The sequence below is a fragment of the Thalia democratica genome, chromosome 4 (genome assembly GCF_965202585.1).
Source record: "Thalia democratica chromosome 4, ktThaDemo2.hap1.1, whole genome shotgun sequence".
In the NCBI taxonomy this organism is placed as follows: domain Eukaryota; kingdom Metazoa; phylum Chordata; class Thaliacea; order Salpida; family Salpidae; genus Thalia; species Thalia democratica.
Window position 1 is genome coordinate 16,855,706 of NC_139168.1, and position 72,089 is coordinate 16,927,794.

Here is a 72,089-nt window from a genome sequence, read left to right on the forward strand (position 1 = left end):
CACTCACCCTTGGTAGGTAACTTTTTTGTTATCACTAATAATACTATTATTATTTGTTGTTATTTTCTTCTTTTTTTATTTAGTACAAAAATGAACATTGCAGCATCTAGTGTAGTATGCGCCAAGTATTCGAAGTATTTTTTCAAAAGATAATTTGTTATATAAAAGTTGAGTCTATAGCAAAAAAAAAAGTATTTTCTTGTTCTACAAGGTCTGAAGTTTCAGAAAACAGTTTTTATTTTTAAGTATATACTTTTTATTATACCTAAAATTACGTCATAGTAGTTGTAAGTTCTTTCATTCTATGATATCCTAAAAAACTTGTTTCGGAGACTTCTGCTCTAAGAGTCAAAGTTAGTCCTAAAAATTTGTATGAGCGTCTAACCCAAGATATGTTAGTTTGCAATTCAGCCTTTGATTTTCATAATTTTGTAATAAAATGACATCACAATGAAAATTAAATTTTGTCTTAAAAACCGAATTTCGGAATATTCTTCTATAAAAGTTAAAAATTGTTTTGAAAAAGATATAGATGTCTTCCCCAAAGTCTAGTTCGCAATTCAATCATTAATTTTTGACGTAATTTGTTCAAAAATGACGTTACAAAAAATCATATTTTGCCTTATAAAACTTGTTTCGGTTAAATCTTTTATGAGTCAAAAATGGTCTTTAAAAAAGGTATAGGTGTGTTTCCTAAAGACTTTTATTTTGAAATATAGTATTAAATTTTTAATTTTTTACGTATTTTGTTCACAAATGAAGTCGTAAAAAATTTCAAATTTTATCTTCAAATCATTGTTTCGGCTAATTTATCTAAAAACAATCAAAATTTGTGTTTAAAAATAGTATAGGAGTCTATCTTTTAGTCTGTAGTTCTACAATTTAATCTTTGTTTTTTTAATGACGTCACAAAAATGATAGTTTTTTGCCTTGAAAAACATGTTTCGTTTAAACCTTCTATAAAGAGGCAAAATTGTTTATTTAAAATAGTATGGCTGTCTTCTTCAAGGTTTTTATTTTTGAAATTTTATTTTTTATTATTATTATTTTTTAAATTAGGTCATAGAAAAAAATTGATTTAAAATAATTTCTTAATTATATTTCCTCATGACGATGATAACTTGATTAAAAAAAAAAGATTTAGTATTAGCGTCTTGTTTTAGATCTAAAGTTTTTCAAGAAACTGTTAAAATTTTAAGTTAACTCTTTGAATATGATTAGATTATGTGTAAAAATCTTAAACAATTTGATGTAAAGTCAAATTGAAACGTTTTTTAAATTAAATAATTTTTAGTACTTAAATAACAATTTCTAATAATATTCGAAATCTTTCACATAATAACTAACAAAATTAATAAGTTTAGTTTGAAATTAACTAAAACGAGTTATTTATTTTATATATAAAGTAAAGAGACAGTGATTTACTGATAGCCGTTTGAAAGGACTTTTAAAGTTTGTTAAACAGACTAAATAACTTGTAGTGTTTTTTTTTTGAAACTTTAAGTAATCAAATTGCTTCGTTAATTAAATTTTCATAACCATGTTATTTTATGCTACATCACAGTAAAAAGTTTTTTTTTTTTTATTCCCTGCAGACTATAGAAAATAAAAAACTATGATGTAAGAAATATTTTTATTGATGACACTATATTTATGTTGTTAAATTTATGGGATTTTTTTGAACATTAATTTATAATTAACTTGTATAGTTAAGTAAAAAAAAAACTATTTTAAATGTGATATTACTAAAACCTTTTAAATTATAAAATTCTCTTTATTTCTGTCATGCTGCTTAGAATAAAAAAGTATATTTATTGAAATCCATAATGTTACCGTTTTTTGTTTTCATAGCAAAACATACTTCTGTAAATACTTTTTGTAAGCAATCTGACCTTTATTTGTGAACATTATTCTAAAAAGGGTTGCCACTTTACCTGGAAACCTGAAAATATCTGGGATTTGACAAATTTAGCAAAAGAAAAAATAGGAATCTAAGAAATTTGAAAAAAAATCTGGAAAAACCTGAAACTTTAAAAGTTTGAGTTTTTGTTAATTTTTTAAAAATAGATATAAATAAATTAATTTTAGTTTTTATGACTTTAAAATCTGTAGTTTTAGCGAACTTTGTTGTTATGGAAACAATAATGTTTTAATGTTAACTTTTTGTTGATATTGTTAGTGGGTTAAAGTAATTAGGAAAAAATATATAAAATCAATACTTTGAACTTGTAAGAAAAATGCTACTAATTTTTTTCAGAAAAATATGAAGTGAACACTAAATTTTCTTTACAAAAATTTTAGTAAACTAATCAATGCACATTTTGTATGTTGTCATTCATCTATTTTAGCAAAACATAAATTTATCATACTTCAGAAAAATTATTATTTTTTCTTTAATTCAAAAGAAAAATGTATAAAGCTTGAAAAATAATATTTATATTAGTTACAATCTATGTATATTTTAATGAAATAGCAGTTTCACTTGCCATTTCATTAAACAGTACATATTTTTTCTCTGTTTTAGTTTAAATTGATAGAGGTACAAGCTAATTGTTTTTTAAAGAAATTTGTTAATCTACTAGGGGATTTAATTTAAGTTTTACTTTAAAAATTTTTATGAAAGAAGACTGTAAATAGAAGCACGTAGAAATTAAAGAAAATAGCAAGTTGTAACAAATTTTAGTTCTGCATAATTGTTAAACTTTATTTCAGTTTAACACTTACTTCTAGGACTTAGTTCTTGTTAAAAAAATAACATTTTAACCAATAATTGCAATTTTTAAAATTTCAAAAAAAAAAACTAAATAATTTAGTTTAACAAGAGTTAACAAAAGAGACACACACAACGTAAAAATTTTAAGTAGACTTATAGCTATTTGTATTAAACCATGATAACGGCTTTTGAACAACCATCTTAGAAGAATTTAGTACAGGTTCCAACATAATAAAACAAATTTCAATACTTACAGTAACTCAAAAGTAATTGATATTTTTTGAAGAGCAGTTTTTTTAAATAAATGATAACTTACTAATAAAAATTATCAAAAAAGATGTGATTTCAAAAACCTGTAAGGAAATCTGAAAAACCTAAAAGAAATTTAAAAAACCCTGAAGAAATTTAAAAAACCCTGAAGAAATGCGGAAAACCTAGAAAAAAATTTGAAAAAAAGAGTTACAACCATATTTTAAAGTAATTCAATACTAAAAATATATCTTTAGCCGTAAAGTATAGTTATGTTTTTTTTATTAAATAATAGTTTTTAATGAATAATATTTTTATTTTAGAACTATATAGAATACCTAAACAAATATTTCATCATTGAGTTAATTTTTTGACGGGAAACTTTTTATTAAAACAGCTATTGACTGTTCTCTACTCTGGTACATAAAAAGTTATATTGTGAGAACAGCTGCAGAAGTCTTTTCAAAACATAAGTCAAAGGCAAAAAGATCCAAGGAATTTTTGAGAAGATTTATTGAAAGCTTTTTACTTTCATGGAAGAAAAAGGAAAATATTATGAAATAAAAATCAAGCAAATAGGGGGAAATGAAAACACAACAAAAGTAAGTTCTTTAAAACATGATTAAAAATCAATAAATGCAGCTTCTTATATATTATATCTTAACTCTATTTCTTATTTGAATGTATTTATTTTTGAAAAATTGACATTTGTTATAAATTTATTAAAAGGCGTGTGAATTAAAAACATTTCCATCGGCTAAATGTTAACTGTGCAAGTATGTTAACTCTTATAAACCGTTGTTTTTGAAATTTCTTTTGTGATTTTAAACATTTTACTTAGTACTAAGTTTTTACACTTAAAAGATTACATAAACTAAAAGTACTTAACTAAAAGTATAAAAAATGTTTAAATTTTTATAGATTATACATTTTTTAGTTTTGTGTAAATATATTCTTTTTTTTCTATATTTTTTAAGACGATATAACTTGTTCTTTTATACCTTTTTAATGTTAAATAAATAAAACAAAGCTATTTTAAGACATTATATAAGTTTACAAACAGGTTAAATGTGATGACAGAGAATAACTATTGATACTTTGGATGAGCAATTAATTATAAATGTATAATTATGTAACTATAAACTAAAATTACTTATGTACGCACTGCCGGTATGATGATCCTTTTTGTGATGATCCTTTATGCTCGAAATGCTAACCTAGTTGGCAATTGTTTTAACTATAGAACGTAAACTTAAGCTTTATCACACAAGATAAGACGTAGGTTTACGATTTAAAATGGTTTATTGTCTTTAAATGTCGATTATGACCTTAATATTGGTTTATTTGATTTCAAAAATGGAAGTTCTCTTAAGACGACTTATCAGAACTGAAGGTTTGGCACAAAAGGTAAAGCAAGGTAAAGGTAAAGAAAGTACTCAAGTGTTCAGCTAACTAAAGAATCGTTTTCAAGGACTATATCTGACTCTTTATAAGAGATTTAGTCGATTCAAGGTTTTCTAGGCTTAAAACTGACTTTTTATTTTTGTGACGTCATTTTTGAACAAAATTTGTCAAAAATCAAAGACTGAATTGCAAAACTACAGACCTTCAGGAAGACGCCCGTACCATTTTTAAAGCTCATTTTCATTCTTTACAAAAGAATTATTTGAAACAAGTTCACATTGAACAACTGGCAAATACTACACTAAATGCTGCCATGTCAAAAATTACCATTCTTGAAAAAATTATCCATCATAAATTTGTCTCTTCGTAGAAAAGTGCCTTCGTGTAAAAGCAACAGTTTGTTCATATTTGACCTTTATCTAAAAGTATTAAAGAGCAGTGGTCTTTAAATTTTAAAAAAGCTGTCCACACTAAATTACTTGTAAATAAATTCTGTGCACACTAGACTATAAAAAAATATGTAATCATTATCAAAAAATACTGCAGTTTTACTTTTTGAGTGCAAGAGTGTAAAAATAACAAATTCAAAAATATTATTATATATTAAAGTTATGTTGTTTTCATAGAAATAGACAAAACAATCGTCGTACAAAACATTATTTAACCAAATTTTCTCTGCAAAGTAAAATAAATTCTCTGCATACTAGTGTGCACAGGTGCAAATTTTTACGAACATTGCTACAGAGGAATATTTCATTTTTTTTTAGTAAATCAAATTTTTGGTGTTAGATTTTTTATTCATTTAAAAGTGTTAGGTTTCCAGATGGAACAAACGACCTGCTTATTAAGAACTTATTATCATTACAAGCAAGAACAAGAATATCACAAATGGCTTTACATTTAACTTTTGCATTTTAAAACTTTGAGAGTTTCAGTTTATACACTTAGGATATTTAGAATGCGATTCTAATAGAAAAAAAAAATTAACAAAGCATAAAATTACAAATATTTATGTCTGAAGTGTTGAAACCTTTTTTAAACCAATTCTTATCTTAAAAATAATCAGATCCATTTATAAATTAATACCTCACCACAAAAATTTACTTACTGAAACATAATTAAAAACAAAACAAAACTTTGCCATAAAAATATAACTACTGAGTAATACTAAGTAAGCTATAATTAAAAAGTGATAATAAAGTTAGACCTATAGAAATGAATTATCATTTTAGTTGTTAATAGACTGATCAAGTCAAAATTGATGTTTTCACGAACTAAAATCTCTACTCAGACAATCCCCAAGTAACTGGGTTCAGGTTTTTATGAGAATTGTAAAATATCTAATATGATGCTCTTAATTAATTCTAGTAATATCAACTCTTTTAACTCAAGCCTGCTGTAAACTATTGAGTGCAAAATGAAGAATATATTTTGTTTACCATTGCAAAACTTTGGTACAACTAAACTTGTCTACTTAATTTAGCGTAGTAGCATTTTATTCACAAAATAATTAATAATTTCATTGAGTGGTGGCCTAATGAGTGATAGTGTAAGAGTTTTTATAAAAAACCTTACAGTTGAACATTGCATAATCAAAACCAAAGAAAAAACATATGCTATTTCTTAATGCAACTTTAATCAAGAAAACATGCTCACCAAGTTCAATTAACTTCAAAAGACAAAAGTCCTACTAATAAAACAGCTACTAAAAATGTTCATCATGAGGTTATACTAACTGTGCATACGTTTGTGTATGTAGTATTTATTTAAAAAGACTTGTGAAAAAATTACATACGTTTTCTTTGATCTAGTGTACTTTAATTATTAGTTAAAACTTTAAATAAAAACTAAATAGTTAAACTTCTAATGTTTATGTTTTACTAAGTATAAAATAGCACCATATTTAAACAAATGCTCCACATTCAAAACAACCACATTCAAAACAACCTAACAACTGCAATGCATAATTTTTATAAAAGTAAGGTTTAGTAAACAGTATGTTTATCAATTTGAAAAATCAGATAAAACTACGCTAACTGAAATTTTATTATCTTATAGACATTCAATCTTGATATATTTCGTAATGTTATTATTATAGTTCAAATGTATTTTAAGTAAACAATATACGGTGAACATTACCTGCTAGAGTTATAGATTTTTTTAAATAGTATTTCAAATTAAATAAACAAGTCATTAAGTCAAATATTAACTTATCAAAGTTTTACTTTATTTTTTATTTTAGACGTAATGCAGTACTTATCTTAAAATGAAATACTAATATTGACAATCAAAATCTTTGGAAAAACAATAACTTATTTTAAATACAAAATTTTATTTGATTAGCTTGATAAAAACAATACGAATTATAAGTAATACACTCCCCTAAATCATAGATTAGACAAACTTTTAAGCTTTAAAATTTTTGAGTTTTTTTGATGCTCAAGGTTTTGTTTTTCTGAACTAACTAATCGTATCGTTAAAAAATCTTGACTCCAGTTTTATGTATATTACTAAAAGAACTATTTATAATCCTAGTTGAATAGCAAATAAAAAAATGAAAACTTTAGTTAAAAAAATAAATTAGTATATAAAATGTTCACTAGTATTATTCAAATTTTTTTTTTTTAATTATCTACATGAAGTATTACTTATAAAAATGTATTATTAAATATTTTATTTGTTATGGTACTTAATAAATTAATAATTCGTAGTTTATCCCAGTGGCGACGCATGGTATTTTTGTTTTGGGGCTCAAAATTTAAACAAGTGCTTAAAAAAGCCATTAAATTTATATTTCTTAGATCTAATTCGTAAAACGATTATAGAGCACAATAAACATTTGATATACTTGTTATGTTTATTTGCATTAACATCATCCATTGTTTTTTTAATTTAAATAAGTTACGTACCAAATCAATAGTTCAACTTAAAGTTTTGTAGAAGTTCAAAATAGTTAGGGCAGATATTTTTTAACGACTAACATATAAATAATTAAACTTACTTGCATTAAAAATTGTTTAATCTTTTAACTATTTTATTAAAAAACACATTTTATTTTCTAATTAAATAATGTATTTATAATAAACTGAAAAAAAGCAAAAACGATAAACTTATGATAAAACTAAAAGTAAAACTTAAAAATTTTCATAGGAATGTATGAAAATGTTGTGGCAAATAATGGATCTATCTAAAGATAAAATTTTTTGCTTTAAAAAAATGCAGTTGTTGGTTATTAAAGAGTAAAATAAAAAATAGTATAAATTTAAAAGATATTTTTAAGAACTAAATTTAAAAAAGTAAGTGTTTTAAAGTTGTAGTATTTTGTTAGTAAATTCTAGAAAACTTGTTTAAAAATAAAATTTATTTGAAATATTTTAATTAAAACTTTCTTAGTGAGGTTTTTTTGACTTTTTAAAAATTAACTAAAGCACGACAGCTATTGTTACAATAAAAGTATGAACCTATATTTTTAATTTTTAATTAATAAAGAAATAATAAAAGCTCATGTCATCATAAGCGATCAATTTTATAAAGTTTAAAACCGATAAATTTTGTAGTATTTGTACTCAGTGACGTCAGATAGATTTACTCACAAATTTACATTTAGTTACAAATTTAACTAAAATTATTTCGTTTCACTGTGTAACCGAGAAAATTCACTATGATTAATAATTTTGAAAATCACCTGTGGGTGGTTTAATATAACTCTAAGCAGTTTAGTTTTTAGTTAGAGGTATCTAGTTGACAGAAAAACTAGCTCGATATTCACTACTTTTTACTTTTAAATTTTTTAGAAAAATATTGTGATACATATAAAAAAAAAACATTAAGCTTCTAGATTAAATGTTTATAAATTTTTACAACTTGAATGTTTTATACAGAAATTTACCCTAAAAGGTTTAACTGCTTTAGATTTTATTCCGATGAATAATAATTTTCTACTATTAATAGAAAATACTTTTATTGATAAATAAGTAAATGCCTTCTTAATCAAAATATTACAAGATTGAAAACAAACTAGTTTGTATTAGTTAGAAACACAGTTAAGTACAATTTAAATGAATCATAATTGGTGTATACGACTTAACTACTACAAACAAAATATTGATATCGCTTACAATCAAAATAAAATTTAATTTGTTAAATACATGCCTCAAAAGTATTGTTTTTTTAGCTTAAAATTATACGAACATTATTTGATAGGTGAACTTTTAAAATTGCAAATCCTTTGAAACAGGTTGAAAAATTTAAAACTTTGTGAGTACTTTGTCTCAGTTCCAATAATTATTCATAGTTAACTAGCTTAAAAAATGTCAAAGGTATGTTTAGCTTAAAAATTATAAGTTATAAATGGCTAAAAATTTAAATATTTTAATTTTATTTAAATTTTTAGAAAACAACTGTTTTCGTTAACAAAAAATAATTTTTTATCTAAAATTTTCCAATTAAGCATAAACCATTTTTTGATTTCATCTAATTCGTTTGTCCAAAAAACATTTTAAAAACAAGTTATTAAACTTATTTTTAACCTAATTATTATAATTTGATATTTTAGTAAACTTTTGTTTCTTCAATTTTTGTTTTGTAATACATACATAAACTTTATAAATTCGTTTAAATTATAACACTTGCAAAAAGTTCTGATATACTATTGTTTAGTTTAAGGTTTTTTAGATAACTTATGACAAATTCCCACGACTTTTGTTCTATTAAAATTAGAAAAGTTTTCAATGAAATATTTTAGTTTAAGACAGAGCTCAGTCGGCAGTTGGTGTTCGCGGGCTAAGTTTTAATCTTTAAAATCTTTGCTGGCCACAGTTTTAATTTTAGTCACATTGTCACAAAAAAATGCGACTTCTTGGTAGCAAACACTACTAAAGTTTCAATATCAGCTTATAGTTCATAAATGTGCTTGTTATTAAATGAATGTTGTTGCATAAAATATCTTCTAACGACGTAATATACAAAGTTATTTAATTTTTAGAAGTTTTTATTACAACAGTTTTGTTATGATTTATGAACTCATAAAACTACGTGAACTGTTAATTACTATATGTATTTTTAGTCATAAGTGTTGCTTTTAATTTCAGGTTAAAATTTAAGTTTTAAAAGTAAAGCCAAAAAACATTAATTCAAAGCATGCAATATTTTAGAAAAATATAAGTGTTTGATTAACCTAGGTAAAGCTAATTTTTAATAAACTATGTAATTATTATACAGTTGAATCTGATATTTTAATAACTTGTCCTAGAACTAGAAAGTTTAAATAAATTTGTTTTCAACAGTGTAAGTGTCAATTTATTTTTATTTATTATAAAGCTTTTTAGTAATAGCTAAAACTAATTAGTGTGTAGACTTTTATCAATTATAATAACCTAGCTAGGCTTAAAACAACTATATAAAGTTGACAACAATAGATTAAAGTTAAAATTGGTCTAAAGTAAAACATTAAGTACATTAAAAAAAACTATCGGAAAATTTTTACAATAACGTAAAAAAAACATCAATATTAAAGAGTTTTATAAGTTCAAATATTAATATCTTTTATTCAAGCGACTATCTATTCTTTTTATATTTACTGTTGTTTTTTTAAGTATATGATTTGATTGTAATTCAAATAAACACAAAAGTTTAGTTTTCAAATTAAATTTTTAGCCATAACAACTTTAAAACTTAAATCTAAGTTAACAGAACTGTTGAACTTCATTTTATCCATTGTTTATACGATGTAATTAGCTTATAATCTTCTCATTTTGAAAACAAACTTTTAGTTTGACTATAAACAAGTTTTAATCATAAAATGTTTAGCACTTTGAACTTATTTGCTATAGAGCTTTGTATGTTAACGTTTAATTATAGTTTTCTTTTTGTTAACATATTATACATTACAAATTACTTTTATTTTGGGCTTCTTATGACTTTTAGCTTATAATAAAATATGCTTAGTAATTAAATTATTGAAACATTGTGTAATACGTTTAAAAAAAAAAATTTGTGTTAAAAAATAAGAACAAATTAATATAAAAAGTACAAATTGTTTGTAGTCTGACAGTTCTACTTTTTAACCTTCTAGAGACTAACTAACTTATATTTCTAAAGAAAGTATTTATTTGCACTTAATTTCAAAAAAATGTTAAATATTGTTTCTAGTAATGAAGAATAAATGCATTTAAACTTTTATATAAGTAATATTCTAACTAAAACCTCAGTAGTTTAGGTACAGAAAAACTAAAAAAAGAGTAAAACGTTGTTTTAACCAAAACTGTAAAACTCTTTAACATAAAAAAACAACTTTATAATACTTAAATTTGCTTTTTAAACAATTTTAAAAAATAAAACTAACAGATTAGAACAAATAAAAAGTCTTTAAAAATAAAAAAATAGAAAAACATTGCACTGAAACGCTTATAAAAATTATTTGACAAAAAGTGTTTTGTGCACTTTAAACCAAATTTTTCATTAATTTATATTTTATTTAAACACATGCTAATCTTTGTTTTAATATTAATAACATTAAGGTAAAACCTGTAAATGAGTACACACCAGAGTTGTTAAAATGCTAATAGTTACTATGGTAAATCAGCAATGAAGTATGTAAATTTTGGTTTGTTCGAAGTTAGTAGTTTCACGCTTGACTAAACAAAGCAGTGCCTTTTAACACGTTTACTACACAATATACTATTGATATATAGTTTTTGTACAACAATAAATAAAATACTGTTTTTTTTTTGTTTACATATATGAGTTTTTTCGAAATATCAAAATACAAATAATGTTTAATTTAGTTTGAAGTAAAAAAGGTTGCAGTAGAAAAAAAAAACTAAATGTTTTATTTATAGCCAATTATAGAGCAATCGATAACTTTAAAAAATACAAAGAGGTATAATCTTAAAGTTATAGTTTAAAAATATATTACTTTATTGCGAATTTCACTAGAAAACTAACTTTATGCAACTTTTATTAATCTTATCTTGAGTAACCTTTTGACAAACTGTCATGACCTTAAAAAGCAATACAAAGAAAAGTTCAAACTTAAACTCAATTTATTCAAAAGCATCGTTGACTTCGCAAAAACATATTTAAAATGTTTGATAGAAAGAAAGAATTATTCATAAATATAACAATAAGCTTAAGAAAATTAATTTTGTCTTTAAGTATTTAAATAGAGAGTACAGAAAAAAACACGTTCTGTGATTGTTCATTTAAAGAAATTCTTCCCATGAATGTAATGTATAACTTATAATACTTCATTGCTAAAAATTTTATTGAGGATAATTAGTATTACGTTCTGAATGTATTAGTATTTTATATGAAAATTATAAAATACTAAGCTTTTTCAAAGCAATTAACATTTTTATGAAACTATATACCTAAAATGCTAATTTAAGCAAAACATTTAACAGTGATGGTGATACTAACTTAGCTACATTAATATGTTACAATTGACATCTGTTGTAAAATATAAAGTTTGACAAAGTTACATATTCAGAAAAAATTTAAAGCTTTAGTGGTAAGAAAGCTGTTCTAAGCTGCGTTCAACATGTTTAATATAACCAAAGATGAAGAATATAGAGAGAAGAAGCATCAAAAATCCAATTATGAAGCTCCAATGTGTTTTGGAAATCGGTTTTTGACCATCTGTTTTGTTTTTTAATATTTTCTAACTGATGTTTTATTTTTTGTTCAAGTTACTAAATAAACTAAGTAATAAAAACATTATAGTTGTATATATTTTTTATGAATTAAAAGTGAATATTTGATAAAACCTAGCTTGGAATCCGTTAAAAAAGTAAAATAGAATACTTTAATTAGAGTTTGCTTTTAGTGTTCTAAGAAAAATATATGCTTATTGTGCTATTTTAACAAGTTAAAGTTTAATTTTGTTTTCTTTGTTTTGCTTCTTTACAGTTGAGATAAACAAAAAAATATGTATAACCTAAGCTTAAAAACAGTTCATCACTGTAATAAACAACAAAATTATCTTTACTAACCAACACCGTTAAATCTTGCGAGGACACAGCTGTTTTGTTCGGAACCAAAAGAAACATTCACATCGAAATATCTGAAACTTAAACGCTTGTTGAGGTAAAAGCTGAAAGTAGTAACTTCGGTATCTGCATCGTACAAAACTTTGACTGAAAACGATTCAGAATGATGTTCTGCAGACAAATGCTGGCAGCCATAACTTATCAGGTCAAGTCCGAAAAAACTCCGACAATTCAAATGTATGTTGATTTTCTCAACCAAAGTGTCGTCAAAAATGAACTCAAAAGTTACATCTTCTTTCTTCTGCAGATTTTTTTTAATTCTTACTTTATTATGATATCATTGAACTTTTTTCACTGATAGCTTTCATAAAAAAAGCAATGCAATTTTATGAGCTCTAAAAATGAAGTTTTTGGATATACTTTTATAAAACTCGGTTTTAGAATAAAGTTGAGTGCTAGTATTTAATTAATACTACCTTTAAAAAATATTAATTTATATTCAAAGTGTTTTTGATTAATAATTAATTTAAAATAACAAATTACCAAATATTTCATATAACCAAGATATTTTTGGTTTTCATTATAGTAGTCCCAATGCTTTAAGCTATTATCTCTTAATGTTGATTGAATGTTTGGATCAAAACAATGTCCTGTATAAACAAAATAGTATTTAGTCACTTGTTTAATTACAAAGCATAAATTAGGAGAAACTAATTAATATTTTTTAATGATTGTTGTTTTGTATATGAAATATCTTTTTTAGCAATTAAAATTTTATTAAAACAAGTATAAAAAATTTTTAATGTTTTTAGTTACAAGATAATAACAGTTGTACATTATTTAGCATCAATTAAAATAAACAAGTAAAGTAATGTTTTAGAGCGCAAATTACTTTCTAAATGTCTATCAAAAACAAAATCTGTGAGAGGTATAGACCAAAGTAACTTGAAACAAAAATGTTAAGTTATTTTTTATTGTATAGATAATTTTGATAAGTTTATAATAAAAAAATCATATGTCTTACTTGTTGCAGCTGCTAAATTAACAAGCGATATAACAATTGTAATTGCTCCAAAACGCACTGTATTCTTCATTTATATTTCCATGAAATAAGGACTATTACTTATGAATAAAAATTACTGTAAACAGCGAATATTTTTAAAACAAAAAACTAACCTATTGCTTTTAAGGTTCACAATTTAAATTAAGGCGTTTTAAAAACTTGTAACGAAACAAAATCAAAATAATAAACTTTAGAATACAGATGAACTATAAAAACGAGTTACATCTAGTAGCATTAAGTTTATACCTAAAACTTAAAAACTTTAAAAGAAAAAAACGTTGAAAAACAAGCAGTTATTAAAAAGTTCCTTTGTTAATAATATCCTACATTTAAAATTTATATTTATACTATCTAATGCTAAAACGTTTTAAACAATTTTTTTTTTTTTATGTAAATATAAAAAAATGGTTAACTATGAAGTCAATATAAAACATACATTTAACTAAAACATACTATCCCTTTATTAAACTATTGAACATTTTAACAAAACATTTCTGCCAACAAAAAATAAACTAAATTAATTTACAGAAAAATATCTTTAGTTATACTGAAACTCGTGTTTGATTTCTTTCTTTTTTTTCATATTATATCACATGTTTTGTTTTACAACGTGAACTTGTTAACCTTGAAGTAGTTTTAATATATTAAAAAGCAAATATTGAAACACAACAATGAGTAAAAAAACAGTTTTAGTTTAGTCAAATTTATTATTTTACATTACTAAATAAAACCAGTAAAACAATATACTGCTATTTTTACTTTTAAATACTTGCATTCAGCTTTTTGCTTCACTATAGAAACAAAAGTAAGTAAAAAATTAATGAACACATATCTAGTTCATGAATTAATTTGATTATACAACAAGATTGTATTTACTTTTACTTTGTGACTTTATACAGCGCATAAGTTAATTAACTTTTAAATTTGAATGTCAAGTAGACAATTAAAGAAGAGTGTAAAAATCAATTGTGCTTTGTTTTATGCGAAAAAAAATATTAAATTTATTAAGTGGAAATTCTCATATTGAGCTAGATTTTTATAGTTTAATAGCGTAGCAATAAAGATACGAAAATTTTAAGCTTCCTTCTAAATCACTTCATATGGACTTCTTAAAAATTCAAAAATTACAAGGTTACAGAGTTAGAACATTTTGTCAATGTTCTATACTGCATTAACTTTTTAGAAACAACCATAAAATTTACTGTTTTGTATGTTTAATTAAAGTTGTAAAAATAATAACCGAATGCTTGTTCACAAAACTGTACTAGAAATAAGTAGTTTACCACAAATAAATTCCAATAGTTTTTTTATTAAAATTATAAATACTAAGTTCGTTTTTTTTGATGGAACAGTTTAAATAAAATTTCATCTGTTTTCTTATTTGTATATTTAGTTAATATTAATGTTTAACACTTCTACTCAGTAAAAAAACAAACAACCTATTAAATTTAACATCTATTATAAAATGTTCATGACAGTTGAATATATTGGTTTTTCAGTCTGTATTTAATTGATAAAACTTTATTTTTTTTTAGTAGATGAGCACTAATAATAACTAATAAATATAACTTTATTTTTGTAAAGTTTAAGCTTATTACTCACTATTTAAGTAGTCTAAAATTTTAAATTTTACTAATAGGCTATGTCAATTATTGTTTATGACAATACTTTGTTACAGCAGTTAGTTATGTGAAGTATAAAAATATTTTACAACTTTTTTTTACAGCTGTTAGCTCTCGTGATTTATTTCGATTATTAATATTAAATTATCTCAGTAAGTTATTTAGTTTATGCTTGACTGCCGTCTACAAATATTATACAGTACAAATAGTTTAAAACAATCTTGAAATCTTTAATTGAATTAAAAGTTTAATCAGAGTCTTAAAATATGCACGAAAAACTTCATTACTAAAGTACAGCAGACAATAATTTTAAAGCATTTTGAACCAACATCAGAAAATTAAAAGTGTAAGAATTTAAACATTTTCAGTTAAATTTATTTTGTAAATACTTAAGGCTTTTGGTTTTAGGTTTGCTAAATTTTTTTAAACAGTTAATTACAGCTATTTTCTAGTTAGGTAGTTGGTCTATTTGTTTTTATACAATTATATTTAACTTTTCTTTTTTCTGGAAGTTGATAGTCTAAAATTTAATTTTTACTAAAAATAAAAAAAAAATCCTTAAAATATATCGCCTTGTTTGATTTGTTTTCAAAAATCTTCTTTTTTCAAAAGTAGTTTAAAAGTCTTTTAACTGTCAAAAACAAACTTATTATAACACTAGGCGCAGAGGTGTGTCAATCCTAAATATCGACAATAATAACCTCTAAATCCTTTAATAATTGTTAAAGACAAAAAGTATATTGTAGTTCGATAAAGAATTTGAACTTTATATAACTACAATTTTAAATGTCTATAAATAAGACGATGTATTTTAAAATAAGTATAAAACTATATTGAACTTAAAACTGTTTAAAGTTTGACCGAAGTTGGAGTTGTAGTTAAAAAGTAATCTAGTTACTAGATGTACTGGTTATACTTTTAAAAATAAATCAATTTTTTTTAAACGTAATTTTTTTCTTTACACTTAAACGGAAAATGAAAAAGGATAATTTTTCAATATGTAAACTTCGTCACAATATTGTTAAACTCTGCAAGAGATTAATACCATGTTAACTTTAACTTAAATTAAACTTAATTAATGTGTAGCTTTTTCTAAGAAACATAATGTTTTACAAATAACTTTTAAAGACAACTACATAAGTTTTTTTAACATATAAAACCTATTTACTAACAAAACATTACTTAGAGATTCTATATGCATATTAACTTCTTAATTTTTAAGTTTAAGTTGAAATATTTCACAAATCGATAGAATGTTATAACTTTAAATCTTTTCTATTCAACAGTATTTAAAAACTAAGAATTTTTAATTTTTTATTAAAGATTAATATAAGTGTCTGGTAGTTTCTATTTAAAGCAATATAAAACTAATTGACTTTAATTTCTAACCAAAATTCTAAATTAATAAAACATAAAAACCAACCTTGATTTATAAATATGGGAAGATATAAATGATTTTGTGCAAGCTTGACGGATTGGATCAAATTATGTGGTCACAAAATCCGTACAAAAGTCAAACACTGTTAATTAAACAGTTTTCATAGCAGCTTAAAAGTACGCTAAAAAGTTTTATCCAATTTTTCTGTAATTTATATCCGATAGTAATCTACTTATGTCATGAATGGAAACAAACCAAATTGTCGCGTGAGTAGCGCTTATAAATGATATTTTGGCGGTTTAAACTGGAGATTGGGGTTGAAGATTAATTTGACGTTAAACGCATCTAGAAAGGTAAATAATTTACCTCAGCTAAAATCTTTGTACTTAGTTTAAGAAAAAGAAAAGGTTTTAACATGGAAATTTGGTAAAAAACATAAATAAAATTATTGTAGTGGTTAACCTAAATGTAAGTAATAAAAACTTAATTAATAAAATATTTCACAACAGTTTACTTTAATTTTTCAATTCTGACAAGAAAATTTTAATGTATTGAATATTTGGTAAAACTATAACTAATAATTTCAATTTGATTTAACAGTTAGATAGCTAAAAAATAGAATACTAGAAAAAGTATTACTGCAATTTTTTTTTTAATCAATGTAAAGATAATTAAAATATCGTTTGCATTAATATTATATCATTATTTAAAATAAATCTTTATTTCATTACTTAAAATTTATTATTTTTTTTTTTTTCCGAAATGTTTTCCAAAGTCATACTAGTTTGGTACGATTTTTATATATTCCTATATATAAGCTTGAAACCTAAAGAAATTTGGCTCGGAAATAAATAATTTAATTTAAATGTCGTACGATATATAATACTTAAGCTACTTACTACTGAAATTCCTTGGCTTACCTTTTAATTTAATTTTTAGTGATAACATTTAAACTTCGTTGATTTTTTAAACCACCTACTAAGTTAAAAAGTTATTCAATCTTTAGTTATGGTTAAAGATTTTTAAGGATCAGATATTATAAAAATCGTTTGTGATTTCGGTTACTAAATATTTATAACAAAAGTACCAAAATGCTTTTAAAATTACCTTAAAAAGCTCACACAAGAGCAACATAGTTAAGTGGTGAGTTTCTTTTTTTAATATAAATTTTTCACATTTTCACAACTTTAACGTAGTTTCAGGACTTTGGTACAAATTTTGCCGCAATTATATTTCTTTCGACTATTTTCAGGTGTCATACAGAGGTCAAACAGCACAAAGATACTTTATTTTACACGATTTTAACCACACAATGAAAAGTGATTACTAAGTACATGAATATATATTTTATGAAGTACTTAAGTAGGAATAAATTTAAAACACGTATTATTTATTTTAACACAAACTAAAGCTTATGTAGCTGTAAATTTGAGCAAAAAATTAAGTAGAAAAATAATGTTTAAAAAAATTGTTTTGCAACGAATTAAACAGTTTCATGTTTTTTCAAACATTTACTTAAAAACTGTTTAATATCATTTGTTTTGAATAAAGTTAAATATAAATAGCTTTTTTTATGATATGATAGATTACTTTTTTTGCCACACAAGTCTAACATCGTAATACTTTTGTTTATCAGTAAATTAAATTCAATTCATTTAGTTAACGGTAGGAAGAATATGAAAATGTCTAAACTAAAATTAAAGTAAAAAACTAACTTTCTTTTAGTTTTTAGACTACAATGAAAACAATTTTTTCAGTAAACTAAACGAGAGACTTATTATTCAAAACTTTTAACAAATTTCATATGGTGGTAGCTTTTTTTAATAAAATGAAAAGCTTAAACTTAGAACATTTAAGCAATTAAAGTTCTACTTTTGCCTAATGAACATATTTAATCTTTGCAAAAAACAAAGTTTTGAATGTTTTTAAGCAAAATTATAATGTTTTAAAAACTTTTAGGTTTACGGAAAACTATAAGTTTTTAATGTGACGATAATCAAAATAATGTAGTTTCAAAAAAGCAAATTAAATTAAAAATGCAAACATGTTTTAAAATTTTAAATAAAATTGTTCATATTGTAAGGTTTTGGCAGTAAAAACTTATATTGTGTTTTAAATTATATTATAATTCTTTTTGTGTTTTTAATTAGTAACTAAAGCTTGAATTTATTTCAATTAATATTTTACGATCTTTTTTATTTTTAAAACACATGACAACAGTAAACTTCAGACTATAAATTTGTTTGACTAAACACTTTGTTTTATTTTACCATTAAACGATTATAATTTCAAAACCTAAAAAAAATGCTAAAATATATCAAACAAAAAAATAAGTTTGACACTTTGAAACATTATAATATTAGTAAAAACAATATTATAATAAACGATTTAAAATTCAGGTAAAACGTCATCTGTTACTTAACACATTTAAGTTACGATCATACTTCCGTAAAATTTTTAATCTCAATTCAAAATGCTGCAAATATTATGAAGTGTTTTCCCTGTTTGTCTTCAATGTGCAATCAAGCGTTAAATTTCGCGGTATTTCTTTTTACTATTTAAATAATCCTCTCTTTCAGTTATATTTTAATTTTTGACTGAATGGTGCGTCTATTTAACGATTTTATTTAATGCGTTACGCTTTAAGATCTTAAGATTAAATAGTATGGATTAAGTTTAAGCAAAGTATAAAAAAAAACTAGTTTCATGGTATTGTATTAGTCATTTTTTACGATTGGCATAATCTTTTTACAAATTGGTTGATGAAGATTAACTTTATATAATGGTTCTTTACCATGGTGATTTTCATTAAAAAATAATTGTTTTGAACTATACAAATAAAAAACTCATAAGTATAACGAACAATGCATAACTTTGACCTGAGTTCTAAAGTAAATAAACTTTATAACTTGTAGATAAAAAACAGCAGTAATGGTATTTTGTTACTTATTTGAAAATGGTAACAGCAAAAGCTTTAAAATGGTATAACTAAAGTATTGGCCAAATTGTGCTTACTTATGTGAATACAGTAAAAAAATTAATTTGTTAAAAATGAAACGCTTAAACTTAGAACTTTTGAGCAATTAAAGTTCTACTTTTGCTTAATAAACATATTTTATGTTGGCAAAAAATACGGTTTTGAATGTTTTTAAGCAAAATTATTATGTTTTTAAACTTTTTGGTTTACGAAAAACTATATGCTTTTAATGTAACGTTAAAAAATTAATTTAGTTTCAATAAAGCAAATTTATGTATAATAATTCAGAGTTTTCAGTGAACAAGTTACTTTAGAATAAACTACACGCCTTTAGCTAATTAAAAATATTTTTTTATTGATAATTGACCAAATTGTAGTTTTTACAGTTTTTTTATAATTATTTCAGTCTATCAATGTAATATAAGTAATTAAGATTAAGTTTAGTGTTTGATTTTTTAATATTATACAACAAAAGTTAATTATACCTGAAAAATATCCTTTAAGAATGAAAAAATAAAAATAAAATGTTTATTTTTCGAATTTATTCAAAATGATGTTCTTAATCACGAACGATTTAAGACCTTTCAAATTTTCAAAATTTGTCAAAAAGAGATGATTAATAGTAAAAAGAAAAACCGCGAAACTTAACGCTCTATCGCACATTAAAGTCACAGGGAAAAAAGCTCCATAACACATTACAGCGTGTTGAACTCAGATTAAATATTTTACGGAAGTTAAATTTAAAGTTGTACTTTATTTTAGTTAGATATATGTCAGTTTTGTTTTAATTCAGTTTTCAAGTTTGCATGAATGTATTTTTTAAATACTTATAAAAAAAAGTTTACATGATGAAATTAAATAGCAGCTTGAAACTTAGATGAGCTTAGCTGTTCAAAATGTAGTTTACTTTTTTAGTTAAGTTTCAATTAGTTTGATAAACGCTTATATTGGCAGTAGTGAAACATACAAAGTTTAAAATTTAGTTTTTGTTTAATAGTTAGTTTAGTGGTTGCATTGAATAATACAAAAAGACCTATTTTACTATTAGACTTAAAACGCTTTTTTATTATTGTATTATGTATTTTTTAAAGTCTAAAATATAGTCTAAATTTGGTCAGTTCCTACACTTGATTTTATAGTGCAACAAATATTAAACAACTTTGTGTTTTTTTCTAATTTTATGTTTATAAATGAGGTTTAAGTACTAATTTAAACAGTATTACTATTTATATTACTTATCATATTTTATATTTAAATATTTGACGAAAAAAACTAAACACACGCAATTAGTGAAAAAAAACTTAAGTATTTTCTTCTCACTAGATTTCAAATTTTGAATGTTATGACTGTAAAGGTATTGATAAGCTATTAAAACAAAAAAGTTTGAATGCTTATAGTCATCAGCATTAACGACCCAAAACTCAGACAGTAAATAAACAATAAACTGAAATAACGCCAAGATTATGGTTTTAAATCTAAAAAAATTTATGAAGCGTTTATTTTGCGAGTATAAGAAACTATTTTGATGCCCAGTGATGTGTACCCATCTGAATAAACTTTGCAGACCTCAAAAACAACAAAAAGATTGGAAAAAATCAAGAATACTCAAAAGCTTAGAAGTGTAAAGAAGCTCTTTTCATAACCACTTATAATTATACGATAATTCAGTCATGTGCTAAAGTTGACTATGACGTTTGTTTTGGAAGCTTTCTGCTTAATTAAAAAATTGTAATTTTTTCTGAGAAAAACGATTAAATCTGATTTTAAGCAAAAGCGAGTTTGAGTGTACAAAAGTTTAAATCCTTTTTTTATGAGGAATAAGTATAGTAAGTTAAATTAAATATAATATGCATAATACCTTCAAATTCCTAAAATATGCTTCAAGTTTAGAACTTTTGACAATATTTCTATTTCTAGATTTATGAAAATATTATTAGTAACTTTGAATTAAGTAATATAAATTTTTGTCATTTTGATTATTAAAGACTAACAGCTAACAGTATATTATTAACTTTTTTGTTTACAGTCTTCTCAAATAATTGTAGTTTTTTTTTGTAAGGAAGGTTGAGATGTGTATATATGTAGGTCATAAAAATAAATAGTATAAAGACAAATACTAAGTACAAATATTACTATTTAAACTGTTTTACTTGCACAGTTAAAAAAAGTTGACACGCATTTAACTCCCACAAAAATTGTTACTGCAATGAAGAACTTGTTTACGTTAAGCCGTTTTTTTATTATACAACGTTTTACAAATTTACCATAAAATTAGCATTAACATTGTTATCAAAATATTAAAACATTTAACATAAGTAAAAGTTGTAGAACTATAAACTTAGTAATGTGTTTATATATGCTTTATATATTGCTTGGAACGATTTACTGAGATATGTAAAAAAATGTGTTAAACACAATTTTCATTTAAATTATTTCCAAACTTTGTTTAAATTATTTCAAAATTTTTTATCTATTGATGAAGCTATAACATAATTTTAGCAAACCAGTCTACAAAGCTAATTACATGCATGGTATAATATTTCATACTTTTTAAAGGCATATAATTCAATTGTGGCTAGAGCTACCTTTAAAACTACAGTATTCTGAATTACAATAATTTTCAAACATACCAAAAAAATTGAAAACTTAACCTCAAAATTTAGTTTATAACGCTTTCGTTACAAACATTTACATAGTTTTTTTATGTAAAACGTTGAAAAATATAAACTAAGAGGTTTAGTTTTATTTAACATTACGGGTTATCACTGATATAAAGTAGCTCTGTTTTATTTTATAACAACATATTTTTAAATGTATGTTTAAGTTACTTGTGTTAAATATGTCCAATTAATCAAACAAGTTGTTTTCCGTTAAACTTATATTTGTTCACTTCATCTTATTTTACTGCACCTTTGTTAAATATATAAACGGTTTACTGTACAAATATTTTTAAAGAAAATCGATACAATGAACTTATGATTCATCGAAAATTATAAACATCTAACTTAATTTATCAAAATTTTTTTAACCATATATAGGTATTACAAAAGTTTTAATAAAAATTGACACCTAAACTGTTGTATGAATTGTACAAATGGTATGTATATGATAGGTATAATTTAGCTGTTTAAACATTTTCGTTTAAGCTTTTGTATGTTTATCGATATATACTCCCAAAATGGTTAAAAACGTGCTCAGCTATGGTTTCATATTTATGTTTATAAATGAAACTTAAATTGGTCACACGGCAAATAATTTCAGGAGAAATAACTTACAACAGAAAAAAAAACGGAGCATTTTATTAAAGCTGTCAAAATTTGACGAGCGTTTAATAGAAACTAACTAAGTTCAATGTTTTGTGTACTAATATAAAGTGCACATCAATTGAGAGGTTTTAACAACATTTTTATGACATTAAATTGCTATGTAATTATGTTTGTTTACTTTATTTACATAGTATTTTATTTTCTTATTTTAAACAAATCTTGTGTAAACAATTATTGTTTGCATTAAGTAAGCTTTTTTTCTTGATTTTTTAAATTTTGTCATTAGTTGAACGAAACGTTTATTATTTGTTAATAACGCAATTGAGTCTTTAAAAAGGGTGCTAAAAAAGTTTTTAATAGTTATAAAAATAAAAATCAATTCAACAGCAAACAAGATCATTTAATATCTATTCGAGCTCTTTTTTTGATTAGATAAAAAGCTTTAATAAAAGTAATAAAATGTTTATAACTACCACTTTTTATTTCAGATATAAATGCTTTTATTAAAACTCTTTAAAATCAACCTTGTTAGAAATGGAAACGTGACTTACAAGAAAAATCAAAATGTACAAAATATTTTGACATTTATTATTTTATTTCTACTTATACTATCAACAAAGTCTTCTTTTATACAAGAAGAAGTCCCAATAAGCAACACAGATGCTATAAGTTAGTTTAATCATAAATACATAGAATTAATAACTTATACATTGATCTTAGTGTTGATCACATTTAAAAATTAACTAATACAAAGTTCATTTACGTACAAACATTGAGCTTATATAAATCTTTTTAACACTTTAGAAGTGAAGTTTTATTTAATGACAAATAAAAATATTCTCTATAGTAAACACAACCTCAAATACGATAACAACTTGTTACAAGTATTAAAAGAATTTTGTTTTTCGTGTTACATAAATTTTTATTTATTTTGAATGTTAGTTTCTACTTAAATTAAAACTTTGTTCATGGTAGCTTTAATTATAAAGTAATCAATGTTTAGAGCTTAAAGTATTTTTATTTTTATGTTAATATCAGTTTTTACTACTAATATAGATTACTTTGATTTGACTGTTTATTTAAGCCTGTTGTGAAAAATAAATAAAAACATATAATAAAAGCTGACAATGGCATATAATAACAATAGTCACTTGACATAAATTAGGTTATTGTTATTTCTAAAAATATTAAGGTAGAAATAGAACGTGTTTTATTTTTGTAAACTTAAAAATAAATGAACAACTCAGACTTATTTAAAATTTTACCACAAAAAATTATTGAATCTATTTTTTCAGCTCAAACAACTATTACATTAAGTAAAATTGTATAGATATTGAATTTAATACTTTCGTCTTGTGTTTTTTAACTTGAAAATACTACTTACTGGATACTTTATTGGCAATTGATAATATTAAATTAAAAAAAAAACCTAAATAGCAGCATAGATTTTATTAAGTTTTTAAAGTCAGTTTTAAACAGATTCTGAGAAATATTCAGTGTTTATTGGAGGTGATTCAAAAAACCCAGCATCTCATCAGTTGTATGATTTACACGGATTAAAACAAATAAACAATCATTTCTACGTTCATGCTAGGTAAAATGTGGTTTTTTAATGTAACGGATTCAAACAATATTGTTATAAAAAAATTCTTAAAAGAAGTTAGAAAATAAATCTGTAAAAGTTAAACGAAACTTAAAATTTGCAAGAAAATATTTTGACAACCCTAAGTTATAGAAATTCAGGCAAAGTTTATCACAATTAATTCATGTAGTTTCAAAAAAGCAATAACTTTAGAACTTATGTAAATACTTTCGAAAGCTTTGCGTGTATTTTTTATTTTGTACAAAACTACTTTCAACAGAACAATAGCCTAATAAAAAGGCTATTCTAAATTTCTGCCGTAAAACTTTGTTAATAAAACAAACAAAAAACAGATCATTTAAAACACTGTTTTCGACAGTAATATCTCGTTAAATTGGATTGAAATTGAAGTTTGTTACTAAAAATGTCATTATTTTTTCTATAATATTTCAAAGCAAGTTTATTAATCAATTTATTTAATAAACAGGAAGAAAATATTTTTGCTGGACGTACCTAGCTCTGTTGTTAGTAGAAATAGCAAAAGAAACATTCTCCAGAAACTAGTAAGAAGTTTTGAATTCTTTATCATACTTTTCGGCTGTGATACTTTTAAAAAGTTTTAGGTTTCTGTTAACATTCAAATACTTTCGTTTAACAAATTTGAAATAAAATGCATATTTTATAAACAAACTTAAAATTAATAATAAATTAGAGTATAATTTTACAGAAAGCATTTTTAAACAAATTTTAAATTTTGTGTTTTTTATTACTTATCAGTAAACTTTAAACAGACAATTAATTGGGAAAGTGATGAAAAATCATACGAAAAATGTTTGTCAAAGCACGAAAAGTTAATAAGAAACGGTTTTATAGTTGAAAGTGATGGAACCACGTAACAAGTTTCGTCCAATCACGTGACGAGGAAAGCAACAAACTGACCGATGAGGTGCTCGTATGCGCATCAAATTCTGCTAAACCAATCATGAGGACTTACAAGGTATTTGATTTGCTGTGGAATGTGAAAAATAAATGTGTAAAGTTTTTTTTAACACGAGCTACTTTGATAGGCACAAAGTAACTAATTTGAGCATTGATTAAAGTTCAGATTACAACTTAGTAACAATACCATTTACAAAGTTTACAAAAGACATAGCTTTATTTCCACAATAATTTTTTGATTTCTACGAGTTCTAAAAAACTCTATCATTGTGTTATGGTATACTTTTTAATTAATAATATCTACAGATTAATGAAGACGGAAGTTTAGAAGAGTATGTTGAAAAAACAATCGAAATTTTCAACGAAAGAGGAATGAAGCTTTGTTCAGCTTTGCCAAACTACAAAACTGTTTCACTATCTTCATGTAAGTCGATCTTGTACGTAATTTTGGTTTTTTAGAAATAAAAAAACCATGTTATCACAGATGGTGCTTTTTACAACGGGTTTACTCACGGCAATCCGATATCTCAGTTGTTCAAACTCGTTATACATGATCCTGATAAAAATCTAAAAACTTTTGCGAAAGATCCAGCATATGATTTTATTAGAAGTTTGTTAATTTATTTATTTTATGACGAAATCAAAAAACAATTTAACAGTTACTTTACAACTGAAACTGTTCAATTAGACTAAGTATTACAAGCAAAAAAAAAGTATAACTAAATTAATTGTCTCTCAAAACATAAAGGTTTGTTCCTAAACAGATCCGGCAGAGTTTGTGCAAATAATTGAAGGTACAAAAGAAAGCGGTAAAATATTTACTTTTTTCAATGAACCAGCTGTAGAGTCTAGAGATAATGTTGGTATCAAATTCACATTATGTGCCTATTGTTTCCTAAATAATATTATTTGTTATTAAAATTATAAATTAAAATCTGTATAAGTTTCAATGTTTTTGTAGATTACTGCAACTTTGCTTAACAGGGCTACATGGCAACAGTGTCACAAGTTTGTAAGAACGATGTTTACAAAGACGTAGGAGCAAGCAACCGCTTTCAGTTTGTTTTTAGCTCTTTCGTGAAAACTCGCATCAATTGTTCAATTCAATCTTCTCTTTATCTTGATCGGGTTATTTCTATAAGTGACGTTATAAATATGAAAACATCATCTGGAAGAAGTTATGACGTAGTATTAGCCACCATGAAGAGCTCAAGGTAGAAATATTAATTTCTTCAAACATTACATGTGTATTAACTTAAAAAAATAAAAGTATGAAACTATAGTACAATAATGATCCAGCTTTTTCGAATAAAACAGCTTGATGTAGTAATTTTTATTCATCTTAAGAAAATTCTTTTTACTTGTTTATTTCAACATTAGAAAAGTCAAAAAAAAAAGCATGCTTAAATCATTCTACAACTAAACTAAAATAACAGCTGTTCTAATGTTCAAACTACTTTAATTTTTTACAGCGCCTTCATAAACGCATCAGCAGTGTGTATATTTAAATTAGATGATATAAATAATGCACTTGAAAGTCCATTGATGGAAGAAGTTGATGGATATGTTTATCCAATTAAAAATAACCCATATCCTAATATATCGAGGTTGGTACATGTATCTTAAAACTAAAACTTATCTACTATTGAAAACTTTTTTATTAAATCAAGGTGTTTATTGTCTGAATTATATTCTTCAAATGTGTATCAAGATATTAATTTAATCTAAAAATATCTTATATTTTTTGATTACATAAAAATAATACAAATTCCTTTCTAAAATAAAGTATTGATAAACAAGAAATACAGCTAAATTAAAGAAGCGTATTTTATGATTTATAAAATAAAGATATTAAATATTTGCAGATGCGACTTTAATGTAAGCAAGAATGGAGATAGAACTTTAAATGCAAAATCTGAAGAATTTATAAAAACTCATTTCATGGCGAGAGATAGAGTTCAACCGTGGAACTTTTACAATGGACCAATTTTGAGCACTCAAAAGTTAATTAAACTTAATTTACAGTTATAAAAGTTTAAAGTAGAATTATAGATACTACAAAAAAAAAACCTTTTCTTAGAATTAAAAAAACACTAACTTTTTTTTGAGACTTTACTAAACTTTAGTTTGTTTCTGCTAAACTTAGTTTACTTTAATTACCAGATAAAAATTAAGGTACAAGCTTGTCACGATTATGTTACAAGCCTTGTTGTGATGGTTAAATAATTTTGGTATTAAAGCTTCGGTGGTTATTTGCCATTTATAAATTATTTGTTTATAACTTTGACATCTTTCCTAAAAACCAGAAAAAGTATAATATTATTGAAAGTTAAGAAAAATTAGTTCTAAAACATTTTCTTAGAATTGCAAAATTTTAATCCTCATAAAACTTAAATTTTGTGATAATTTTAAGCGGCTCGTTGTTCACGCAATATTTAACCTTAACTATTTTATTGTCGTCATAAGAAGATTAATTTCTTCGTCTCAGACGACTTTTCGTTCAGCTTACAGAAGTTTTTTGTCACCGCTTAATTTAAGGTGGTAGAAGTACAGATGTATTTATTACTGTTTTAGTTGATTTGAATTGTAGCTTTACGCTTGGTTCGATACATATTTTGATTACACTTTTGATTATTTAAGTAAAATACATTTTTGTCTATAAAAAACACAAGTATTTTATTAACAAGTTCTATAACTAAAAGAACGAATTACAATTGAGTTATTTTACATATCGTACCTACGTAACAATTGTAGTGGTTGAAGTCGAATACAAAATTATTTATTGCATGAAAAGTTAAATATGTTTCACAACTAAAAGACTTCTACTCTACAATCTACAATTCTTTTGGTTATGACTGACTGATGAGTCCTAATAAGGACGAAACCGGTCTCAGTCTACCGAAGGCTTGTCGTCTGATGATCGAATTGGTATGAAAAACCCCTATGTTAAACTTGAGCTTGTCTCACGGTAAACAAAACTCCAGACTTAGGCTTTCTAGACTTTCGCCGGTGTTTATGTTGGATAAAAAGTATTTATTTTTTTAACACAAACACTCTCAATACTTTTACAATAAGCTAAAGATGAGCTTTTCCTTTACTTTAAGTTGTTGGTTTTCTATCTTATTATTAGAATATGTTTTTACACGCCTGAAATTAATTTCAAGTTTAAAAAGTAATTATATTTAAGTACGATACTGTGTTTTTAGCTTGTTCGTGATTAATATTTTATTGAAAAATGTTTTGTAAATATATTTGTACATGATTTTTTTTAGTGCCTAACACTAACTTGTTATTTAACACAATAACAATAGAATGTTATATGTTTAATGGTTAATATGTTTCCAAAATAGTATTTGAGCTTTTATATAGAAATAATTATAAAAGTTTTGAATAACTCAGTATAGGATAAATTACATTACTTTTTAACCTTGAATTGAACTTTTAGTTAACCGAATTTACTTTTCTTAGAAACATGTGAAACAAAAATACCATACTTTTATTAAATTTTATCATAAAGAACATAGGCATTAAAATAGTAAGCGATCGCGTAAATTCAAATTCAGCAAAGTATAAAATGACTTTTGTACGGATAAAAAGATATAAAAATAGTAATTAACAAAACTCATTTTTTGTGTGAGTATTGAGATTCAAAAAAAAAAGTTAGTTAAAATTAAACTTAACGTTATAATTAGTTAAGTAAACAAGCACTCATAATATAATTACTTTTTTTCTAAATTAAATTTTTTTAATTTAATGCTACAAAAATTTTTTGTTTTTAAACAACATTTGGAAAACAAAATGTTTAAAAATAAAAACGTAACAAATACTTTATTGTAACCGAAAACTAAACGTGGTGCTACTTTTGTGCGCGGTTTAAGGTTGTGATATTGAAAACTTCAAAGCCGTGTTTATTTTGCAAACAAACATTTAAAGATTCAAAAGATAAAACTTGTTTTGTTGTAGATATGCTTGATTACACAATGCACCTGTTCATTTAAATATAGAATTTTCGTTTGTTGTGATGTATATTTATCTTTGAAATCAGAACTTAAAAAATGATGTTTTTCTAATAAACTTAACTTATTCGATCAAGATAGGCTTTAATAACAATTACATTGTAAATCTATAGAGAAAGCTTTCATGTATTTGCGAACAAACATTAAAGTGTTTAAAAGATAAAATTTGTTTTGTTGTTGATATGCTAGATTTATCAGCTCACCTATTTATTAAAGTATAAAATTTTCGTTTGTTGTGATGTATATTTATCTTTGAAATCAGAACTTAAAAAATGATGTTTTTCTAATAAACTTAACTTATTCGATCAAGATAGGCTTTAATAACAATTACATTGTAAATCTATAGAGAAAGCTTTCATGTATTTGCGAACAAACATTAAAGTGTTTAAAAGATAAAACTTGTTTTGTTGTTGATATGCTTGATTTATCAGCTCACCTATTTATTAAAGTATAAAATTTTAGTTTATTTGATGCTTTATTTTTTATTGAAAATCATGTTTGAAAATAATGTTCTGGTAATAAAACTATCTTATTCAATCGAGTTAGGTTTTAACATCATCAAAGTTGTAAACTCTTTTGAAATAGTTTTCATAAATTGTTAACAACATTGGTTTTTATGGTATAGTAATAGTTCATTTAAGTTTGTTCTAAAAACGTAATAAACTATTGACCGCTGAAAATAAAAACATTAAGTAATAACTAAATTTTTTTACCATTGTTTTTGTGTTAAAAATTGAAAAGTTAAATAAAATTACAAGCAAAGATATTTATCCAACTTCGAAAATAAATAAATAAATAGTAGTAATTTATCTTCACTTAAAACATGGTTCTGTTTTTATCAAATGTAAGTTTGTTTTAAACTTATTTAGCCTGATTTGAAGCATGGTAAAGTTTTTCTCCATATATAACTTTGAAAGTAATTTAAGCACAAAAATTCAAATTAACATTACATTAAAAATCAAGTAAAAGAGTTAATATTTACCGTTGTGAAAAAAATTACAACTCTTATCGACAATGTTACACTTTTTTGTTAAATCATTTAACTAAGGTAAGTCAATAAACAAAATTGTTGCTTTTATTTTAGAGATAAAGTAGTCATTCTTTTAATAACCTTGAAACTGCAGAAAACATTAAAAGATAACTTTGTGTTTTAAATAAAGTTTAATAAAACGTCTATTAATTAAAATTACGTTACAAGTTTTTTATTACTAAGTTTTTTTTACACATAACCTGTAAAAATTTTAATTTGAAGAAATTTCACAGAGATGAGTATACAGCAATCTTGATAGATACAATTGAGGAAAATGAAGTTTTTATTTCATCAGAAAAACTTCATTATACAGTTATGTGGCTAGGAACTAAAAGTGGATTCATTATTAAAACTTTATTTTTAACTGCAACTGATGAAAAAATTGTTCTGGAAAAAAGAAAAGTGTTTGATCCGAAAGTATGCGATAGTAAAAAGTAAGTAAATAGAACATTTGTTATGAATTTAAACTGTAAAAAAAGTATCAATATTTTTCTATCTTTTATATATATTTTAGTTCAAGTCAATAAAATGCTTTAAATGAAAAAAAAAAGTATTTTTATTGATTATAAATATATACTACAAACAAAATTATCTAGTTAACAATTAAAAACTTGAGTAAAACATAATTGAAAGCATTATAAAACTATGCAAAAACTAATTTGTTCAAAAACAGTTCAAATAAAACTAAAACTTGTTTTACAGATCAGAAGTGACGTCACTACTACTCAACAAAGAGTCAGGGAATATTTTTGTGACGTTTAGCGATTGCGTCATAGCTGCGCCCCTATGCCCCCACATTAGTGTCGATTGCGAACGTGAATGCAAGGGAAAAAAAGACCCGTATTGTACATGGGACGGACGTTTGTGTCAGGGTACTACTGTCCACGATATATCAAGAGACCAGGACCTTGATGGAAGCGAGCGATTGGTAGAGTGTCCTAGAATAGTTGGTGGTAAGCTGGTTGCTAAAATATTAAAATGAAGTCTAAAAGCGATTACTTTTCAAAATAAATTATTACAAGTAACCAGTTTTCTCAAAATTTTAAAGAGATTGAATAAAGCTTAGTATAACATTGATGTTTTAAGTGACATAAAAGGTAAAACAAAGCCAGCAGTACAAATAACATATAGAATTATTTTACTAACTAAAATTACTTTTACTTTGATTACATAACACTCACAAGTCATCAATTAATTGAAAACTTTTTACTTTAGAAAATCCAGAAGAACATATTCAAACCACTTCGAAGCCAAAAAAACCAGAAAATGATTTAATAATATCTGAAGCAGGCAATGAAAGTTTAATAGCAATACTGACTGCTGTAATTGGCTGTTTTATTGGAATTGTATTGACCAGTTTCATATTTATATGTTGTAATCCTTGCCATAAACTGATGAAAAAACGACAAAGACATTTCTCTTCACGAGTTGGTTTTCTTTTTTCTCAAATAAATAAAATGTATGGGTTTAAAATAAATTAAATCAAATCTAAATAATCTTAACTTTTGTTATAAGTTAAATTTTAGAACATATTCTTTTTCTATTAACAAATTTGTTTTTACTAATTCTTAACAGTCGGGACTAACAAGAAGTAACAGCAAACGTCAAAATTCAAATTTGAGTGTTGGTGGAAATCCAAATTCTCTACAAAGGGGAAATTCCTTACAAAGAAACAAAATCCCAAGCGAATCAAGTTCAAAGTAAGTTTTTAATTAGTTTGTACGACTAGTTATCCTTAAGGCTTGTTTTAACATAGACTATTTAATGTTTTATAATCTTAGTTACTAAATTTAAATCAGTTAAAAACTACACAAGTTGAGATAAAAAATCATTTAGCTAAGTTAGCATTCTGGCCATTCTGCCATAAATCGTGTTCATTAATCTTAAATAAAGTACTATGTTTTTGAAACTTTTTGAAGTATGCTTAAATATTTCCCCAGGTCTTACGTCATCAGCACGCGTCTTAGCAACAACGAAAGCGTTGTCATGCTGGATGCAACCCAACAACAGGGGAGAAACAACAGCGATTCAAGTGGCGACAAAAATTTAACACCCATGGCGGAAAATGTGTTTAAAGTCCCTGTAGAAACTGAAATGCTGAAAGCAAGAAAGGTAAGAATAAAAAAAGTAAAAAAACTCACATTAAGCGTGGTGTGTTATTTATAAAAATGTTAATTATCCTTAAGTTATATATACATTAATTTATTTAATATTAGAAAAATAATTTACTCTTTCATCATTGTTAAGTTGTGACTAAAATAGGTCTTACTTATAACAAAACTCGGTAAATTTTTTGCAGATTTCAACTTCAAGCAAGTCTGGAATGTTAGTTAACCAAATTGCACAAACACCTGTGATAAACGGAAGTATGAATAAGGTACTAAAAATTTATATATTGGTATTAATGATTTAAAAACTAACTAAAAAAAGCTTAGTTTAAATAATTTTAAGCGAATTAAAGATAATAACTTTTTCTTGCAATTAAATGTAAAAATGGTTTTTGTGTTAAACTAAGTATATAAATATTTAAAAAACTTTCAGACTTCTAGGCAACAAACTTTTCAACACCTCATAACATCTCCGATGACCCCCAACCATCATCATAAGCTGCAGCGTTCCCATAGCAACCATCACCAAGTTGCCATGTCAACTAGTTTCCACCAGAAAGCCCCAAACACCTTGCAACAGATCGGTCGTCAGCAATCGTTTCACCAAAGACCTTTGTTACTAGGCAACCTGGAAGGAAAGGTTTTCAATGGCAACGGTCAGTTGATGAGGGGGCCGATGACGCCAATGACGCAACCGACACAAGTCTTGATGACGTCATCGGGAAAAGGAATGTCGTATAGTTTGGACAGGAGGCAAGTTAAAAGAATTCCGCACCAGAACTCACATCAGAACTTTCAAATTTATAACCAGCAAAATAATGGTTTGTAAAGGTTTTAAAGATTATTATCAATGAAATCACAAAAATGTTATGCGTTTTAAATGTTTAACTATTTTTAATTGTATGTGATTATTGTTAAGATATTATTCATTTAGTTAGAAAAAATATTATACAATTAACTTTTTTAACAGAAAATCCCCAAAGAAAAAGGTACGTTAGTGAAAGCATCAACTCGAAATCAACTTTGATAAACTTTCCGATAGCCGAGGATCCGTACTCCATGCGAATAGGATCTTTGAAGAAGAAAATGAGTCTCGATCTAAACAGAGCATCTGATCCTGTAAAGAAATTTGTTTTCAAATTGACTCCCGTTTCAACTCCCATTGACGAGGAGTCTCCTCTTCTAAGCGAAACTTCCACTCTCATTGATAATGTTTGTTTGTATAAGTTGATTAAAGAAATATAACCTTGTTGTTTTTTAGTAGTATAGTAAAAATTATTTTTATATTTACTCGGTAGAATCTGTTTTTATGTTTAAGAATAAATTTATATTGTTTTAATGTTAGTATCAATTTTTTTTATATTTAGACTACAAGAAAGTTTATTTGATAGGAAGCAATTTTTTTTAGCTGATGAACAAATATATTTTTTTTTCAGGCACAAAACAAATCTATGAAGTTAATGGACACTGATTCCAAATCAGAATGTCAGGAAATAAAAGAAGTTCTCAACTCAGTAGGAGAAACGCCACCATCGTCGGGAGAATATGTAAAAAATGTAACATAAAAAGAAAAATGTCACTAGAAGGTTACGTAGAAATTGTTGAGTAAAGAGTTGAAATGTCACATTCGTCAAGAAATTATGTAGTATAAGAAGCTTGAACAAGAGAAAAAATGCACGAGACATAAGAAAGGGACAAACACATGTAAAAAGAAAATATTGTTGATCTGCAGTGAAAAGTATAAAAGCCAAGAGCTGACAGTAAAAGTGAGAAAAACTTAAACTTGTTTGTTGATGTGATCATAGAATAAGTCAACCTTTTCGTAACTAATTAAAATTTTTATACTTTAATACTTAGTAAACTTTAATTTAATTTTTATCTTAAACGTTTGTTGTTTGTAAACTTAATTGTGTTACTCTATAGGTTTAGTTTTATTTAAAAAAGTTTATTAAAACATGTTTTTATTTTTCAAAGATGTCAAAAGTAAAATTTTAGTTTAAAAAGTTTTATTATATTTAATGCCCCTTGTTTTAGGTTTTATTGCTTATACTAACTTTCATATCTTTCATTAGTCTAGTAAACTAATTTAGGTCCTTATGTTTAGTAAGCTATTCATCAGTTTTTATTCTGCTGTTTGTATAACTTTTAATTGGATTTGTTTAATTTTTTTTTTAATGATATTGTTTATACTAGCTGCACTTATTATCTGATTGTAAATGTTAACTTAGAAGCTATAAACTTTGACATACAAGTTAATTTTATTGTTGCACTAAAAATACATTACGTGTTTTGTTGATAAAACAAAAACTAAAAATTATATGTTCTATAAAAGCTATTTTTTAGAGTTTTTAAACATCAAATTTATTTTTTCGTAAACAACTTTATGCAGTTAATTGTTCAGTGCGTTTTTGTTTTGTAATTTAGAAATCATATGTTTTCCTTTTTTTTAAATTGCTGCCAATAAAAGTATTTGCTAAATATTATGATTTTATAAATGGTAATTGTTGTTACTCAAAAGTAGAGCTTTTAATGTTCAAAATTTGTTTCTTGCTTAAACTAATTTAATTTCCTTAAACTTTCTCCAAACCACACCTTAATCTAATTAAAATGCAATTGTGTATTTAAAAGCTGTAAAAGACAAAAAATTTTCAGACAAAATAATCATAACTACGTTTGTATCAAATGTACTGTTTATACATGTTCATGCATGAAATGAATTTTGTGGCACTTTTATTATTTTTGCGCACCTTGAAAACTAGAAAAATTATATCTTTAATTTTCTTTGAACCACTTATAGTATAGTTACGGTTAAAATAAATATGTTTTGTCATTCCCTTTATTATTAGAACACTCAGAGTAGGTTGTTAAACAAAACTTAAAGTTATGTTTAGTAATAAGTTCGAAAACAGGGATTGAAAACTTTTTGTATTTATAAAAACTATGTTTCTAAAATATGTGTAATAGCCTAAGCTTAAAACATTTATGAGAATGATAAGTATTGTTTAAGTTATCTATATAAAAGTTGTAAAAGTTTAAAACTATACAAAAATAAAATAGAAGAGTTCTTTCTTGAAAACCAAAACATGAAGTTATCAAATCTAATTTGTTTTAAATTAAGAAAGTAATGAATACAGTACTTTTTAGTTTGATGATTTATTAAACAACTCTTAAATATGATTGTCATTTTGAACGTTTAGAATAAGTTGCTTCAATTATTAAAAGCTTTAAATCTGTTTTTTATAATATACGGCATCTTAACTTTATTCATCTCTAAATTGCTTAAGTTTCTTATAACTTTCTTTTATTTTTTCTTAAGAAACTTTTTAGTCTAACTGTGCTCATATTTATTTTTGAAAAACAGTAAAAAACACTGATAACAACTTACAATGTTATATAACTAAAAACTTTGTCCTCTTATAAGTTCTAAAAGATTGATCAACGATGTTATTTAAAACGTTATCATTTGACTGAGTTTTTAAGACAATCTTAGGAAAACTTAAAAAAATTGAAATTTACACTTTAAGCTATAATAAAATAAAGGTTGTGGTGAAACTAACACCAAGCACAAAAATAATTCTCTTTTTATTTTTTTAAATTTAAATTTACGACTTTAAGGTACTAATTTTGTTTTTTGATATTTAATGAATAAGGTAAGTTAATTAAATACACTTAAGAAGTTATTTAACAATTTTAATTATAGTTTTCATAGTATATATAGTAATATGTATAGTATTTATAGTATAAAAGCTAGCAAAAAAAGTCTAACACTTAATTTAAAAGCCGTTGTACGGTTTTAACCACACTTAAACCATCGCTTAGTTTACATAATATTTCTGAATACAATATTCTTACAACAACAGTAAAAATATTCAGGGTTAAGTATCGCGTGAGCAGCACTTGAACTTTTATTCTTAAGAAGCCGCGCTTTAAGAAAACAATCTCAGGTTTTTGTTCGTTTGCAGACTGTTTTTGTAGTATTGCTAAACTAACAGGAATTAAAATACATCAGTAGCTTTCAGGTTGTTTCAGTTTAATTTATTTATAAGGTTTAACAGTTTTAGTAGTAGAAAAAGCCGTGAAAAGCCAATAAACTATTTTTAGACATCAAAACTACTACAGTTTTTGTTGTTTTAAAGGTTATTTAACTTAACAACAAAGTCAACACTTTGTGCGCTTAAACACCATGGATAAGTTTAAAAGAACGAACTATTTTAGCCAAAATTTGACTAAAATTAAAACACGTGCTATTTCAACCTGATTTTTTTTAGAAACAACAATAATTTAATTAATGTCGAGTGACTCATGATTATTTGCTATTGTCAGGTTTTCATATTATGTTTTCATTTATCTCTAACATAAGACTTTAATTAAACATTTTATAACTTTAAAGCAATCTATTTAAACCTTATAAAGTTTATCTTTATAATGAATTTAAAAATTTTTTTAGTTTAAATTAATTAACAATTTTGTTTACAAATTACCGAAAAAAAAAGATTTTAAATACACAATTAAACTGTTGAAATATACAAAATTATGTAATATTAAAAACAAAATTATTTTAATATTTGTAGCAACTAGTATCGTGTTTGTGGTTATATTTACTAAATCCTTAACAATTTACAGTTTCTGATTGGAACATAATGTAAATTAAAATTCATGTTTGCTTTGTTTTTGTTTAATTATCAATATAGAATACATTTAATTAAAAAAAATGTTTAATTTCCATTTAGCTGTTGGTACACTAATAAATTCTAACATACACTTTACTAATATTTAAATATTATTTCCCAACAATAATTTTATTTTATTTTGAAGTAACATAAAACTAATTTATAGCATTTGTGCTACTTATTCAGACTTCAAAGAAATAAATAAATTAATCTTCAAATATTATCACATTTTGTTGACTATTGAAAGTTACATATCCAGTCATGGAAAGTTGATATTTTGAACATTGTATAAAAACTATTTAAGTCTGAAAAGTAAACTTTTTTTTTACTTTAAATTATCACTTTTTAAAGTAGTTTTGTAAAACTAAACAAAGTTATTATATAAAAAGATTTATTAATACTAAACTTATAAATCATATTTTAATTAACTCAGCTACTATGAAATTTTATTAAGTTTTTAAAAAGACTTTAAAAAAAAATCTTTAAATTCTAAAAAGTCTAGTATTATCAAAACATTCAATTAACTTACGGACAAATTGACACAAACTAAAACAAAGATTGACCACATACAAAATAAAATATTTACACAAAAATAAGTAATAAAAAAGTACAACTAGCAATGATGTAAGTAAAAGCAAACAAACGCAAAAGCATAGTAACTTACAGCCATATAAATACAACAAAAGTCATCAAGTGTACTACACCTATAAGTAGTACATATTTTATTCTACCTATTTTGTTAAACTATCGTCAAATTTTGACAGTTTAAATGTAGTTTTTTGTATTTCTGGTTTTCGAAACTGTTTCTCCTGTAGTTATTGGTCGTGTGACAGACTTTTCAAACTTAAAGCAAATTTTTGTATTATTACATTTGTTTGTGTTTGGTAAATATTTTTTCATTTGACACTGTGTTATTTGAGTTTTGCTGAAACAAATATTTGTTGTATATTTAGAAAAAAGCTTTTAACAAAGTACGTAATTGATTGTTATAATTACGTGATTAAGTGTAAATACTTAAAAAGGTATATCATAATTAATATTAAAGAATTACTTTTTTTTTTGTATTTTAAACTTGTAACTATTTTTTTGGATGCAAGTCAAGAACTTTGATTCTAAGAATAAGTTTTAAGCACACTACAAACTATATGTATTTAACTTAATAAACTATAAAACTTTCTATGAGTACGTTATTATTGCGCTTTTACTGATAAAAGAAAATAAACTTAAATAGTTTGAAGTTTTAAAGCAAAAAAAATTTACTACTTTTCAGTAATGTTCTGTTTATGTAAAGCTTTTTCTAAAAAACAATTCAAGGAAAATGATGGCACCTAGTTATATAAACATTCAATTATATCTATTAGAACTTAACTATTGTTTGTTGTACTGTCGTAAGTTTTTTTTATCAAAGTAACAATTGAACTTTTTGTGTCTTTTGTGCAATTAAAATTAATATTTAAGCAGGTTAAAATTATTATTACTTTTACTAAAGCAATCAAAAACAACATCAAATTATCTTTTGAAATCTTCGTGTTTAAATTATGACGTCTGTGTTATTTAATATTTACTATGATTAAAAAAAAAATTTTTGAAGTTATCAGTTTTATTTTCTTCTACCATTTTCTACCATGCTTCGTAATGAATCGGTAAACGTGTTAAACAAGCTATTTAGATATAATAACCTATTTCAACTAGTAGTTAAAAAAACTCATCTAAAACTTAATAAAAATTTGAAAATAAAAGCTTTCAATGGACCAGTTTCAAACAAAATGTAGGTATAGATACTTTGGTTTTTAACCATATTCTTATAGTATATAGTGTTTAATATTTGATTTGTTTTCAGTATATTTTTAAAAACATATCTTTCTTATAAGTTCTATTCAACTTAAAGTTTTAAGAAATAAAAATAATATACTTACTAATTCATAATTTCGTTCTCAATAAGTTACCGTGCTAAAATATTAAGCACATTAAGTTACTTCATTTGAGCACAGTTTTAGCCGTTACAGAATTAGTTATTAGTTTAAGGATTTCACAAAGTGAGCTACTACAGAATTTTATGGGGTCATAAGCAGCGAAGGGACTGAAGGGGAGAGTGAGGCCATAATTTGAAACTTGCACTAGATATTTTGGAGTTGATGATAAAAAAAGGTATTATTATAGGCGTATTTAATTGTATTTTTTATAAAAACATCTTCGGAGGGTGCCAGCGCTTTAGTTCTTAAAAGGAGACCTTATGTAAAAAAGTTTTTGGGAAACCCTGCTAACAAAAACCCAAAAAACAAGTATGTTGTAAAAATTTTACAATGTGTGTTGTAAACACTTTGAAATGTTATTAAAATAATGTTTGTACTTTTTATAAGCATTTTGGTTAAAACGCACTTATAATTTTTCTTTAGTTTATTTAAAAATTAGATTGCTTATTTCTTTTAAGTTAAGTAATTAAAGTTTATCGTTGTAAGTATGCAGTATGCACTCCTTGTTTATTAATCAACCAAACTAAAAAGGAATAAATTTTTTAATTAAAGCTTTAACAGAAGAATTATTTATATTCTTTAGAATACACCGTCTAGTTGTTCGTACAATCTAAAGTATAAATAAAAAAGTTTTCAAAAATACAATTGATTAATTATCGAGTATGTTTTTACAAAACTGTATGGTAAAACAAATAGTTTCAACAAACAAAAATACTATTTAATTTCATAAATAACAAATTTTTAGTGTTTTATCTGAACTTTATCTACTAACTATACAACGATATAGTATCAGAGCTTTGCTTTATTAACTTAAAACAAATCTGACTGAAGTTATTGTCAACAAAGATAAAAGTAAGTAATGAATGCGTTTAGTGTATATGCATAAATCTTGTAAAGAAGATTTAATTGATGTTTAAAAGTAAAGTTTTCATTTTAAAGAAAACGCCCAAGATTTTAGGACATGTACATTGCTTTTTGAATAAGTCTAACTGTATAATAATTTGTTATTAAAAGACTAAAAATCATATATTTTACAACATTTGAACTTTTAAACAAGTTTTAGTCGTTAAGACTTTTTTTTTAAATAGCACTTTGCTGTTGTTAAATCATTAATATAGTGAAAAAAACATATCGAATCAGTTACTTATCTATATCATTTAAATTTATTGCAAAACCGAAGTGAAACTTCAAAAAAATACAAAATGCATAAAAGTTCGTAAATAGTAAAAATTTGTATACCAATCACGTCTAAACGGTTAGTAGAATTGTTCACCGTTTTACATAAATAAAATAACTACTTTAAAACTAAACTGTACTAATGATCGTTAAATATTATAAGTAAACTAACAACTCTGAAAACGAACTAAACATCAAAATTAAACCACTAATTTAACAGTTCAAAAATTAACTTACACGACTGTTAACATGCATTATTTCTAAAATGTCATAAGTAAGATATTATCAGTCTTATTTTATAATTTTTTTTTTTCAATTTGCTTTAAGCCATTATGGAATCAAAAGTCTAATATTATTTTTTTTAGTTCACCGCTTAATTTTATCTTGTAAGTACCTTATTAAAATATATACATGATTAACCCTTTCTTAATCTTTAATTTAGTGTAAGATAGCTAAGCTAAGTCGTATTTTATGTCTTTTATTAAAACAAATCTGTTATTTTGTATATTGTTAAAAGTAAGTTTGCTTATAATGGTAAGTAAAACACTATTTAGATACCAATAATTTATTTATAACTAAAAAAGCTTGTTACAGCATTACAAAGTGTTTGATTAAGTATTAATTAGTAAATATAGTAAAATAAACTTAGAAACAATGTAAGAATAGTAAAAAGTAAAAACTTTGTATAAAATAAAAACAAGCTTAAATCACGGTTTCATTAAGCTTAATCTCAAAAGATTTTTTAGTATCTAGAACCTTTCAAGGCTAAGTAGCATTTTAATTTATAAAAATTATATGATATTTTTACTAAACTTTAAGTTGTCGTTTTAGCGGGTATTGTTTTGAAGCTACCGAAACATCAAATGAAATTTTATTTGCAAACAAATATTTAAGCACTAAAACTGTTCTGATTTTATAAACACTTCATTTCCACGCTCATATACTAGTGCTTAAACTTGGTTGAAATTATGAATGTCTCTTATTGTTGTAGTATCAGAAAAGTATATTTTAAAAATACTCTTTTTTAGTAAAAGAAAAAACTTACAATAAAGTCATAACTTGAGAATAACTAAAAATTTAATTTTCTAAAAGCTATGCAATACTTCATTGAATGTATCCTTGTATTCAAATTAAACTTATAAATCTTTATTTTAAAAACTAAGTTTAAAATAATTAGAAAATACCAACGCACTTACTATACCTCAAAAATTTGTAATTTACGGTTTTAGTTACTTTTGTTTTAAACAGAAACGTTTGGATAACTAAAGAAATGCAAAAGTAACAGGAGGTAAAAAATTCATGACACAAAACCATGAATAAACTACAGTAAAAGTTTTGTTTTCAAATTTTTAAATGCAAACTAAGTGTTTGAACTGTTTATTATGCGAATTTAGAAAACTAATTCCATGACCAATGATGTGCAATTGTCTGTATAAACTTTGCAATTCTCAAAAATAACAAATAAATTTGATAAATTTAAGAATTGAAAGTTTTAAAGTGTTTTGAAGTCCTTTCATAATCACTACAAAGTTAGATAATTTAGTCATGTGCTAAAGAACATCAAGACGTTTGTTTTGATTTTTTTCTGCTTATGGTTTTGATTTAATCAAGAGTTTCCTAAAAATTTCTCTATGATAGTAAAAAAATCAAAATATAATCATATTTTATTAGACGTTAGCCTTTTACTAGAAAGTTGCCCTATTACTATATTTCCAGCTAACTACTTATTGCCTCTTGATAGACAAAGTCGCTCCAATAAGGCAATAATACGGACTTAGATAATCCTTGTTTTAAATTAAAAAAACTCAGTTTGATTAAACATTTTTTCTTAAAACGTGCGTCCTAAATCTTTACAATTGTTAAAATACCTCAATCTAAAAGTTCTTCTTTGCGAAAACCAAATTATTATTCAATTTTCAATACTGAAACTTATACACTTGAACGAGAATACAGATTAAAAAACTTGTGCAACCCCGTACCATCTACTATTGAACCGCGAATTTGACCATATGTGTGCGAAGTAACACAAATTCATTGAACAATACGACAGTATATATAAAATATACATATCGGTATATCTACATAATCTAACCAACGAGCAGTAAGAAGGTTTATAAAGCCATTATCTTGACTGCGAATATATTGCGGTAAAAATCAGTTCAAAATTTAACCACGCGAAGTCGTTTGTGTTTGAACTTTGTTTTAAGGAGTTTAAAATTAATTTAATGTACCGGCTTACTATGGCTTACGACTTCGTAATTTAAACTTTAGCCGGTTTCAAATAACTATAAGTTTTAGTGCTGATTTATGTTACACTGCTTAATTTACTAAAGTACTTTACTACACAAGGTGTTTACCAGTCATATAACTATACTTTTTTAAAGTTATACTTTTACCGCTGTCGCAAATATAACTCACATTTTTATGACAAACTGGTAAAAAGTGTTTGATACAATGGCATAGGGGTAAATTGTATAAAACAGAAAAAAAGGAATAAATGTACTGTACACTTTGTATTGCTACTACTGTATTTAAGCTTTAAAATTAACTAGTGTAAGTACCTACAACAGTTTAAACAATTTAGACAGATATTAACAATTAGCTTTGAAAGCGCATTAAAGTCTGTAAGGTTGATTTAATCATAGTCTAAAGTAAGAAAACAAATGAATATTTAAGAATTAAGAAATATATGTAATGTGTTCAGATAAAAAAATATTAATTAAAGAACATCAAAGCAACTTGATTTTATGTATGGTGAGCTGATTTTTTTCTCTGCAAGCAGCGCTAGATAGTGGTGAAAATAAAATAAAATTTAATAAGTTAACATGTCGTTTAAATTACAAAGTTAACACAAAAACATTCTAGTACATTTAAAAGTACTTAATTTAGCAAACATTACAATCATACATGGTTTAATTGTAAAAAAAACTAAACGATAAAACTCTAAATATTTATGTTATATATGATTAATATTTATAACATATATGATATAAAAATATTTATGTTTTAAAACTTATTTAAAAAACTATTAAATCGTTTCATACTTTCAATGTATAGAATATAAACATTGTACTTTTACTAAATATTCTATAATCACATCTAAGATAATTTTTTAGTTATAAAAACCATAAACTACACTGTACTCAGCACCGAATATCAAAATAATTTAAAACTTGCCCGCGCATTATTACAATAGATTTGATTTTCGTATTTGACTAGTCAATAGTTATTGAAGAGTGTTACTTTTGAAAGGTTTTGACAACTGAAGTGTTCTTATTTTTAAAATTTTCTTCTTACTTTTATTTGAAAGAACAAAGAAAAAACTTTAAAGACTTTTTAATTATCATAAAGGAGAATGTGAACATGAGTATACGTTCTTTTTGACTTGTATCTTAAAGTTTATAGATTAAATTTCACCTAGTTCACAAACTTTTTTTACTTTGTTTTTGTTAATTTTAATTTAAGTTGCAATTCTTTCAAATTGTTGTACTTTTATACACTATAGAAAGATTTGTTGTCTTCAAAATATAATATTTTGACAAATTTACTAAACTTTTTAATTAAAAAGACTGAGCTTAATCTGTAAATATTACTTACTTAAAACTGTTATAAAAAACTTTAATTCAATATTTCTTTAATTAATATTTAGCTGAAAACTGTTGTAAGTAGTACCTATTAAATATTTAGGTATTTAGATATGTTGTAAGTAGATTTTAAAATTTTACAAATGTAGATTTTTTAGAAGTATCTGATCTTTTTACTAACATTTTGTTGAAATTTTACAGTGTTTTTAAAAGAAGCTTATAGATTAAAAATGTACGAATAAATAGTTTAAGTGTAGACTAATACTATTAAACTATAGTTGTTTTTCTTACAAAATACTAAAAAAATTCTAGATAAGAAATCATGTGTAATTAAAGTTTTTACAGCCATTAAGTCTGTTTATGCATTTTAGATAAACTATGTAACGTTCCTAAAGCTTAAAAACAACTTATCAAACAATTTTAATTTTAATATTCCGTTTTAATAAGTCTCCTTAAGGAATTTATGAACATTGTTAAAGTAATTAATTTAGTTGTTTGTTAAAGCTATTGTTGCTGAATAAATATTTTCTTTAATCGCTTTGGGTATTGGTATTATATATATTTTTTTGTTTTTACGTTTTATTAAAAAATACCTTATCAAAATTTACTTGTTAAACTATATAGTTACACGCTATAACTTATATTTGAAAGGAAAAACAGAGCTAAAGCTGTTTTTTATAACAAAGATTTAGACAACTTATTTAGTTTTTACATTAGTTTTGATTTTCTTAAAATCTTGCAGCTGTCTACTTATTAAACGTTAGTAATATACAGATGTTTTAAGTTTTATTTGATAGAAAGGTAAACAATGGCTCAAAATCAGCTTGAAATCCCAACAGTTCTGAAAAATCAAGTTTTCAGTTTTATTTGTTCAAGATTTGTCTTTTTTGAAACACCATTATGTTGTGAAAATATGTAAATTGTAATGAATTATTGATGAAACTTTAACATTTTAAATTTTTTCCGTGTTTTTTTCAGTTAAGCCGCAGTACATTTGTCATGTACTAGAAATGACATAATTCTTACATGTATATTATTTTATATTATAAAGTTTTCATTTACAAATAAAGTGTATAGTAAACATACGTATTTAACTTCAGTACAAAATCATATTATTGTTTTCAAAAGAGACAACTGCTAAGAAGTAAAATTTAACGCTTGATTGCGTTCAAGCAAAACAAACTAACTGCATTTAAAAAGCGGTAAAAATTGCATAAAGTTGCAGTATTGTAACTATCTGTTCAACCAGTTTCAGAGAATTGTATTTCACTAAAGCTGTAACACTATAATTTGAATAGTAGTGATATAATAACAGTTTTAGAATTACCTTAAAATTTTTGTTCGGTCAACATAAACTGTTAGTTTTAAAGATACTAGTAGTTTACGTTATTTTAGTTTTGTTTCTTAATTTTCAATTAGTCTATTTTTTATTATTCTTAAGGAAACGAGTAAATTTCTTTTTTTACGTAAACCTAATTACTTGTTTCAAATAATGTTGTTTAGATAAAAATCAGTAGTAAAATTTACAAAACGTCAATATAATTCTAATGAAAGGCAGGTACTAAACTAAAATATTCTTAATAACTTTAAAACTGATTTATTGTCTTAGATTTTGTAAATAAGTTGCACCAATTTTAAGTTTTTATTTTTGATATCTATTTTATGTTTAAATGCTAACTTTTCGTTTACATTTTTATATTGTATTTTTATTGTTACGACTATATCATAAACAATTGTTTTTCATGTCTATAAAAAGTTATGTATTTCATTAAATACTCTTAAAGTTTGTTTGTTATTAACGTTTTAAGTTAAGTTATTTAAATAAAAACAACATAAAACTGTTCTAAAATAACTACTTTTTTCATACTAATTACGAATTTGTATATAGAAAGTGAAAATGTTCTTTTAAATTATGATTGTTTTTAGTTAATGTATTTTCGACATGTGAAGAATTAGACAGTTTATTTTCTTATAAAACAAATTCTTCGAACTATTTTTAACTTTTTAATTTCTAAATGACTGTGTTCCCATAATCTATTGTTTTATAGATATAAATAGTTAATAAAATGTTTACATAAGTGTGCAGCAGAGAACATAATAAAAAAAAAACATTTTAACTTGGAATGATTTTTTAGATTCAAAAGTACTTAAAAAAGTTCTTGGCACTTGCTTTATAACTATAAGTTACTTAAAGTATAAAAAATGTTATAAACACTTTGGTATAACACTTAAGTTTAAATAAATTTTCAGACAAAGGATAAAAAATAACAAGGAAATAATCAATTAGAATTTTAATTCGGTTCATTTTTGTTTTTTGTTTAATGTTTTTTGTTATTTGTTTTGTTTCTATTTTGAATATATCCAATTAAAAATAAACAAACTTAAATTCGCTTTTAACAAAGTCCAAAATACCAATTGTATGGTTATAAACATCGGTCGTTTACGTTATTTGAAAACATAGTTTGAATTAAATTTTAATATATTTTTATACAAAACGATACATATTTGTCTCTGTCGATTATTTTCATTTAAATAACTTAAGGCTGCGATTATATTTTAAATAATCTTTCAATCTTCAACACAAACACTTGTAATAAGGGTTACATATGCAATTTTAAACTTAAAACCCTAGTAGCGTGTAATTTGTTTTGTAAGAGTAGATTTGAGTAAAACAACTATACATGGTGTTGTTACAAAAACAAAAAAATTACACTTAAGTTTTTCAATTAGTAATACAAAACCAAATCGTTTTTGAATTACTAATTGAATTTTTTTTTGACCTGTTTTAAACCGTTTTTGTTTTAAATAGTGTATTCATGTTTAATCATAAAGTTAAATGTTTTATTTACTTAAAATCGAAATATAAAAACTTCGAATTAAAAATTATATATACATGCACGACATAAAATAATAATATTAGTAGTTAGAAAGTTAAATAGTTTCCTTGATATAAAATAATCTTAGTTAAAGTTTTTATTAAGATAAAATATTAATTTTTTTCTCAAAATTTTGTGAAAATTAAAACAAAACTACAAGGTATGTAAACAACATAATATAAACTAATTAACAACCTTACCAGTGTTAATAATTTTTGGAGACTTATATATGTCTAGCTTTAGTTGTTTATTGGCTAATATAATTTATATAACTGTGTATGTATTAGAAAAGTAAACTTAAAGTTTTTAAAAAATTATTAACAATTATTGTATATTTATTATTTGGATTTCGTTCAATAGAATACAAGTCAGTCTGTGAAAGTTGTTAGAAAAAGTTAACCATTTGTAAGGAATTTTAATTTAATGTTAATTAAGAAATAATAATCATAATTCTTCTTTTCTATGTGTTACTGTTTTCTACTTATACCGTTGTGTTTCTTTTTTAGTATAGCAAGTTGTTTACATGTAAGATAAGTTAAACACAAAGATTTTAGTGTTTAATTACTTATGACAAGTTTAATTAAACATGACTGTTTTGTAAAATAATAATAAATAAATGTCTATCAATTACTACAAAGACTGTTATACTTATAAACAACAAAAATTACTTAATATATTGAACTGTGTAAAAACTTTTAGTTTCAAATGGCAAGTTAATTATTACAGTTTTTCTTTTAAAATTACTGATTATAAAACTTTATTAAATTAAAACTATTGTTCTTTTTCTTTTTCACAAGCACTACTATTTTACTTCTTTAACTGATTGTTTTGTTTTCAGCTTACTAATTCCTTAAGTTAAATCTGACAAATGAAATATGTTTATTAAGAAGTATTTTACAATGTTGTTTCAATCATATATCATAACAGCTGTTATTATTCTGACCGTTAATTCATCATTTATTACTGAAGAGCTGCCATTAAGCAACACAGATGCAATAAGTAGTTTTTATTTTTATTAGATTAAATAATTAGAGTCTGTCACTGCAGTAAAGATTATATAACAATGTCTTAACCATAACAAAACTTAATAAATTAAACTGTTTCTGAAATTTTCAAGTAAACCTTAGAAAATCTTCTGATTTTTTAATGATAATTCTGCAATTATTCTTTTAATTATGTATAAAAACAGAAGTGTACTTTTTCCATAATAAAACCTTTAGATTTACCAGCATAACATTAAGCGTAGTAAAAATAAAATTTAAATACTATTTTACAAGATATACAACTAATACAAAGATGTTACAAAAGGGTTGCTTTTGTATAACAAAATTTATTTAAAAATGTTCTTGTTTTTAAAATTAAGTTTTTTACAAAATCTTTTGAAATATAAATTTCTAAAACAGCATATATATATAAAAAAGGCATAGAAAAGCTTATACATAAAGTTAACTTAATGTAAGTACTTATTAAAACTTCATTTGAAAGAGAGTATTTAACACCTGGATAGCACGTGCAATAATCAGATTAATATATAACAACTTATTCGTAAGTATTCAAGCGTTATTTTGTGTACGATTTTGAAGCAGGTGTTTGTTTGTTAAAATAAGCTAGGCTAGACTAATAAGCTAGACTGGTTTATAAGATAAAACATAGTTTTGCAAACTGTATTATCTAAACAAAAGTTAAGTAAACTAACAAAAAAAAATACAAACTAAAATAATATTTAAATACTAAAATTAAGCTTTTAATAACTCTACAAATTTTTTTTTAATACAAATATGTGTTTTAATTTTATAAAATACAAACTAACAGCTTCTGAAAGATACTCTGTTTTCATTGGTTCAAACTCAAGTGAACCCTCAATTCATCAGCTGTTTGATTTGCATGGATTGATAGAAATAAATAACTACATATTCGTTCATGCAAGGTAAACAATTTAGAATTTTAATGTAAAATATGCAAGAAAAAAATGATAGTTTTAAAACTTAAAAACGAACTAAATAACTTTTAGTTTATAACGTTTTGTAACTATAGTTTATAAAATCATGCTGGATGAAAAAAGTTTAATAACTTAACAAATAATAAGAAATTAAAACAGAACTAAATACAAGTAAATTTTTTCTGTTTCTAACTGAAATAAATTTTAAAGAAACGGAACATTCAAGATAGACATACCGAAATCAGCTATTAGCAAAAGTAGCAATAAACAATTATATTATACACAAGTAAGTTAAAGTATAAGGTTTTATATAATATTACAAATATAGTCTAAGTAGTAAAAAAGAATTAATAGTCAAAATAAACAGGCAATTAAGCATGTATAAAACAATTTTAAGTTAATCTTCAAATATCTTTATTATATATGATAATTTGATTGCTACAAAACGAGTATTGTTTAGTTTATAAAACTTATAAAGTTGTTGTAAACAATAAGATGTTAAATAAGAAATTAAACACCATGCTATAATAACTTATTTATTTACTTAGCATGCGTTGTGTGAAAATTACTTATTTATTTCTCAGAAACTTAAGCTTAGTACTGATCAACAATCATTCAACGATTGCATTGAAAAACACAAAAGTTCAATAGAAGAAGGCAGCATTAGAGAAAGTGATTGCCTCAATCACGTGACTACTATGGCCTAATTAAATCATGAGAATGATAACAAACCGACCAATAAGATGATAGCATGCTCCTCGCACGCCGCTAAACCGAAAATACTGTCTTTTGAAGTTTAATTTTTGTTCTTTTGTTACAAATAACTTAAAAGTTTAATTTTTACTAAGTTTTATAAACATCTATAAAAAAAATTACTTATATCTATAAACATGTTATGTATAAAAGAATTTTTTATAACAACTTTTTTTAAACTACTTTTGTGGTTTTTTGATTAATGATTGAAAAAGAGAATAATTATTAATTTTAACTTTTTTGTGTTTATATCAGTAACAAATAAAAATTTAAACAGTTAAGTGAAAACGGTTTTCTAAAACAACTACATGAAAAATCGCTGAACAAATACAATGACAGAAATTACAAGCTTTGTTCTGCTTTTCCCAGCGACAAAATGGTATCTTTATCATCATGTATGTTTTTATTTTGTTTATTATGTTTATAATTTTCATGTTATTTCTAACTGTAAAGATTTTATTATTATTTAGACGGTGCAATCTATAATGGATTTACGTACAAGCACAAAAGATCTCAAATGATAAAAATTAACACTAACGACCCTGAAAGAAACTTGAAAACTTATGCAAAAGACACAACAAAAGACCACATAAGAAGTAGTTTTAATTACTTTAAAAAAAAAAAATTTGCATTAACTTTTCTATTTTTATTTGTATAGATGTAGTTGTAGCTAAAAACAGTTGAGATGATTTTTGTTACTAAACTTATAAAGTCACATTTTAATTTTTTAAACTATCTATTTAAAAACATTAAACAACTTTTTTTAACCCAGATCGAGCGAAATTCATACGAATAGTTGAAGGAACAAAAGAAAGCGGAAAAATATTTACATTCTTAAATGAACCAGCTATAGAATCTAGAGACAACGTAAGTTAAACTGTTGCTATAAATTAAATTATTTTCTTTTAAAAATTAGAAAATAGTTCTAAATTTTCTCGTGATTAAAAATATAAGTTTGTGAATGTATATGTTTTCTTAATCATAAAACTTAGTGTTTGAATTTTATAGTTTTTTTTTTTGTTAAATTAATAGTAAAGCATTAGTGTTGAAATTGAAACAATCGTAAAATTCTTATTTTAGTACATTTTTGAAGGGTTACATATAAACCTTTTTTTATATAACTTATTTTGTTATAGAATTTACCTATACTTAATTGTTATTTTTTTAAATTGCAATAGCTTCATAACAATTAACAACACGTATCGTATTAGTTTACGTTAGTAATATATAAATGTGTTTATTTATAGAGATACATGGCCACAGTTTCACAAATATGTAAGAATGATGTCTACAAAGATGTTGGTGGTAAGAATCATTTCCAATTTGTATTCAGCTCTTTTGTGAAAGTTAGACTGAGTTGTTCAGTTCAGTCAAATTCTCCTTTGTACCTCGAGGAATTAGTTTCAGTGTCCGATGTTTTTACATTGGAAACATCAGTTGAAGGAAAAATAAATGTTGTGTTTGCTGTAATGAAAACTTCTAGGTTAGTACTTTTTGTTGAACTTCAGCTAAAAAAACTATATTTTTGGTATTGTTTCTAAAAGGCCAAGATTTTAATACATTTTTTTTTTCTTTTACTGTTACTGCCTAACCTTAAAATTAAGTGTTGATTTTTTAATTTTATTATCTTACTTTACAGTGCCTTCATAAATGTATCGGCAATATGTATATTTAAAATAGATGATATAAATAATGCACTTGAAAGTTCATTGATGGAAGAAGTTGATGGATTTGTTTATCCAATCAAAAATAATCCATATCCTGATATATCGAGGTTAGTAACATAGTCTGAAAAATTATATTAATATACATTTTAACATCCTATTGGATTGGTTATGATTAAAATGCTGCAATAATCGTATTCTAAAATAGTTAATAAGTTGTTTAAATACTTTTATCAATAGTTAAAAAATTAGATGTGACTTCAATACATCTGAAAGTGGTTACCGAAGTATGAATGCAAAATCTGAAGATTTTATAAAAACTCATTTTATAGCTAGAGATAGAGTCCAATCTTGGAATTTTCAGAAATCTGGACCAGCTATGATATCACAAAAGTTAGTTTAATACTACAAATACTAACACTACTAGAATACATGTAGATTACTAAAAGTTGTTATTAATTTCATGTAAATAAAAGTATTAACTGTTAATGTAAAGATTCAAGATTATTGATTTAAAACAAATTTATGCTTAAAATAATTTTCTTGGTCGTCCAAAAACTTATTTTTATACATCTAAAGTTAGTTGAACTTTGTGATAGATTATAAACAAGAAACACTTTTATTATGACGTAAATAAAACAGATTTTTTAAACGAAATCTGTCGGATATTACATTTCATGCATGAAACTTTAATTAAATGATAAAATATATGTTAAAGACCGGATATTAAAGAAATTTTTTGTTGTATTTTATGATCAGGAGATAAAAAGTTATTTTCATTGATAAAATTCTGAGGTCATAATATTCTAATGTTTAAGATTAAGTTTTTTGTAGGTGATATTTTATTTTTTAAACTAAGTTAAACTTTTCATATCGAAAAATTAATGGTTTAATTAGGAATTTTTTAAGATTTACCGTGTTTAGATAAATTTGCAACCTTACTAATAAAGCTTTTCTTAGAATGAAACTGGTTTTACTTTATCTAATCTTTTGTAAGTTAACCTATTCTTAAAAACTTACAACTTTTGTTTAATTAGAGTAACTTAGCTTTTATAGTTGAAGTTATATCGAAATATAATAAGCAACTGTATTCTAACTTAATTTGATTATAATTATTTGACAGATTAGTTTTAATATTCGTATCTTGGTAGGAAATTCTCTGAAAAGTTTTAAACGTTAGTTATTGTGACTGCATTCTGCTGCAATTCTATTGCAGCACATGAGATTCAAAACTTGTTTCGTAACTAAAGTTTCAGTTTCGATTACAATCAAGAATATTTCAAGTTAAACATAAAAAAAAAAAAGTAAACTCTTAAAACGTATAAAGGTTTTATAAGTGAAGTTTTCAATTAATTTTCAATAAACTTTAATCAGCGTAAAATGTAAAAATATTTATCATGTTAATTTCATCATAATACATGTAATTGTCAAGTTTAAACACATATCGCGTGTTAATTTATCTGATTTGACTTCAGTTGTAACATATAATTATGCTTAATATTCACAAATGTGATTCGTTAAATCTAGTTATTAAAATAAATTACATGTGTACTGTTAGTTGTAAAAAAACGGAAACTAGAATTTGAAATAAAAATAATTTAATATAATGTTTTAATTTAATACTATATTTTGCTTAATTGGTATAAAATATCTCAAACTTTTGACATTTATGAATGTTTTTACTTTTTAATAAGTTTTCAATTAATCTTTTATAAAAAGAGACCTATCGTTTTGCTTTTGTTGTAAATGAACTTATTTTATAGAATGACTTTTCGTTAATAACTTACTTTAAATAAATGTTTCCAGAGCTCATTATAATAAGCGCTCCCTTTGACAGAAAATTATAACAAAAGACTCAGTACCCCATATTATATTTTGGCTCTTTTTGTAAATTGAATAAATATTTAGTTTTTCGCACCCCTTACTAGTTATTGCTCCCTGATACAGCCTACTTTGTGAAATATAGTCCTAAATATACTGAAACAGCGAGCTAAACAGTAAAACCTTTATGACTGTGAAATTCAAAAGTTTCCCCTTTATAAAAGCCTGATATAAACCAAACTTTTTTTTTGAAGGTTTGTGTCGTGAACAGTTAAGCTTTTATGCAAAAATCTTAAATTATGCAGAGTTTTAAAAAAAATATTTTACAGTATCCTATACTCCTTTTCAATAGTATTTATTCACTTGAAATTAAAGGTTTTAAATCTACACGTGAGCTGAACCTTTTAATTATATAAGTAATTATCTTTATCTGATTTGTGTTGAAAGTCACTTGACTGGTTTTGTTTATTTAATTGTGGTTTCTACAACATTATAAACAGTGATTAATCTTTTAAATTCATGTGACTACACTGTTATATAAAATTTAAAAAAATAGTACAGTCTTACTTTACTGTTTGTATTTTACAATTAGTAAAAAGTAAACTCTTAATGAAAAGTTTTTAATTTTCTAATTAAAATTTTACTATGGCTTTGAATACATGTTAGAACAGCTGTAGAATTCGTTTCCTAGAACATAAAATAAAAATGATTATTTTAGCTAAACTTTTAATAAAAATTTTAATATGTAGCGAAACTAGTTATAAACTATATTTGTAATTTTTTAGGCAAAAACGTTATTAGTTACGAACCTATAATTTAGTTATCATTAAAGCTATTATCGCTCATATCTAAAGCTATTATATACTTTTAACTTCTGCAGTAGTTTCAAACTACTTTAATTTTTAATCACTTAACTTAGCTTTCACTTGTGTGATAGTGTTTTATAATCTTATAAGTTTAGTTTAAATGTTTCCTTTTAACTAAAGAACGTATTTTCATATAAATTTGCTTAACTGTTCTTTTTTGAATCAAAAACGCTATTTATTGAACAGTTTGAAAAAATATTTGGTTCTTGTTGAGTTATAAATTTCAGAGCTCTTTAAAAAAATCATTACAAATGATCGTGACTACGTTCTGCTGCAATGATTGCAGCAGCACACAAAACTTAAATTTATTTCGTAACTGAAGTTTCAGTTACGTTAACATATATATCTGTACTATAATAAATACGTTATATTGCGCGTAAAATTTTATTTGTAAACACGAATTTAACTAGGGCAAATTTAAACTTTCCATGTTTATTGCGATGACGTAAAAATTAAATTGTAGTTTTAGTTACAACTATATTTAACCGTAGTTGTATTAAGAATAATAAATGTATAAAAGTCAATTACTAGCAGAATCGTAATTTTATTTATGTTTTTGATTTCCAATGTAACATATAGTTTTATTTGTTTGTGAAAATATAAGTTTTTTTAAAAGTAGCTTTAAAAAGTTCACAAGTAAAAAGTTTAGTTTACAAAATTATTTATTAAGTTAAAACAAACAATAAACTGTATGTAGTAGTATTATATATTCAAAACATTATTAACTTTTAATTTGAATACTTTAACAGAGAGAAGTTATTATACAATGTATATTTCAAATAAGAAAAATATTAAAAATGGGATTAATAATTAATACAGAAATTAAATAATGAGTTTAATAAAAACAAAATTAAATAATTAAACTATTTTATATCATAATTAATTAAACTAGTTTTAAAGATATATAATTTATAAAGTTTTGAATCAGCTGTTTTGTTCAGTTTCGTTAGTGTACACTTTTATAGTATGTAGCCAGCGTATATTGAACTCCTAAACATTTAAAAAAACACTCATGAACTTAATTTTATTTAAAATTTACGATAGAATCTTAAATTCTGCATTTGAACTTCAACCTATAGGGTTATAAATCAAAATTTTTAGTTTGATTTGTTTTTAATAACTTTCGATGTTTTATGTAAACAGTTGTTGTTTTTACTATAGGATAGTCATTAATTAACCTTTTACGTATAATAGATAAAAACAAATTAATCATGGTTGCTTACTGATTTGATACGAGAAAATTAGATATTACTATTTTGAATGTTTTTTTAAATCTTAAACTGTTTAAACTGTACTATACCTTCTCCAATTCGATTACAGCATAATTTGAAGTTTGGCAATTTTTAAATTAAAATCTCAAGTTACATTTAACCATGAAAACGTAAGTTAATTTCTACTATTTGTAGAAACCAGAAAACAACTATTTAGTTAAAGCTCGTAAATATGTCAAACGTATTCTACTTGTTACGTTTAGAAACTTATATTGAAATGCTTATGTGGTATTATCATTGAGCGGCTTACTGAGTAAGGGCTCTAAAAATCGTATTAGACAAAAAGAAAATCTTTAGAAAACATGTTTATGAGCATTTAAATTACTTTGTTGCACAAAAGTTAGGACGAAGTTTGTGTCCTCTTTCTTTAGTAATTACCACTAACAAAGTGTAGCAAAAACCAAAGTAATTTTGCCCGAAATTTTAAACACGAAGTTTTTACTACAACATGTCACTTCCAAGTTATATAAAACAGCTAAAAAACCGTAAAACACATCAAAATCTGTTGTTTGTAATTTACTACTAGCAAAACATAGATTTAGATATATAAACTTTATAAAATCTAACCAAAATTTTACTTTAATACTAAAACATTATTAATGACCTAGTATAAAGTGTTCTATTATTATAAACCACACTATTGATAACTACTTAATTAATTTGAATATGTTAGCAAACAAATATGTGTAATTTTAGCTACCATTAATCTTGGTAAATTGTAAATATAAATACAACTTTGAAATGCAAATTTTGCTATGTAACATAACGTAGTTGTTATTTAGCACTTTTTAAATTTAATTTTTGAAAGTTTTTAACATTTTTACTGAAATTTAAAAATAAGTACCCTTATATATTTCAGCTTAACTATACATCGAAATGGTTTAAAAAGATATATATATATATATTTTTATACTTAAGTAAGACTGTAGTCTAAAACACTTTTATTAGCAGCTTTCAAGTGATTGGATTATTATTTTAAAATACTTAAAAGTATCTTAAAACTTAAAAAATGGTTAGAATTACTATGCCTTGCAGAATACTGATAACTACCGTTGAGTTAATAATTTTATTTCAAAAAATGTCCGTTGTAGTTAAAACTAAACTAAGAACTAAATGTGTTGCTAAAAAAAAACAAATAAGTTAGTGTTTATCTTCCGTAAGACACTATTTAATTTGAAGTAATTACAACTTTAAATACAACAAAAAGTCAAATTGTGTTGAACTATCAAAAACAAAACTTTGATTTTTCAGTGAAACAAGTATACTATTTATTCATTAAATTAATACAAACATACAGAGATGAATATACAGCGATCTATGTAGACATTGTAAAAGAGAATGAAGTTTCTATTTCATCAGAAAAACTTCATTATACAATTATGTGGTTGGGTACTAAAAGTGGATTCATAATCAAAACGTTATTTTTGTCTTCAACAGATGAAAAATTTGTTGTGGAAAGGAGAAAAGTTTTTGATGCTGAAGTATGTGGTAGTAATAAGTAAGTATTTTTTTTATTCTTAGTTGTAAATTTGTTATGTTACACTTTCTTTTTTTTAATGCAAACTTTATCTATTCGACCAAATTGATCCCTCAAATTCTTCTACTATCTTGAGTATTGTGTATTGTAAATATCACTTTTGTACCCAAAAAGATGATATTTAGGAAATTACTTGATATTTTAGGTCAGAGGTGACGTCACTACTAGTCAACAAAGAATCAGGGAACATTTTTGTGACGTTCAGCGATTGCGTCATAGCTGCACCATTATGCCCCCACATTAATGTGGATTGTGAGCGGGAATGCAAGGAAAAAAAGGACCCTTATTGTACATGGGACGGACGTTTGTGCCAGGGCACTACTGTCCACGATATTTCAAGAGATCAGGACCTTGATGGAAGTGAGAGATTATTAGAGTGCACAAGATACTCTGTAGGTAAGCTTTTGTAAGTTAAGCAAAGTTTTTATCCTACCATCATTTGCAATTCAAATATATAAAACATTTTTACACATATCAAAACTAAGCAGTTATAAATTTAAAGGCACTTGAATAATTTTATGAATTATTTATAGAACTTTTTTTTTTTAAACGTACTGTTAGTCACAGCCTTAGAAAAAAACTGCCGGCATTAAATAATAAATTACTAACAACATGTTATCAATCTAATTTAACAGCAACTGAGAGCACTTTCGAAGAATATAACAGCACCTTTACTTTGAATACAAGTGGTAACATTCTTCCTCCGAAAGTTAGAAAATCAAAATTACCCAAAGCGAGTGTTGAAAACCTAATACCAATATTCACTGCTTGCATTGGCTGTTTCATTGGAATTGTCTTGACAAGTTCAATATTATTGTGTTGCAATCCATGTGATGAACTGAAAACAAATCAGAACATATACTTTTGTACTACGGTTAGTACTGAAACTGTTTTTTTTTTTTAAGATTATTTTAAGGTTATAAATTAAAGGACTGGTTAAACGCCTAACAATTTACTTTTTACATAAAGTTTTAGTTAAGCAGATTGCACTATAAAAGCTGTACAACACAATTAATTATAAATTTATAAAGAAAATAATCTAACTTTGACAGTCTGAACATTCGAGATCTACTAGTTCGAGTTCTTTGAGCAGAAAAAGTTTGACGAGTAGAAAAAGGCTTAAAAGCGAGTCGACTGCATTGTTAGTCTATTGTTTGTTTTAAATTAATTTTTTTTATAAACTTTTATGCATATCTAATTTCAAGTAAAAACACACAAAGTAATGAATACATAACTACGAGTTGGAAATCTAACAGTTATTGTGAAAGCAATGCAAGTAGTAAGATTAGTAGCTTCGATGGTTCAATTCATACTTCGATAAAAGAAAGTTCCGTTTTAATTGATGCAGAAAAAGAAAATTCCAAAGTGAGACATTTTGCTACTTTTTTTACACCTTTAAGAAATTCATATTCAAGTAAATGTCTGGTTAATAGAAATTTGCTATAAAAAATCATTTAAATATTGGTGATTTTTGATCAATTATATAACTGTATGTGTTTATTACTCTTGAGAGTTTAAAAGTTAATTAAATAAAAAAGTGCATGTGTTAACATTTGACAGTTGTTGTTATCAATAAAAGTTATATTTATTAAAATTTTTAGAAAACGTTGATACAGAACAGTTTAATACTCATGCTCTTTTAAACGATTAAATATTTAAAACGTTAGTATATGTTAATTAAAAGATTTTACTTCATTTCAAAAATATAGCTTTCAATTAGAATATTAAACTCAAAGTTAGTTTAGTATTAAATAGATAAACAACACGTAGTTAACTTATTTGAAAAAAAAATACAATATCGAAACGCTTTATAACTTCTTAAGTAAAAACTTCACTAGCTATATATATAAAAAATAAGATTATTATTCAAACTTCAACACTTCTACTGATCTCACTTGAAGGCTGATGATTAAGGCTGTCTAGTCTTATGAAACATCTGTACCAGTATTTTTAAAATCGTAGTTTCCCATAAATTATATGTATATAAATATATATATATATGTTCTAAGAATCAAAATTTAATAAATACAAAAAATTGCATATCAACTTTAGAAATTTCTTTAAAACAGATTTAAGGATAAAAAAATGTTTTTTTAAGTAAAAGATGAATGTTTCCTACTAAATATTAAAAAAAATTATAAATGACGAGCTGTAAACGGTTTTGTTTTTTTGGTCCTTGTTTATTTATTTTTTATCTAAAATTATATAATATTTTATTTAATGTATACTCATTCTCAGTCTTATTAAGTTTTAAGAACAGACCGTTAAGTTCATAAAAAGTATTTTAATTATCAGAAAAAAAATTATAATAGTTTATTAAGTTATAATCTAAATAATAAAATTTTCACAGTACCATATCGTTAGTAAGCCAAACAATAAGCAGTATGCAAAAAAAGGTGATGTAAAAGTTCTTATACAACACACTTTGCCATACACTACGTCATACCAAACTGTGCATCCTAAGCTGTATCGATCTCATAGCAGCCAACATTATCACCAACAAAAATTTCAATCAATAGGACGTTATCACACTTTTCAAATTCCAAATAAACATTTTCATAATTATCAGAATAGTTTAAATTTTAAACCGACTAATGCAGTTGTGTTTGATGACAAAAAGAAGATCAACATGGCCCAAAATACTTTATCTATGAATTATCAGAAGCTAAATAAACAAGCCATTACATATAGTTTGGGTAGAAGACCAATGCAAAATAATCAGTATCAAAAATACGAAGCACATCAAATATTAAATGGTAATTATTTTATTTATATATTTGCTTACATTTTCTTTATAACTTTTTTTTACAGGGAATGATTATATTAGCAGATATTCAAAATTAGACAAAGTTGATCATAGTAGTCCGAGTGTTTATTCTGATTTAAACACTCAAAAATGTCCTGTAAAGCAAAACCCTAGCCTTCTATTAGACAAAGTGCATACTTCAAATGATAGTAGTAAAAGTTTTATTAATCAAGCTTCAAATTCTTCAGCTTTTAGAAAAACGGTTAGTTTTTTTAACGGTTTTAATTAGTGATGTACCGGACACACAATTTCGGGTCCGGCCGGACCAGGATCTTTTTTTCATATCAAGATCCGGCCGGATCTGGACCCGGATAGTGAGTCCGGTCCATCACTAGTTTTAACAATGATATTCAAAATAGTCATTTTAGTTGAACTCTATAAAAAGTTTTTATTTTTTAGGAAAGCGAGCCAAAGATAACTGCAGAAACAAACTCTTTAAATAACTTGCCGAAAAAAAAAGAAAACGTTTGAATTCAGTCAGCGATTCCAGGTTGTCGGGTAAATTTGTGAACTAATGATAGTTTTTTTTTTCGATTTTAAAATACAGAATTCTTTTTTTACAAATTAATTTTAAACCTATTATATATTAAGTCACTGTTTACAAAATAAATTAAAGTGTATACTTTTTAATTTTTGTTCATACCGTGTTTTATTCTGCTTCTGTTTTAAAAGCTTATTGATTTTAATGGTGCTTAGATTTTTCATTCGAATAAAATAGTAATTAAAAATTTACAAATGTGCTTTTTACTTGTTATATGGCTGGTGTATTTTGGCTCATTTTTGTTAGTTTAAATTATTTTAGAAATATTAGTTTATTGCTTTAAATTAAGTAAATTGTAGTAAATAGTACTGGTAATACTTTAACTCTGTGTATATATTATTTCAAACTTAGATACTTACGATTAGTTAAAGCTTGTAGTTTTTCTTTTAAGATTTAATCTGAAAAAGTTTAGGTTAAGAAAACGAGTTTTAAATAATTTTTATAAGAACGTATACTATGTCGTTTTTATTTGTTTGGATTTTATAATAATTTGTAATTTTGTGTTTAAAACCACAGATAAGGGTTAAATAAGTTACTATTTTCAATATGTAATAACATATTTATTTGAGTATAAAAATTTTGACTTGTCAAAAATTTTTATAGTTATGTAAACATTTTTTATCTTTTAATCATTTATCTCTGTTTTATTTTTTGCCTAAAGAATTTAATAAATCGGTTTGTATTTAACATTGCTTACAACAATGAAGAACATAACTATTGTGTTCATTAAAGTTCAAACTTTATAGATTTTAAAGGGGATTTTTTTTCGATTAAAATTATTTATATTTTTTCTTAGACATAATTATTTAAAATTTAGCTGTTTTTAAGGTTCTATTAAAACAGTTATTATGATAGTAAAAGTAGTGTAGTATTGCAGAAGTTAAATATATATAGTTAATTTTGTTTTATTATCTTGGAATATTAATAAATATGCTTAATGGAGATACATTTTATTCTTCAAAATATAATAAAATCATTCTATATTTTAAGAATACAAATGACTATGATTACTTATGTTCTAAAAAAATTAACATATAATAATAAAATCTACTACTTTATACCAAAAAATTAAATTAGTTTTATTAAAAAACAAGTTAAAAATAAATTAATAAGTTGATTGTTTTTTGACGTAATAAGATAAAATTGAGTTTTTTTTTGCAAAACGGTTAAGAACCTTTCTAACACTATTGGTTTGTAAAACATAAGATGAAATCTGATTGACAGTTCATAAACAAACATTTGTCAGTTAGTTCACACGTTTTTTATTGAAAACGTCTTTTAGAACACATTTATATTGAATTAAAAGTTTTTTTTTTGAAAGTTACTGTTTGTAAAAATTGTCAAATTTAAAAACAAGGATTATAAAAAATTATATTTTGTTTATAAATAGTAGCTGTTGAAAAAACTAATAGCTGTAATAAGAATAGTTATAATTTTTAGGTATTTAGTTTAAATAATTTATTGTTAACTACTATATCGTATACTTTTAAAAGATATTTTCTATAATGAAACTTAAAAATTTACTAAACCATCAAAAATTGAAAAAAGATTCAACTATTATAGCAATTTAAAAAATCTAACCTCCGGAGTAGAAAAAATACAAATTCAGTAGTTAAGTGTAATACTATAAAGTATTACTGTCATACTATAATATAACTAACTAGTAAGTGTGGTTGTGTAAAATTTAGGTCTAAATTAAAAAAAAAAAATTATTTCTCACTATTGTAAAGTAAAATAAAAACTTAAGTTTCGTAACTGTTATATTATACAAAATTTGTTTTGTAACTGTTCATTAAAACAGACTTTAACATTACTTTACTTTTAGCGGTAAAAGTTGTTGCAATTAAATAGCTGCAAAACATTTTCTTTAAAATTATAAGTTTGTTAGCTTGGAGTATGAAAGTCTACTACAACTTAGAAATTAAGTTGTCATAACAAATAATGTTGCATATGACCTTTACTATCTAGATTTAAAAATTTTACGTATAAGTATTTAATTTGAAAACACAGATCAATAAAAAAAACATAACATAACTTAAATAAAACAGCTTATTCACAGTTAAAAGAACTTATTTTAAAGTTAATAATAATTTAAATTACTAAATTCTTCCATTTAAAAGTTCCAAGTAAGCTATTTTAAACTACGAAGTTTAAAAATTTCATAGTTGTAGTAAACGTGATGTGCAGAAAAAGAAAACAACATATATCTAAAAAATAAATTAAACGGTGTAAATAAGGTAAATGAGGCTAAAAATAAGTAATCTTACTTTGTTATCAGTCTCTAAATAAATAAAGAGTAATGTTTAGCTTATTTACTGTCAATAAAGGTCAACTAACTAGTTTAAACAAAGAAGCCACTAGGTTCTTTCTACTACAGAACTGTAAAGCTTAATCTGCAGATTCATTCTAAAAATCAAATTTAAGTAAAAATATTATTTGGTAGATTAATCAAATTAGATTAATCAAATAATGTATTTTTTTAATATCAGCTTAAATGAGTGATAAAATTTTGAATGAAACTATTCTGCTTTATTATTATAAAGTAGGGGTATTTATTTTTAATTTACAGTTTATATCAGCAATTGTATGAAATAAATTTAAAGTTGTACAAGTAAATTAACTTTTTATTTTAAAATACTATACAACAAATGTGTTATCTAAAAAAAAGAAGTTTAAATATAAAAAAATTAAACTATGTATAAAAATTGTAGTATTTTTTAAGGTAATAAAAAATTAATTGACTTGTAAACCTTTAAATTCAAATTAAATAAATACAAAAGTTTTACTTTTTGTATTTATTTACAGTTTGTTAAAATACATTTGTTTATTTACAATATTATCGTTTTAAATCTTAGATTTGTACTACCTTTTTTTAGTTGTAAGTTAATTATTTTCACTATAAGTATTCAAAAAAATATTCAAATATTGAATAAGGTTTATGTTAAGTAAAAAACTTAAAATGTCAAATGAAAATGAAATTAAAATGCTGATTGAAAATTCCAAGATTGAAAACAATTGAAAGAGAAACTTATAGCATTCGGAGCTCAAAAGGATATGGAGTTTAGTTTACTCCAAAATGATATTTGCAAATTAAAAAATGATTACACTGAGAAAAGCTTGAGTCTAGAAAAAAGATTGGTTGAGTTGAAAAATGATGATTGCACATGTGAAAAAAGTTTTAGCCTTGACAAAAAATATACTGTAATCGAACAAAAAATTAGTGATCTACAGACATCATTCCTACAGTTTATACGAGAATTTTCTACAAAATTTGATAAGTTCCAAACAAAGTTTCTGACCTACGCTGATACAGTTCGATTGAACAAACCAGCTGAGTTTTTCACAGATATAAGTACAAAATTGAGTTTGGTTACCAAAAAAATTGAAGCTCAAAGTGATGAAAAATTAAAAGAAAAAAAGGCACTTAATGTAATTGTATTCAAAGTCCAGAATCAGAAAATCCTAGTAGCTCACTTGAAAATTCAAGAAAAGATTTAAATACTATTCAAGAAATTTTGGGAGTACATAAAATTATTAAATCTGAATTCAACTCATTGTACAGAATTGGAAAAATTATCAAGAATAGATGCAGACCATTTATAATTAAGCTCAACAGTTTGGAAGCTAAGCAGAGACTTTTAAAGTTGAGAAATTTAAAAGTTATTAGGAAAGGAAAAGAAAACGCAATATATATTAATCCTGATAGAACGGCTTCAGAGCTATTGGCTTTTAAAAAAATGCGAGAAGAGTTAAAAATAAAACAAAAACTAGCTTATGATAAAAATCTGAGAGTACAATATGTAATAAGAAACAACAAAATAGTTGAGAAAATACAGCAGCCCTTTCGTTACACCACCCTGGAACTCTGGGGTTAGTGTTAGTTGTAACAACTTTGTTTAAAACTTTAAAATATTTAGTCATACTGTTAATTCTGATGGTAATAGTAGTGACTTTTTTCTTAATAATAGTACTGTTAGTTCTTTGAAAAATAAGTGTACTGAAGCCTTAAACACATATTTTCACAATAGGTCGAAGTCTAGTAAAAATTTTATAATAAAAATTTACTATACAAATATTAGATCTATCTTAAACAAAATAAGTTTTGTTAAGTTTCATATGTGCACAAACAACATAGACTTATTTTTCTTTACTGAAACTTGGTTAAATTCTAACAATATCAATTCTATTTTTTGTCCATCTGGTTATAACGTTATTCGTAATGATATATTGAGCAGGGGGGAGGCGTTGCTGTCTTTTTCAAAAAAATATTTAAAAATTATTGAAGTTAAAAGTGAATTTATTGCTTTTGACGGTTTTGAATTTATATGCTATGATTTAATTCTCAAGGGATAAAAGTTAAGATTTTTATGTATTTATATTCCTCCAAATCTTTCTAAATCTATAAAAATTGTATCAAACATGATTGATCTTATTAAACATTTCACACCAAAAAATTTTTCGTTCTATATTATTGGTGACTTTAATTTTCCCAATATTGATTGGAGTATTCCGGGCTCAACTTTCAATGAATGTAATATATTTTTTTTTAAGTTTTGTTCAGGAAACTATTTAACTCAAATTATTGATTCACCTACACATAAATTCTTGATTTAGTGCTTTGTAATTGCATGGGGTTGAATAGAATTAAATTTCATTCAGTAGATTCACCTTTAACTAATACTAATGACCATTCCCTTATATCTTTTGGCATTAGTGTTAAAAAGAGCATGAAATCAGCTACTGTTACACTTTACCCAGATTTTTCCAGAGCGGATTTTAAGTGTATCAACGAATATTTGTCAAGTATAGATTGGAAATTTATTTATAATAAATCAGAGAGTTTACAGGAGTTTTATGATAAATTTGTTAACATTATTAATCTTACAATCAAAAAAATTGTACCCTTGAAGAAGAAAAATAGAAAACGTAAGATATATCCTTCTAATTTCAAAAATCTACTAAAAGAAAAGCAAAAACTATATAAAAAATGCAAGTTAGATCAGCAGATTACTGAAAAATACAAGCTAGTTTCAAAAGCATACGAAAAAGCTGTAAAAAATTTCGACATACAACATGAAAAAAGCTTCTGTCAAAATACTAATTCAAAATTTTTTTTTTCTTTTGTAAAATCAAAGCTAAATCTATCACCTTCCTTTTCTCTTTTACTTGATGAAAATAACTTACCATTAATTTCAGACTTTGATAAAGCCTCTTATTTTAAGAAATCATTCCAAAAAGAATTTAGTAAAGATTTTGAAGATGAACATTTTATACTTATTGATAAGAGTTGTCCTGAAATGCAGGATTTTTTTATTAGTAATAATGAAATAATTGAATCTGTAAATCATTTAAAAGATAAAATACTCAGAACAGCAGAAAATATATCTTCGTATTTTTTAAAACGAACTATTAGCTCTCTCATTTTCCCAATCTCGTTAATTTTTAATTGCTCTTTAGCAATATCTTTTATACCAAGGCAATGAAAAATATCTTATATTATACCAATATTCAAAAAAAAGGAAACAAAAATAATTCATTAAACTATAGACCAATTTCACTAACTAGTAGCTTTTGCAGATCTTTTGAACATATAATTTCATTAAGAATACTTAATCATCTTTTCTTAAATAATCTTATTTCTCCGAAACAATTTGGTTTTCTTCCTAAACGAACTTCATGTATTCAATTATTGGATTGCCTTCATTCATGGTTAGTATCTTTTTTTATCAATAAATCTATCAATGTAATTTATACAGACATTCAGAAAGCGTTTGACTCTGTCTCTCATTTTAAGTTAATTAAAACTTTATCTCAATACAAAATTAATAGAAATCTAGTTGAATGGTTCAAAGAATTTCTTCAGGAAAGAACACAAAGAATAGTTATCGGTAACACGTTCTCAGAATCCTTACCAATTTTTAGTGGAGTTCCGCAAGGAGGGGTTATAGGTCCACTGTTATTTATAATTAATATAAATGATATAGCCTTAGAGGTTGACTCTAATAGCAACATTAAGCTTTTTGCAGACGACACAAAAATATTTAGCCAATCTAACTTAGTTTTACAAAAATCTTTAGATAAAATCTACCATTGGTTAAAAGAAAGGAGATTAAACCTAAATCCCAGCAAATGTCATGTTTTGAATATTCGCAAAAGTACACCTATTCCAGCGTTTGATTTTAAAATAATAATGCAATCTTAGCTAAAACTGAGGTATTTAAAGACCTTGGAATTTTTATTTCAGATAATTTAAAATGGAACCATCATATTAACTTTATTTACCGTACTGCATCAATTTTATCTTTTCAAGTTCTAAAAAGCTTTATATCTACGGATTTGGTATTTCTTAAGAAACTGTACCTAGTTTACATCCGTCCTAAGATGGAATACAACACAACTTTAATGGTCTCCATATTCTATAAAAGATATCAACCAACTAGAATCTATTCAAAAAAAATTTACGAGATTAATCTTTAATCGGTGCAACATTTCATATACGTCTTACATAGACAGACTAACAAAGCTTAATATAAAAACTTTAGAGTACAGAAGACTTGAATTTGATCTAATTACTTTTTTTAAACTGATTAACAATGAAACTACTATTGATTCTAAAACTTTCTTTGAACCTTATGAAAATAATTACTCACTCAGAGGTAATAATAGAAAATATACATGCAAATATCATTTCAACTATGTTGGTTGGCACAAATCTTTTTTCTATCGTTCGGTAAAAATGTGGAACAAACTTCCAAATGAACTAGTATCGTGCAAAAATCTGAAACATTTTCGATTAAACTTAAAAAGATTTGATTTAAATAAAATATTTACCAGTAAAATTTATAAGTGATTAGTTTTGTTCATCATTGATTTGGTGTATGGTATGTAGTTTATTGGTAGTTTAATCTGTAAGCTACACCTTCCCTTTATAGATTTTAGGTACTTTTCAACTTTGATTTTTTGGAAGGGCTCTTGTTAATGTGCTTTGGGCTTTAGATTTTGAAATTATTGGATATTCAGTTGATTCCTAAGCTAGACTTGTGAACTGTTGCTGCCAAATTTTTGAAGTGATTTTTGACTGAATTTGCCGTCATAACGAGTGGCAAATAGTAGCTGAGATGAATGTTCTGCAAGATGAAGACAGCTTCTGAAGATTTGACAGAAATGCTTGTTACAGGGATTTGTTGCTTTGGAACGTATAATTGGAGATTGGTGACTTTGGAATTGTTGAATATTTGGTTGTGAAAGTTTTAATTTATTCAATTTCTGCCTTGTATAAGTTTTATGTTTATGTTTCTTTAATCACTGTAATTTGTTTTTTTTTTTATGTTAGTGTCTTTCAGTTTAAGTGGCTTAGGTTTTAATGCCTAGGTCCTTCGTTGGACAATAAACTTAATAATAATAATAATAATAATAATAATAATAATAATAATAATAATAATAATAATAATAATAATAATAATAATAATAATAATAATAATAATAATAATAATAATAATAATAATAATAATAATAATAATAATAATAATAATAATAATAATAATAATAATAATAATAATAATAATAATAATAATAATAATAATAATAATAATAATAATAATAATAATAATAATAATAATAATAATAATAATAATAATAATAATAATAATAATAATAATAATAATAATAATAATAATAATAATAATAATAAAAAGATATTCTTTTTATTGAAAATAAGTATTTTCCTTTATTAAAAAATTGAATTTTTATACTGTAACATATAATAATAAAAAAGCTTATTGTATAAATTTTATGACAAACTAATTTCAAATAAAAGAATTAAATAAGTATAAAAACAGTTTTATAACTTTGTTTTGTTTATTATATGCTTGAAAATATTATATTTTAAGCAATAATTTACATCACATGTATTTTTCGGTTTATGAAAATTTTTTTATAATATTCGGTTTTATTATAAAATACATCGAACTAAACAAAAGAATGTTTATAAAACTTCTATGGAGTAGTTGTTTACAATAAGTTTTCAATAAAATGCTAGGTTAACAAATTAACAAGTTTTTACTTTCCAACATATTTACATATAAAGTTTTTTTAAATATAATTTAGCTTTTTGTTCTAACTTTATGTAGTTAAATTTTACATTTTAGTTAATAGTCTAAATTAAATATAAACAATATTATGCAAAATATAAAAATTCAATTTGTTTTGTGTTGACATTATGATTTCGTTAGCCTTTCCTTTGATAAAAAAAACAGTATTCGTTTCCACTTAAAATTACAAAAAGGTCTACTGAACATAAAACTGATTAAGGAGAAAATTAGGGAGATGATTTTAAATATCAAACTGTAAACAATGAAAAAGAAAATTATTATCTTAAGTAGTGTCACTGTAGTACAGCATTTGAACAGAATAATAAATTTTTACCACGATATTTTCTCAATTACCAAGGTAAATAGGTAACTTGACAGATCTTTTCTAAAAAATATATTTCAGCTGAAACTTTATTTGATGTGTGATAGTGTCTTCTCAATGAGTATTAAAATCTAAAATGATTCAGTCTTTAACAAGACAGTTTTGAAAAAAAAACCTTTTATGAAAGATTTTTTCTATGATCTTTTAAAACAGTTTGTTTTTAAACTTTACAGTTAGCTCACTATTTTAGGAAAAAAAAAATCATAGCTAAAGTAATTAAAATAAAAATACATCCTGAGGAGTTTATTATAATAAAGTAAATACTTTTTTTCAAATTTATGTATTGAATAAGTTTTATTTCAACTTTTTTAATATTTCCTCGCTATTAAAAGGGCTTTTTTTTTTCAGATATCAAGTAACTTATTTACCAAAAATACCTTATTTGTAACAAATTCATAATGCTTATTGCTTATGTTAAAAACGATTTAGTTACTGATAAAAAAAGAATCGTTTTATACTTAATTAATGTTTCTAAACCAGTCAATCGAACTTTTACTAAGTATCGTTTAAACAATTTTTAAAATTAAGTAAATGTTTAAGTTTCATTAACCTTAAAAAAATAAGATTACAAGTAGTTTAACTTAAATACTTAAATAAAAATAACTTACAAAAACTTTTAGTATTAAAGCTAAGACAATACTTAAAAGTGAAAATATTTCCACAAACAGTTTCTTTACTTTTTTACAGTCAAGAAATAGTTTTTATTTATAATTAAACTAGCATTTTATAACACATGCGTTTTATCACATTTAGAGTCTGCATCAAATTTTTTGTAATTTTCAAAACATAAAATAAAACAGTGACGTTTACTTTAGTCGTAAAAGTCCTTATATCGTAAACTAAAATAAATAGTTTATCATGCTTTTATATCTTATTAGTGGAGTAAGGTACAGTTTAAATTTTTTGCAATTAAAAGTGTAAAACACAACTCAGACCTTTTAATGAAAATCAGTTTTGAAATTTTTAAAATAGAAGCGTTGTGAAAAACACAAAAAAAAAACTAACATAAAAGTGTTTTTAAAAAGCTTGCTTTTCATATCTCTTAATTCTTTGAATATTTAACACGAAAAAATTTTAACGTTTTGTATAACTTTTTTTTTCCTAGTTGGTATAAAAATTTTAGTAAGTGTTTTTCTAGTAGTTTTGTATTTCCGATGTTTACTTTAGGTTAATTAATACTAATTTGTTCTTCAATATCTCATGTAAATAATCCTAGGCTATAAACAATTTAAATATGCACAGAAAAACTTTAAGTCAAAATAATATTTGGTAAGCTTAAAACTAAATGTTGTTTTTTATTGCTTAACTGTTGTTTAATATTTTTAAAACAACTAAATGTTACTATATTTCTAATGTATATTTACTCATATAAATAAAAGATAGTATCTTTTTTTATCATAGCTCCGTTAAAATATGTTAAGTCGTTTAACACACAGAAAAATATGTCAGTCTAATAATGAAAGAATACTCTTTTATTTTACTTTATTATAAAAAAAAATTATATGCATAAAATATATTAACAATCGAAAAGATGCTATAATAACTTCAAACTTTCTTTAATTTAACGGTAACATGATAGTTAAATAAAAATAAATGAAATTAAAAATTTACAAATTCTTTTAATTTAAATACAAGGTTTTTAAGAAGCCAAATCTGAGAAACTAATTGATATTTGAAAAAAATTATCTACAGTTATATCCGAACAACAGCCTTGAATAACTTAAAATCAAAACAGCTTAAAAGAAATAACTAATTATTACCAGGGGCGTAGCATGGGTAGGGACACTGGTGCATGCGTACCACCCAAAAAAAAAGAAAAATGTAAAAAAAAGAATGTAATGTCTATATCCTTTATAGTTTATTTTTTCTGCTTATTTTGCCTTTTTTCAACTATGTTTATCTAGCATTCAAAAAGTTAAACGAAATTTTGAATACCAATTAGTGACAAGTTAGGAAAGTACATGTTATTACTCAATATACTGATTCGGTGCGTAATTGCAAATGCGCACCGATATTGATGAAAAACTCCATAAGGAAATATTTTATAAGTTCATTAACTTCATAAGAATTTAGACTCAAAAAGCACGCAATTAATATAGCGCACCGCTTTAGTATAACCTTATGGCAGATTATTTTTCTACAAAAAGTTTACAAAAATACGTCACGTTTAAAGAAAATTTAAATAATTTTACAATTTTTTTTATGCTACATTGTTAAGACTACTGCTAGTTTTATAAACTTTATTTTTGTAAACATACAAGATAAGCGTGTCGGCCTATGAGAAATAAACTTTGTTTGTGATTTTTATTTTAAACAAATACAATCAAATGAATTAAATTAAAAAGTATACTTTTAACTATTTTACAAAGTTGTAATAAACTGTAATAACAGTTATAAAGTTGGTCTATTTTAACTTCTGTGTAACTTTATTAAAATTATGTGCAATAAGGTGTTGTTATCACTGTTGTATTATATATTAAAGAGATTGATATTTTTTTCCTAAACAAAACAGATACTTTCGTTTTATTGAATATATTAGTTTTTAAAGATATAAAGTTTACTATAAGTTATTAAAACAATTTTTATTTAGTAAGTTTACATTTTTGCAAGTATAAGTAATTCTAATTAAACTTATACTTTTATTTAATTGTTTAATTTTGTAATATGTAAATATTTTCAAAACAATTAACGAACATATTTTACTAAATAAATTTATTTTAATTATATTACTTATAAAAAGTTTTTTTATAGCTAATTACAAAAGTTTTAATTTAGAGGATTTTTTGAGAAAAAAATTTTGCGCATCCCCTGACCAAAATACCACGCTACGCCACTGATTATTACTAAATTTTTTTTTCAAGTTCTATTTTATATACATTTCAGAACAAGTACCCAATAAAAATGCTTTCCGAAAATATTAAATCGTTTTTAGATTTATTATAGCCTTATTCTTAGCCCATCTTGCTCTTACGTATTCAAAAAATATTTAAAAATAAAGTTTAAAATGCTAAAACTATAACTAATATGAAATTTTTATTTTCTTTTTCAAGACTCAACAAGCATTAGGGAAAACCTGAAAATTTTTTTTATAAAAATCTTAAATAAACAACTGAAACTGTATCATTAGTTTTTATTGATCTTTTTACCTAACTCAGTTTCAGATACTACACTATAAAAACTTTTTTTTTTAAGTTTAAAAATTTAAAGAGAATTCTTTCAGTATTCTTGCTTCATAAAAGAAATGTTTAACTAATATTTATAAAAAAATAAAAAATAATACTTGAAAAGAGAAAATGATAATTAATTTGTTAAAACACTTACCACTAAAATTCAGCTATAAACTATTCTAACTACGTTTTGTATTTTAAGATTAGCTGTATTGAACTACAATGAGAAAACAGATAAAAACATAATTATATTGAAAAATTATCTTCTTAACTAAAAGGTTACGTCAAACGTTGTCACACATTAATAAAATGAAGAGCGAGTGATCAGTTATTGTAAAAAGTTCAGCTAATTTATATTCTTTGTACAAATATTAAAATACATTTTCTTTATTAGAAGAATGGCGAATAAAACTTAATTTAAATTATAATATAATAAAACAGCATACTTTATATGCTTGTTAGCTAAAATAATTATAAATTTAACAACATATGCTAGCTTATGTAAGATATGTATAAAAAAAAATATTACACGTAGTTTATTTTAAATTAAACTTAATAAGTAGGAAGTAAAACTAACTATTTAAGAGAATAGAATAGATTAACAAATAATAGATTGAAAGTTATAACTCTAACTTATT

The 72,089-nt window shown here is 24.2% G+C and overlaps 2 protein-coding genes across 2 annotated transcripts; both read left to right on the forward strand.

The window, feature by feature from the left end:
* Nucleotides 1-23,157: 23,157 nt before the first annotated feature.
* LOC145834022 (uncharacterized) lies at nucleotides 23,158-35,070 on the forward strand. The gene is made up of 19 exons (XM_082941330.1): nucleotides 23,158-23,329; nucleotides 24,140-24,254; nucleotides 24,730-24,805; nucleotides 25,034-25,239; nucleotides 25,488-25,605; nucleotides 25,666-25,791; nucleotides 25,946-26,040; nucleotides 26,166-26,395; nucleotides 26,654-26,788; nucleotides 27,047-27,184; nucleotides 30,461-30,661; nucleotides 30,930-31,180; nucleotides 31,443-31,654; nucleotides 31,803-31,927; nucleotides 32,168-32,339; nucleotides 32,527-32,604; nucleotides 32,769-33,156; nucleotides 33,306-33,547; nucleotides 33,772-35,070. Exons 4-19 carry the CDS (start codon nucleotides 25,225-25,227, stop codon nucleotides 33,898-33,900), a joined length of 2,655 nt encoding a protein of 884 aa, XP_082797456.1. The 5' UTR covers nucleotides 23,158-23,329; nucleotides 24,140-24,254; nucleotides 24,730-24,805; nucleotides 25,034-25,224; the 3' UTR covers nucleotides 33,901-35,070.
* Nucleotides 35,071-47,319: 12,249 nt separating this feature from the next.
* Nucleotides 47,320-59,742, forward strand: LOC145833081 (semaphorin-6A-like). Its single transcript, XM_082940280.1, has 14 exons — nucleotides 47,320-47,326; nucleotides 48,427-48,541; nucleotides 48,764-48,839; nucleotides 49,138-49,242; nucleotides 49,584-49,701; nucleotides 49,777-49,902; nucleotides 50,079-50,173; nucleotides 50,554-50,789; nucleotides 50,946-51,080; nucleotides 51,223-51,363; nucleotides 56,226-56,426; nucleotides 56,611-56,825; nucleotides 57,101-57,174; nucleotides 59,671-59,742. The coding sequence occupies exons 1-14, from the start codon at nucleotides 47,320-47,322 to the stop codon at nucleotides 59,740-59,742; spliced, it is 1,716 nt and encodes a 571-aa protein (XP_082796406.1).
* The last annotated feature ends 12,347 nt before the right edge of the window (nucleotides 59,743-72,089 follow it).

What these genes read in the sequence shown, in the direction of transcription:
- LOC145834022 (XM_082941330.1), top strand. An exon ending in AGCATATGATTTTATTAGAA is followed by an intron (nt 25,792 to 25,945) that starts GTTTGTTAATTT and finishes GTTCCTAAACAG; the next exon opens with ATCCGGCAGAGTTTGTGCAA. An exon ending in GTGTCCTAGAATAGTTGGTG is followed by an intron (nt 31,181 to 31,442) that starts GTAAGCTGGTTG and finishes TTTTTACTTTAG; the next exon opens with AAAATCCAGAAGAACATATT.
- LOC145833081 (XM_082940280.1), top strand. An exon ending in AATGGTATCTTTATCATCAT is followed by an intron (nt 49,702 to 49,776) that starts GTATGTTTTTAT and finishes ATTATTATTTAG; the next exon opens with ACGGTGCAATCTATAATGGA. An exon ending in AACAAAAGACCACATAAGAA is followed by an intron (nt 49,903 to 50,078) that starts GTAGTTTTAATT and finishes TTTTTAACCCAG; the next exon opens with ATCGAGCGAAATTCATACGA.